Raw genomic sequence first — 72,089 nt, 5'->3', positions numbered from 1 at the left:
TATCAATCACTGGATTGTCTGGTCCAGGCTCGATTATTTACAGACCGCCGTCATATAGCTCGAATATTGCTGTTAAACAGCAAACCAACCAACCAACCACTCTTGGCTACTGTTTTAGCCTCAATATTTGGATTGGCGTAGGCCTCAGTCCACTTTGTAAAGGCATCTGTAACCACCAAAATGAACAATGTCAGTAGAAAATATCTCCATAGGTGAACCAGTTACATACTGCTTCATAGGTGCTTCTCTGCTTCGAGGGTCTTTTCCGAGCAGTCACATTTGGTACAATGTTTAATGTCTCTTTTCATGTCAATCCAATATTAAGACTGCTCCTAAAGGAGAATCATGATTATGAGCGATGATCAGGCGACGTTTACAAGTTGGCATGACAATCTGTCAGTGCCATCGTCTTCCATCTTTGTTTTCCCACCTCCTATAGAGTACCCCTTGTCTAATAGACAACCGATCATATTGTCCCCACAGAGCCTTACAAGTACTCGAGGTGGCAGACACCTCTTTCCACTGTGGTCTGACATTATTAGCTCTGGCCTCGTAGATGAGTGCAATATCATCATCAGCTAACTGAAGATTTTTCAGTTCATCTGGAGACAATTTTTCATCAGTTTGGGTCATACTCCCAGTCTTAGCCGACCTGGACCTAGTCACTACACCACAAATGCTTGGAGATGAATCCGGGCCACACATTGTTTGCTGCAAGGTCCATCTTCTCGTTTGCATTGGAACATGGGTACACAAGGTCGGCGACTTAGGGCGTCTGCATTCCAATGAAAGCGCCCAGGTCTATGAACTTCATTTAAGTCATAGGAGCGGAAGTAAGAACGACCTTTAAGCTTATAAAAGCTTTGTCTGCTTTACTACTCCACTTTCTTAAGGCAATACTTTCACACCGCATGTCCTTAACCATGTACGTTACCTCACAAGTACGTACCTTTTTCATACACAAAGACATCGCATACATGTGTAGCAGGGCGTGGAGTCAAGCAAAAGATAACATCCTTACCTTGTCAGCTTGCTGACGGGGTTAACCTCTTTGGTCATGTGGACAAGTCTTCCGACCTCTGATCAGAAGGTCCGTGGTTCGAATCCCATCACGGGACTCCGAAATTTAATGGCTGCTACATTTGGGTACTTACTTTGCCTAAAGGTATCCAAGTGAATTTTAAAATTAAATGGCTTTGTTTAAAATAGTAAACTGCAAAATTATTTAATAAAATCCATTTAATGAGGATGAAAGTTATAATATATCACAAGTAGCTGATCACAGTTAAAACTGAATCTAAATAGAATATATAAAAATTCTGTAGAGATATAGGATGATGTAAATAAGAATTTGATTAATTGAGTATTCAGCAATGGGAACTCTGAATGGTAACGAGTGGATTGTTGTTACACAGCTGCACAACTTTACAGTTGTCAAAATGCTTCCTGAGTAAATGAAAAGATGATTATCACAAGTGTAACAAAATATGAACTTGAAAAATGAGATGTTATATATATCAAACATACAGTTATATACAATTAAACATCAAACAAAACTGACATTCGGAGAAAAATATGATATAAAAATATTTATTTCCTTAAAGTGGAGGGATTGGCAAACAAGCAATTTTTGCTTATCTGAATGCTTATGCCTCCAAATATACAAATAGCAATGTATTGATAGTGACATAAGAAATAGCATACATTGTATAATTGGCATTAAAGGTAAGTATTGTTCTGTAAGTGTTTAATTACTGGATTATCTTCTGAGAAGAATATGGTTCCAAATGTGAACAAAGTTCACTCAATGGTCACTGTTCACTGATCAATTTGTGAACAAAACGTCAAATACATGTATATCACAGTTAAAACATGAAGCAGTCACACTTCCAGGAATCTGAGGAAGCACATCGATACAGACAAAAAGTTCAACGTCGTAAAAGGTGAGTGTCACTGACGATTGCAGATAACAAGATAAATCATTGTCGAAGTTATAGTTCACCGCTACAAACACAGCTTCCACAAGACGCCATATGGAAGAAACAGTTCCTGAATTCAAGACGATGAATCCTCCCAACAATGATGAAGACGGATTACCCCCAGAACATGTAGAACACGATGAAGTTGATGAAGCCTGTGTTCAGAGTGACAGCCAACGGCCCCACGTTGGGCGCCAATGTAGCGGCCATAAAATGTCCGAGTCCCGTGATGGGATTCGAACCACGGACCTGATCAGAGGTCGGACGCCTTGTACATATGACCAAACAGGTTAACCCCGTCAGCAAGCTGACAAGGTAAGGATGTCATCTGTGGGTTTTGGCTACTTATGCAACTTCAGAGCTTTCCGAAATTTTATACTTTGACATTTTCACAATGCCTAAAAGGGTCCTTTTTGGGAAAATGTACCTATCTCTGGTTCAAAATATTTGAGGTGGCACGTGTGATCGGTTTTCTGAGGCCCTCATTTCGCGAGTTGCCGCCCTTGGCTGTCCCAGGATTCAGCCCGGCAGAGCGGCTTGTGTTTAAGCTTTCGCTTGTCACGCTGACGGGTCGGTTATGACTAACAACATGACTAACAGTATGCGTGAAGTCCACCTCTGGTTTCTATCCTTTTGATATTGCAAGAATTCTACAAAATCGGCGCACAGCCATTCATACACGCTCATTCATCTTAAATGTTATGCTTAGCCAGACATAAAGTATATCAACATCATTATTGTCATTTGTACATCAATTTAGACGCGTTGCAATGCACAAATCTCTCACCATGTACGTGAAAAGTTTCACTCAAGATGGAAAACATCGTTCGTTAAGAGAGTTTCCAAAACGGTTCTCAGTTCGTTTTGCGCGCCCCTAGAACTACACACTGTTACCTCTCCAACAAACTCGCCAGAAAGCCATCAGCATTACCCAGTACAGTGCACAGATAATTGTTCAAATACCAAATGTTGTTGAAGAAAGACGATCGTGGGGGGAATTGGTAATAGATTGTGAGGGAAAAACTTCCCACTCTTCATCCTGAGGGTGTGGACAAAGAATTGACGGATCGTTAGTGATGAGTTGGTGCATTTTATATCTTGAGATGATTTTGTTCAATATCCGTATTTTTACAGATAATCTCTTGTCCAATTTGCTGGTGCCACAAATAAGGCCAAAGAGCAAACATAACTATCCGCTGGCACTCTGGCTCAATATGAAATTATAACACGAGCGAAATTGACTTACTGATGTGGACTGTTGAACGAGACAAGGAATCGTGATGATTCCATCACCAGTGGAAATGGTCCAGCTCCGTTTACATGGATATATGCCAATGGCTATTCTAAATCTATTGACATCAAGTTCTCAAGAATAGACTTACAAGGACTCTAAATATTCAGAATAATCATAATATACTCAGTAACAAAAGTTAAGCAACACCGTATTTAAATACACAAAATAATAAACGTCAACAGAGAAATGTTTTTTTTATTAGCTTGACCATTGTGTTGTTCAATGTGACATTCATGAATGTTCGACACAGTTGTGACAGCAATAGGAGAGATTAGGAAAAGTCACTCAAAGGACACTCGATCTTTCACGGTCCCAGTCTGTGCAACACGTGTCTGTAGACGGGAAATGGTGCTGTAAAGCACATTAAAGTGTCTCCCAACTTGTCTCAAGCTCATCCCTGCCCTTAACATGCCAATGGCTTCATGTCTGGCATTTTGAGTCATTCCTCTGCGTCGACCCATAATTTCAATCGTGTAGCGTCCAGTGTTTTCCTTTCAACAATGAGTGCCACTAACGTTTCATCGAGGTTTTATAGCGATTCATGTGACGAGATTCACGGGAGTCCCGATGTGAATAAAATCATGTGCAATGCAGGTGTAAATGAAGATGTCACTAAAAACCAGCGTAACTTGGTGTGTTGGTGCAATAGGTTCTCTCCGTGAAGTCAGTGCATTAGTCCGTTTCTGACATTTTCTCATTTTCAGATTTTGTTACTGAGTGTACATCAATTGATGACCGAGAAAACACTGGAAGAAAACCCCCATTTCCACCTGCGTCAAACACATTGCTTAAAGTGCAGGATCAGCTACCGGTAGAGCAGGATATGCTTACAGAATTCATGAACACAACATTGTCATCGCTGATTTTCAGTGATCCATTCATATTATTTAGCTCTATTTTGTCTTTTACAGCCAAATAATCAGGACTGATTGTTCTCTGGCGTTGACGTTTTGAATTTAAAAACTATGTATTAGTGTGTAAGTCGCAGTGTTGTTGGTACGTGCAAGTGTATCTATGTTGATGTTTAAACACTTACATGTGTTTTGTTGTTATCACACTTCGACAGGAAAAATTTGATTGGAGCTACTGCTGTAGTGTGTGTCTATATCTCGAACGTCCAGGTAATTTGAGAATATCTACCTTTTACAATGAACAAACTTTGACAAACGTCCAAGATACCAATGATACTTCCTTGTCAGATGGTCCAAGAACAATGCAGGTTCCTCCAGATGGCCATGATGGAACTGGGTCATATCACATCAGAACCGTGAAGATTCCAGGGTAGAATAGGTCTTCAGCAACCCATGCTTGCCTTAAAAGGTGACTATGCTTGTCGTAAAAGGCGACTAACGGGTTCGGGTGGTCAGGCTTGCGGACTTGGTTGATGCATGTCATCGATCCCATTTGCGTGGATCGATGCTCATGATATTAATCACTGGATTGTCTGGCCCAGACTCGATTATTTACAGACCGCCGTCATATAGCTGGAATATTGCGGAGTGCGGCGTTAAACAACAAACCAACCAACCAACCACATCCGATCATACAAAGAAGCAGAAGTACATGTAGTAGTAATACAACTTTTGCCGTGGAGCAGTACAATATAACCTAAAACGTCAATCGGAATAATCAGTCTTGATTATCTGTCGAAACATATTGTGTGAATAAAGGCAATATATTGGTGAAAAATATATGAATTGATCACAAAACAGGTCCTCAGATGATTATCACATATACTCAATGTCAGCTTCTGTATTTCAATAAAAGTAATGTTACTTTGTAAACAAAACGAATGATGTTTTGTCATACAATAATAAAGGGATATGACTTCAAAAATGGTATCAAATATGGAAAGTTGTAGCTGAGATTCCGACAACCATGTGGTAGTAGTAATATATCCTTAACACCATTCTGTCAGTGGTTCAAGGCACAACTGGGGCGGTCGGGTAGCCGAGTGGTTAAAGCGTTCGCTCATGCCGAAGACCCGGGTTCGATTCCCGACATGGGTACAGTGTGTGAAGCCCATTTCTGGTGTCCCCCGCCGTGATATTGCTGGAATACTGCTAAAAGCGGCGTAAAACCATACTCACTCACTCACTCAAGGCACGAATGGATGCATTCCCATCACATGCAGGATTTTCATGAGTCTGTTGTGTCACCAGTTCCATTTTCAAATCTTTTAAAAATATCTTGATTACAACATTTTGTTCAGTCGATCAAATTCATTAATGGTAGCAATTACACATTACATCTTCGGATGCCTACTTGTATGGATAAAATTACCTCAGGGAAATAGTAACTACACTAAAAACATGTGCATGGCAAATCGGACTGTCAGCGGTTCGTTTTACAGTGAAGGTTTATTCCTTCCCGAGATTACTATAAGGATGGCTAGCTTGTGGTATTGGTTTAATTGCAGTACAAAACAGCGTAAGGCCGCGAAATTTAGGAACAAGTTCCAGGGAAATCTCAAGATTATGCATTTAGTGATACATTTTTATTACCGAAGGCCCATGGCCATAGCACCTAAATAATTAGATACTTGAAAACGTCTTTTTCTTAATTAATGCTGGGCTACCTTGAGCTAATAGAGAACTGACATTGACCTTTCACACGATGTGAACTGGAAATTAAAATGAATTTCATTTTTGCTTCAAATTAATTGGAACAGTTTACTAATATAGGAGAGTTACAAGTTTGAATGTCGAAAGTGAATAAAGGCACTGCCGTTCTTTGAATGTTCAACTACATGAATTATTTACTGATACCTTAAGGCACATAAAACGTTGATAATTATAAAATGGGTTTAACGCAGATTTCAAAAGTCAGCAGAGTCATGGGCGGATACAGAGGGGGGTGCACACACACCCTTTTTATTTCGAAAAAAATCTTTATATCTGTATAAATTACCACCAAAGACAATAAATAGATCTTAATTGTGCAACCCCCCTTTTCAAAAAAGCTGTATCCGCCCATGAGTTTGGTTATTTTAGCAGAAAGCCCTTGCAGGTCGTAAATCCATCAACAATTGAATCTGCGTCAGGCAAACCTATGATTGATATTATGAGCAACGTCTACGTCGTTGGGATACGGTGACACACAACCACGTCACCGAGCCTGAACAGATGCATCCAATCCAATAAGAGGGAACTTAGGACCAACAATAGCGTGCTGGGGACTTATTCCAAGCCGGGTCACCATGGAAATCCCAGAGGATACTGAACTAATAACGACGAAACACCAAAGGCGTTTTCGACTGATCGAATCAACTTCAAGTTCATTCTAGGTATTCAACTGATGAGGGTGTAACCATAATTCCAGATGGGGGAATGTGATCATGGAGGTTTGAAGCTTGCTTGTACAAGCAATAAACATAGCCTCCTCCTCACCCATAGTGGTGATGGACTTGCACACAAGTATCTGATGTCAGGCAGTCGTCTAAGACGCCGCGATTCGCTGTGCAGACATGCGTCCCTTGAGCACGCCAGGAGCCGATGATTGTGGGTTCGAATCCCGGTTCGCCCCGATTATGTTTCTAGGTTTGTCAGAACCATACCCGTGCTCGTGGGTTTCACCGTTGTGGTAAACGTCAGAGACCTGTATCACTTCGGGCCTTCCTCGCACATTAAGCTGACACACCGCTGTTTAACTGGAATACTGTTAAAAGTGGCGTTTAACCCAACTCTCTCACTCACTCACTCTGGTTTTACCCATGATGACTAACATATGTCCTTTATTAGACACCTAGCTGGCGTCTAATAATTTTGCGCGAGCCGTTGACTCGGCGACTATTAGAGGAAATACGGTATATCTCTTACAGCTTCAATATTGTCAGTGACAAGTGTCAATGGGCGTGTGTCAACGCAAAGTAATCCAATTTCGAAATGGATAATTTGATACAAATATCTCATTTTCTTAATATTTTCTGAAAAACAACTAAAGACATTATTTGTCCAACAAACTGTACTTTTCTACTTACATGTAATTAGCCGAACTACAAACTAAACATAGTTCTAAAAAGTTCTTGATATATGATATGGTGCTAGTAATTGTATTCTAAAATAACGCATGCAAACATGCACGTGCAATTCAAAAGTTTAATGTATTGTTTAACGCAGTTTCTGCAAAATTTGAAATAAAATCGCTGACTCAAGTTTTTAAGAATTATTTGGTCATAATCAGATGCCTGACCCTGAAAACATAAGGAAAGACACCAAAATAATTTATATATCTTTGTTGTTAGTCGAGATATGATATGTTGAAATTGAAAATGTCGCCAGAGGTTAGATCTGGTTTGGGGTCTCTTACACTATATTGCTATCAAACGCGGAAATTGTAGAATCTTCAGTTGGATGACTGTAAGATATGTGGGAAGCGTCATAATCACACACAATATTTCACCCCGTTTTATAATTGTTCAGGAGCTGATTAAATTTGAAAGTGTATTTGAAAGTGTAAGCTTCTATAATCTCAGTTCACATTCATGTGGTTGAGCCAAACGTACCACAATAAAAGCATCTTGTACAACTTTTCTGTTGTTTTTAGTTCATGTTATTTATGTTATTTACGTTTTACGAAGGTAAATATCCACATTAATGCATTATGTGTCAATAAAGGTAGAAAAGTATACTATAAAACAATATGTATTGTCTAGTTTTACCATATTTGCAATATTCGAGTTGACTGATAATAAAATGTATTATCAGCAGTGACGTAATATGAAGACAATGTTCCATTTCAAAAAGAGATTGCAAGTTCATTATCACCAGCTGTAGCAGGCCGATGTCATCTGAATCTGATTCATTGTGGTGTAGCCAATTCAAAGAATGTAATTCCCGTTTCAAAAAAATAGTTATTTCCAACGTTCATAACAGCTTTTGGATCGTTTGAGAAAGCATTTCAGTTCCTAAGACTCTTGTGTGTCAAAAACAGACATATTTCAAATATAAAGTCGTTGTTTTCTTACGAAAAATACGTGTTACTTTACTCCTTTGGAACATTGGTCGATGGCAGGGTCTCGAAAGAGGTTCTCAATTCAATTTCAGGAGGGCAAACTATAGAATTTCTCAACAACAGAAAAAATATTATTTTCCTTTTGAATAGTTCTCTAGTGCAGCGCATCAATAACTGTTGAAATACTCAACCTAGGTGAAAAAAAAGACAAGAATGGAGCGAATCGGTAATAGGTTTGTAAAGAAAATAAATCGCTTTTCACCTTTCACCACGGGTGTTGGGAAACTCTCCACTGATTCCACTGCTATGCGATGGTGAGTTTTATTATTTACTGAGAGAGAGTTTATTGCAGTAAAGGGGCCACCGGCCCATTATACAATACATATTTCATTGATTTTTCAATTCAATTGAGCGCCATACAATATTATACATTGGTCAATCAAAGTGACAATTAATTAATTTTGAGTTGTTTACATCTTTTTTTCATTGACAGGAAAATATATTTCGCTAAGACATTTACAGTGTAGGCATTTTGTGATGACAGTAGTTGTTGGAATTTAAGAAGAGTTGGGTTTTGTACATAGTATTTCGGTAATAGACTTCTTATATCATTATAGAATGGGCATATCATACAAAAATGGTATTCAGTTTCGACACAAGGTACGATACACAATGGACAGAATCTTTCATTCGCACTTATACCAAGTGTACGTCCGTATTCAATCATAAGTTTATGGTTTGAACATCTAAATTTAATCAGAGCATTTCTATAAGGATGTACAATGACAAGTGATAGGTATTCTTCGAATTTAAAGACAGTCTTAACAGACTGGTACATTTTCAATTTAGAATATTTTGACAAATCCTCAAACCACATTTGGTAATCAATCTCTTTACAACGCTCTTCAAACTCTGACAAAAAGGAAGTGATACAATTAACATTTTGGTTTTTCCAAACAAATCCAAAACCGTACTTAAATAAAAGCATTTTAACATTATATGCCCAACAACTCTTATCTAATTCAGCTAACCTATATTGAAAAGAATATGCCTGCTGTAAAATCACATTATCTTGTTGATAAATTAATCTCAGCCAATACTTAATTATTTTGATGTACATCTTAGCTTTTAATGAACAATATCCAACTTCACCTCTAGCAACAACATTTGGTGTGTTTCTACCAAGACAGAGTAATTGCTTAAAGTAAGTATCATAAACACGGGTTGCGTCTGGCGATGGATGAAACCCCCAAATTTCAGATCCATAAGTCAACACTGGAAACAATTTAACATAAAAAATATACAGCAATACTGGCAATGATAAATTTCTAAAATTATTACATTGGGAGCGCATTGTATTCAAAACCTTGGACATTTGAAAAGACAGAGTTTTCTGTGTTTTATACCAGGAACCACTGCTAGAGAACTGAACACCTAAATATTTATAGGAAGGAACTATTTCTAATGGTCTATTGTCAAGATAAAACTTTTCATATTTCCTAAGTCTACCACCTTTTCTAAAAACAACTACTTTTGTTTTCTCAACATTAACACAGAGGCTCCATTTTTTACAATAAACAGATAGTTTGTCAAGTCTTTTTTGTAGACCCTTTACTGTACTATCGAAGAGTGCCATGTCATCTGCAAACAGTAACATAAAAATATTACAAATACCCAGTTCTATACATCTGTCCTCATCTACATTCAAAAAATCTATAATATCATTAATATACAATGAAAAAAGTAATGGAGATAGTTGGCATCCCTGTTTCACACCGTTTAAGCAGTTGAAAAAATCAGTAAAACCACCCTGCAGTGAAATACATGACTGAACATTGGAATACATATTTCTAATAAGGCGAAAAACACTTCCTTTTATGTTGTACAACCAAATCTTATATAACATACTTTTTCTATTAATTGAATCAAATGCAGCTTTAAGGTCAATAAAACAACAATATAATCGACCTTTATACAAAGCAAAGTATTTAGCAATCAATGTATCTAAAACAAAGATGTTGTCCAGTGTTTGAAATCCATGTCTAAAACCAGCTTGTTCAGGGATAAGAATATCATTAGTTTCAACAAATTTGGTCAGTCTTTCACATATAATTTTAGCAAATATTTTACCAGAAACTTCCAATAAAGTTATGGGGCGATAATTTTTAGGATTGTTAACATTTCCTTTTTTATGAATTGGAAGTATTGCCCCAAGTGACCACTGTTTTGGATAGATGCCAGTTCTCAATACTGCATTGTATAAAGTCAGTAATAGGTTAACGCAAGCAAATGGAGCATTTTTGAAAAAGTCAATTGGTATACCACTATATCCTGGAGCTTTGCCCTTTTTCATACCTGAAATAGCAGCAGTAATTTCATCATAACTAATATCTCTATCTAAATCATTCGTATTTACAGTTGTATCTATCAAATCATCGGTGATTGAGTCAATAAAGTCCATTATGCTTTCAATAAAGGATTGTTCATCGGGTGAAGTGCTTATACTATTAAAGTGGCTTTCAAAATGTCTTATCCACTCAGCAGGTGTAATATCTGGGTTAGTGAATTGTCGTTTTCCCTTTAAAATTGACCAGAATAGTTTGTTGTCCCTATTAAGAAGGCTCTCCTGAAGTTTTTCCTTTTTCATATTGAGAGCACGTGTACATTTCAGGTGACATAAATGTTTGTATGATTTCCATGCTTCGATATAGGTGAGGCGGTCGCGTGTACAGTTAGTTGCATGAAATGCACGAAGTTTACGGCGTGCGTCACACCTGGCTTGGTAGCATTCCGCATCCCACCAGTTATGTCCCTTGTTGACTATGGATACTGACGATTTCTTGAAGTCCTTTGAACATGACAGTAACAAATCGTGAAATGTTTCAGCAACTTCCTCGACACGCCCACATGCTGCTATTGTTGTTATTTCTTGGATAGAATGTTCCGATATTAAATTCCAATTTTCAGTGTATTTTACCATTTTGTTCTCGTTCCAGACATATCTTGACTTTTTAGATAATGTATCGTTGGTCAACTTAGGTGATCTATATCCCTTGAACAAGACAGAGTATGTGATAGGAAAGTGTGTGGATTCAACTTCGTTACAAATATCGAAACTGGTAAACTGGTGAAATATGTTATTTGAGCACAAAACATAATCTACAACGCTTTGGCCCTCATTCACAACACAAGTTATTTTCCCAATGTCTTTATCTTGAAACAAACGACCATTGCAGATACGGAGTTCATTTTTCTTGCAAAAGTCTAACAATGACTTTCCCCTTTTGTTTACATTTTTGTCTTGAGATATTCTTGGGGCGGGTTCATCCATTATATAGTTTATATTTTCGTCAATTGGCAAATAGGTGGTATCATCATTTTCTAAATAGTCTGCAAAATTCCCAGTTCTGGCGTTAAAGTCACCATGTAGAATGAATTCACAATTAGGAAAAGAACTTCGAAACGTATCAATATCCTCTTCTAGAATATCAAACAATTGTTCCTTTGAGTGTGGGCTGGTTGATCCTTCTGGAGAGTAATACACTGTGCCTATCACCACAGTAATGTTTAACTGAAGTTTTATCCACTGGACATTATCTGTTTTAGTACAGCCATGTAATTCACAGACGTTAGATGATATGTCTTGATTCACGAATGTGAGTATCCCGCCTGAGTTTCTGATAGCACCACTTGCTTTAGTTCTGGTTTTGCTGTATGTATTATATCCATTAATGTCTACTTTATCTTCTTTATTCAACCAGGATTCCACGAAACATGCTACATGATGTTTATTGATAAAATCTAAAGAAAGACTCTTTTGTAGTAATCTCTTGAAACCTTCACAGTTCCACACTGACAGTTTTAGGCTGGTATCTGTGCATAATGGACGTTGGCCACACCCCTAATCATCATCATTCGTATCTGTTGCTTCCGCTGATTCCTTCACTGCTGCCGCGTTGTTTATACCACTCCTAGTGACTGGTGAGAATGTCTTTATGTGTATTAGGTTTTCATTTATGTGATCAAATCTGTACAGTCTGTTATCAATTTGAATCTTGTCATATCTCAGTGCTGCATACTTCATTTCATCTCTTGCTTTATCTAGAAACGTTTTCAACTTACGTCGGGTTTGTCGTACTTTTTCTGGAAAATCCTGAGAGATACCAAACTGCGATCCTTTCAGTTTGCTTGATCCTTTCAATATCGATTTTCTGTCAAGCGAATTTCTAATAGTCACGAGTACAGGTCTGGGTCCCAGTGATTTGGTAGGAAGTCGTCTGATGTCATCATATACAAAGTCAGTGGGTCTCAGTTCCATTTTGGTGATAACTTCTTTAAGTTTATTTTCGATTTCGCTTGTGGTTTCGCCAGTAGATTCTTCAATATTATAGAATATCAGATTATCTCTCTTGTTAAGTCCCTCCAGATATTCCACTTTATTTGATAGATTATTCACAGTGTCTTTCAGTTCTTTGTTTTCCTCCATCACCAATTGCATATCCCTTTCAACAGATTCAATTTTTCGATTAAGTTTATCAAAGTTCCCATTTATTTCCTGGCGCATTTCTTTCAGTTCTTTTAGGACTTCAGAAGCAGAAAACTCTCCCTCAATCGTCAGTTGGCGGGTTTTTGGCGGGCCTGGGTTGGACTCAACATCGTTGCTAAGTGTCAACGTCAACACAGACACAAACAAACAGAGACGCAGAAGTAACCTGGTGTTCTTCGGCACGCGCAGCACGTGCGGCCTCATAGCTGCTCGTCTAGCTCTTTTGAACATGAAGTTGATAAAGATTGAGTGAAAACAGCCGATTCTGGCTGTATAATCTGCATTTTCACAGCTCATCTTCTAGACGTTGTTGATATGAGGAACTTCTCAAAATGTTACCTTTGGTGGTAGATTGGTTGTGACTTTATTTCATTTTTTTCTCAGAGCGACATTTCTCTGCTGCTGCACTACACACCGCTAGGTGGCGCCCCTATTATTTTAGCTGACGTTGTCTAATCACGACTCCAATAAGGATATTTCCCGGCCCAAATTTACTGACACCATAAATCTGATTAAAGTGTGAGCACAAACCTATCTGATGACACACTAGACTAATTTACAATTATAGATTTCGGGGTAGAATAGGTCTTCAGCAACCCATACTTGCCGTAAAAGGCGACTATGCTTGTCGTAAAAGACGACTAACGGGATCGGGTGGTCGGGATCACTGACTTGGTTGATACATGTCATCGGTCCCAATTGCGTGGATCGATGATCATGATATCAATCACTGGATTGTCTGGTCCAGACTCGATTATTTTACAGACCGCTGTCATGTAGCAGGAATATTGCTGAGTGCGGCGTTAAACAACAAACAAACAAACAAACAAACATATGACCAGAATTTCTTGTGTTGATCATTTCCCGTTTTCTGAGGTAGTCCTGCTTATGTCCATATATGTATTTGACATCAGATAGGGTTAAGAGCGGGCTCGGTAAAAGTGTCAGATTTATCTTGGCTGGAAGGCAAGTGCAGTGGTTGGTGACACTGTAATCTTTCGATTTTTGATGGAGTCGTAAGACTGTAGATGAGCAGTGTATAATGATAACAGATAAAGATGATCTGTGATGGAAATAACTATGAAATGAAGCAAACGTAGAATTTGATTATTAACTGAGGAAACAGTACATTTCACGATATTCGCATAATTCAGTTCATAACAATGCACGACATCTTGATGTAGTCTATTAGATTACCAGTACATAAATATACACAATAGATTACATTATATTGTAATCAATTCAATACAAAACAATGAAACACTTCACCATACTCTACATTGCAATACAATGCCACATCACGTCATATTAATTCTGTTTTAGCAATATTACCTTGATAGACATCTTGAGCATATCTTCCTAATTAGATCCCACTTATAGACAATGTCATGCTTTAATCATTCGTCACCATTCGCCCCTTTCCGTAACCTGCAAGAAGACTCGTCCCCCTGTCGATGAATGTTATGTGCGAAAATACGACAAACCAATCAGAATGCGCGTATGATTTCAATTTCTTCGTCAAAGAATCCCTCAGAATTTTTTATTTTTATTTTACATATGTCATGCATCTAATAATACACCCAAGACACAATTAAATGTGCTCAATCATACTGTATAATTCCACTTGTCCAGTTGTGCTTTAAATTGCATCTGAAACATATATAATATACGGGGATATGTATGTGAACCATTACGCAACGAGTTGACAATTGTTTTAGGTATGCCCGTTTGCGCTAAGACGGAACCCGGTCGCAAAAATGGCCATGAGAGGGGCACGAGTCGCTATTCGGCTTTTCTCGGAATAACACGAGTAGGTCACGAATGATGATTTAATATCATGTGCCTGGTTATCACGATACTTGTTGTAATGAATGTGATTAAGAAAAAGAAGTTGAAAGGTTTGAAAAATAGAGGGAATTAGCATCACTGAATGATAACGCGTACACAATCTCAACAATTAGTGTTTGACACCACGGAAGACCGGTTGCAAGTGATCCGGGATGACTTATTCAATGGCTTATAGTTATATGTATTCAAACTAAACTATGCAAGTCAAAGAGACAAATGTAATTACTACGGTGTAATATATATCACTTTAATTTGTTTACGTAGGGACATCCGTCAGTTTCAAATAAAGTTGAAACAGCACTGTAATTGACATGGAAATGTATTAAAGCGACACAGAGTGGTTTGTAATGCAAATAGATGGGAACATTGTTCCATTATGAATCATGATAGATTGATCGTTGTGTAGCTACTATTCCAGCTGTAAGCGTTAAATAATAACATATTATATTGATCTGATTCTTAAGTATGAATTCATATCCGAACAGACAGGCCTTAAATGATAAAACACTGATCAAACAACTTCTGAGCGAGAGCATGCCCGAATGAATCTCATTAGTTGTGAAATATAGATACCAGAGACTAGTCCTGCTGGAATATCACTCGACATAAAGACAGTTGACTATTGGTAAAATGAAGCCATCCATCTTGTCATGACGTCTTGTGGATAGTTTGGCGTTATTCTTAATGCATAGATCAAATATGAAACAGATGACGCGATTTCACTCGAATTTGGCCGTCTGATTTTTTTTCAATGATGTCAGATCATCGATACACTTGAAGCTTGAGTTAATCTTCGTGCTTGTTTGATAGATGACAAAACATTTTGTTGGCATTACTTTGGGCATTGTGACAGAAGAGTTTGTCTAATTGATCGGATTTGTGTCCCTTTGCCATCCAGGATCTGCGAATAGAGAGGTCTTGTCCTGGATTGCCATACATAATCTGTCAGCACCGGGGCGGTCGGGTAGCCTAGTGGTTAAAGCGTTCGCTCGTCACGCCGAAGACCCGGGTTCGATTCCCGACATGGGTACAATGTGTGAAGCCCATTTCTTGTGTTCCCCGCTGTGACATTGCTGGAATATTGCTAATAGCGGCGCAAAACCATACTCACTCACTGTCAGCATCGTACAAAGGTAAATGTGTAGTACTTTCCAACGATACTAATAGTGAATTACGTTCAAAGCTATGGCGACGATAAAACCATATATTCAATCACATTTACTTTGTCATCAATCCGTCATCAGATATGTGTTACTGTATATATATGTATATATATATATACATAAATATCATCTTTCTTAAATCAATTTGGTGGGCTCCACATCCTATGCTACAAATGTGAGTAACTTTCCAAACAATGTGGTGATGAACAGTTGTAATTACCTTGTCGTCAGATAGTCATCAAATACACGTGTATAGCTGTAATCATAAATGATTAACAATGAACATGAATATTATTATTATTATAATTTTTATTAAACTACACATTTATATACCGCAGGTATCCAGGTACTAGTGTTTGCTCAAATGCGGTTTTATTTGTTCCCCGACCAATGGATCCGTTTGCATTCCTGTTATTATTCTCATCTCCCTGGGGAGTATACTACCCAGGTTGTAGAAGTTTTATACATCCACCTCGCATAAAGGGTAACCATTTCCTACTTTGTGAACGGAGGCACATTTTAACATTTAAACTTAAATCGATTTCAAAGGTTCATCGACATGCTCGACTACACTTGTGAACAAATTCCTGTTATGTTAATTTGTTAAAGTACTCAAATATGAATTGTTTACTAAAGTTTTAATACCTTCAGGTGATCATAACGTTTAACATTTCACATTATATATAAAGGTAACAACAATAATGTATTTCACGGATTTTACGTAACTTTAAATAGTCAATAATTTCGTTATATCGGCATAAAGCCTTAAATAATGCAGGTCGTAGACGTTTATCCTCTGCCATAAATCCACAAGTAAGATTATGGTGCTTATAAACCAAGTTCATGATCAGGTAAAAACCGCAAGTCGAACCCATGATTGTTTTCTTTGTTTGTTGTTTTACGTCACAGTCGGCAATATTCCTTTTTTTAACGCAGTTAAAAGCATATTTTTGGTGACGTTAAGCAAGACTCGCTCACATTATTTTGTCGTCACACTTAGAAACTTCGTATTTTGTCTTTGTAGAACCTTCCGTTGAATGGCTGTAAAATGTGTGTTAAGTGGCATATTCACGCATAAGATATTATAACCTCTTATACAACTGTTATGTTGTTGATTAGTTTTGCTTGTGTCTTTGAGTATTTGCATACTTCTGGATATATTCTACAAGGACCCACCACCAAACGTTCCACTGTTACAACTGTTTTCGTTTTTAGTTAATCATATTATTATTATTAATTGATATCGTTAATCGCGCATATATTGTGTTATTGTGATGAATGAATGAATGAATGAATGTCTTTATTTTCTCCCGATGAATCCGAAGATTTTCAAACATATTGTGTTATTGTGACGAAGCATTTCATTTCATTTTAAAGCATTTCAACGTCTTGTTAAGAGAGTAAGGGATGCAATTGATTAATATGTATTGTCTACTTTTACCAAATATACGATATTCCATTCGATTATATTTTTAAAACCTTGTTTTTCCCAATTTGGCATTTTTGGAAAAGAGACGTGTCGTGAAAATCTGTAGCCTCAAATCAAACGTCTCACTGTCCTTGCTAACTTTGTTAAATATTAAAAACAAATTTCTTTACATTCTTCCTCTAATAAATTTACAATTGTGATGCCAGAATAAGTATATGGTGCAGGTGTCACTCCTGATGAGAGCTGTTTGTATAGCCAGAGTAACTTGATCCGACTTCGTTCGGGAGTATGCTCTACGAGCATTAATTGAGTTAGGGTTGCCTTTGAGAAGCATTTAACTTGTATGACGGCTTGGCGTGCAATTCTGAACATCAGATCGTGGTTGCTTTGACCAAACCGTGGACAACCTACACGCCATTTGACTAATGCAGTACGCCATCCCTTCATGATCGTATGGTGCTAGAACCAACTTTCATGAGTATGCGATGCGAGCATTGATAGGACGGTATTGCGTTAGGGTTGGCGTCTTAGCTGCTTTGAGAAGCATTTCAGTTGTAGGACGGCTGGAATGCAACTCTGCACATCAGATCGTGGTTGGTTTGACCAAACCGTGGACAACCTACTCGCCATTTGACTAATTCACTATCGAATGGTATCAGAACCATCTTTCATTTGTCCATTTCAATGACATTCCCGTCAGAAATACGAATCCTTCACACATTCTTGTTTCAGTTCCCACTTCAGTTGTATTTTGACCATATGTTATCCCTTTAAGCTGCCACATCGGGGTCATGAGGGAAATTACTTCATACAAAAGGAGACCTTGCAATGGAAATTAAATGACGTTGTAAAAGCAAACAAAGCATGTCTGAAAGCAGTGAGTGATGTGACAACAATGTTCCATTCCAAGAAAAGATTACAACCTATTTGGGAATCAATTTAGGCCAAATTCCATTATCGACAGCTGGTTGTGGCTGATGTAATCTGAATCAGATTTCTTTGTCGTATGGCCAATTCAAAGAATCCAATTCAAGTTTTAATGAAATAAAATAATTATTTCCAACCTTCATATTAGCTTTTGAAACTGTTTTGAAATGTCTTTGAGTACTTTAGACCCTGGATGTCAAACACACGCATTTTTTAAAAAAATGAACAATGTTTTTCTTTATTTTTTTCGAAAAACATGTGCCATGTGAGATGGTCGCAATTCAATTTCATGAGGGCAAACTATAGAATTTCTCTGCAACAGATGAAATGTTATTTTCCTTACGACTAGTCCGCTAACATGTAATCAGCATTTTGTAGTGGAGAGGATTGGTTATTGTTGAAATAGCCAATCGTCACGTTGAGAAGAAATCCCTTTTCACTTTTCACACCAATGGTGTTAAGAAACACGGATGCCAGTTTAATGTGAGGGTGCGTTTTATAGTTTTAGCTGATATTACCCTCTTGTTCCTTCAGTAATACGACAATCGCATACACCACGCCACGCCACGCCACGCCACGCCACACCACAGTGCAGAAATGTGCAAAACAGTTTGATAATCGATCACATTACAAATACAAAGCTATACGTAACAATACACGACATGCAACTACATTGCATTGAATGCACGGGAAATACAATACGTTGCAGTGAATTACAATACACGACAGTCGTGTAATGTGGTCATGTGCACGCTGCACAGGTCCCAAATTGTTTCGGCAGTTTAAGATGTATATTAGTAACCGCGAATGAAGTCAGTTGTCAGTCACACTCCCCTACTGATTTGAAACAATTGTTGTTCACAGAAACACCAACACAACTAATAAACTAATTATTTTGCAGACTCCTTTGAAAATCTGGTTATTACGTATGCGTCTCTATGTGGCTAAATTGATTTATGAGTAACAATATTGAATACCCATGGCACACGTGTATGCTTTCTTACACTACATATGGACCCGTGAAGATCCGGGGTGGAATAGGTCTTCAGCAACCCATGCTTGTCGTAAGAGGCGACTACCGGGATCGGGTGGTCAGGCTACCTGACTTGGTTGATGCATTTCATCGTAACCCAATTGCATGGATCAATGCTCATAATATCAGTCACTGGATTGTCTGGTCTAGACTCGATTATTTACAGACCGCCGTCAAATAGCTGGAATATTGCTGAGTGCGGCGTTGAACGACAAACGAAAATATCGTCTATTTGCCCTCGGGGGCGGTAGGGTAATCTTGTGGTAAAATATGATATTGCTGAAATATTGCCTAAAGCGGCGTAAAACCATACTCGCTTAATTCTATTTACCCACAAGTACTACTTAAAGGGATTCCCACACACCAAAATTCCTTCTTCACACATTAGGGCAAACAATTACTCACAGTTACATCCTGTCTGTAAGTGACCAGTCCATTACCCTCAGCTGACCAATCAGACTTCAAAGCATGGAAGTCGTGTCCTAGACTGGTCATTATCAGGAGACGCTGATAGAATCTAGATAGGACAGGCCACATCCATCATCTTTCACCGAGAAGATTACAAACTTGTCAACCCTTGCCGTGCGTGAGTTCGTTGTAGACCGAACAATCAATAGTTGAGAAGAGTCTTGACCATCTGTCTTAATGTTCTCGTATCTTGACATGACTTTTCAATCCCGTCTGGTATCGTATCCTGTCTAGACTGTAATGGGAAGGGTCCCTTATTTTGTAAATACCTTTACAATTCCTTAATGTTTGTATGGTAATGGTCATTGAATGTCAGTATGGTGACAGTATCGACATGTTTTATATTGGTGCATGTCAAGACCGGTTACCTGCTTGAGTCTAATGTGGATGTAGACTCGAGAATGAAGAAGGCCCTGCTTCCAGACTCGGTATAGCTTCCTGTCTCCTTGCTGCACACTAATGTATTTTCAATTTGAGGGAGGTCTTTTTCAGAATTCACGGAACAAAGTGATTTTGCTTCAAACTTATCATGAGTCTCTTAGACTTGATGACCAAGATATTATATGACACAAAAAACTTTTAAAAACATTAAAAAAGATATATCTTGAAACTTTGATCGAGACTATGTCTCTACCAATCAAACAATATCGATGCATCCGAACATCCCCGCTTGTGCAAATGGTATGCTGGAAGTATTGGTTGGTGCGGTGCAAGGCAACAAACACTCACTTTCCTATACATTTGCGAGTAAAGAGTGCTACCTGAAGATCAGGCCATGCTAACCCCCTTCGCCAAGTCCTGTCAGATTTTCAGTGATCCATTCATATAATTTCCATCACTATTTTGCATTTTACACCCAATGGAATCTGTTTCGGTAGATAATCGAGACTGATTATTCTCTGGCGTTCACGTTTTCAATTTAGAATTAAATGTAACAGCATTCAACAAATAATGATAGTTACACAAAGATAATCTTTGTATTATTATACAAAGGAGACTCACAATGTTACAGTTGATATAAAAAAGGGGCCGAGGGTAGCCTGGTGGTTAAAGCGTTCACTCGTCATATGAGTTACCGTATAATTTGTGAAACCAATGTTGCTAAAAGCGATTTTAACCACATTCACTCTATGCATCCTTGCCCAGAAACTCTCGGAAACTTAGTGACACTGTACACAGTATGTTGTTCATGAGATGTGATCACACAAGCTTAACAAGCTACCGTCATATCGACCATCTGGGTAATGAGCACATAGAGCTAGGAACAACCTTGGGGCTAATCCGGAGAAACTAACGAATTCAGACTGTGATAGGCATAAAATATGTCAGATAATTGTGCACAGCACCCTTTCTTCGTCATGTGGTGAATTAAGTTGTAAATTCCGTTTTCGTTGGGAATCATTGGCCAAAACAATCCTTTATGAATGATGGATATTCAATGTATTCAGCTACACGATGTGGGAAAATGTGTTAATATATTGAGAGAATTTGTAATGATTTCTGAATTGAGTGAGCGAGTGAGTCCTGTTTTAAGCCACGTAGAGCATTGTTTCAGCAACCAGTTGGGAGACAAGAAATGAGCTTCACACGTCGTAGCCATGTGGGGAATGGAACCCAGGTGTGACGAATGAACGCCTTAATCACTAGGCTTCACCACCACCCGAGTTATGATATAAATATGTGTTCATTATAATTTTGTTTAGGCATCATATATCACAACATCAAACAGATACGTGTCAGACCAGACAATATTCTTTTGTGATGTTCACATGAGCTGACTGGACTATTTCCACATGAATTGAGAACAAACCCACTACACTGTACTATAACAACCTATATATTCTCCAGTAATGATGTATATAACCTCCACGTGTTTAACCCCACTCTGGTAACCCTCACGTCGCGTAGATCACCTCGGCCATTTAGATGGCGTGTACTGGAATACTAATACCACACGCCTTTGCCGATTTGTGAGATAGTACTAATCGGATTTGCTCATCTACTAATGATGTGACTCCGTTATATCTGGTGAAGCAGTACTTTAATGTTGTTGTGGATGGGACCTTGCATGATACCTACTCTCATGATACCCGTGACAATCCGGGGTAGAATAGGTCTTCAGCAACCCATGCTTGCCGTAAAAGGCGACTATGTTTGCCGTAAAAGGCGATTAACAAGATCGGGTGGTCAGGCTCGCTGACCTGGTTGATGCATGTCGATCCCACATACATGGATCGATGCTCATGATATCAATCACTCGATTATATACAGACAGCCGTCATATAGCTGGAATATTGCTGAGTGTGGCGTTAAACAACAAACCAACCAAATACCTCACACGCACTATAATACCCGTCACTTAAGGAAAAACTTTCACACCACATGTCCGTAACATCACATGTACGTTACATCGCACGTGCGTAACTTTCTCATTCACAATGACATCGCATGCATGCAACTTCATACTTTGAAAGGGTTCTGATGATGCTTCGTCCTATTAAGATATTTTAGAAACATGTACCTATCTCTGCCTCAACACATTTGACGTGGTACATGTGTTTTCCGTGGTTCTCAGTTCGCGAGTTGCGACCCTTGGCGGTCCAAGGATTCACCCCGATACGATACCCGGTGGGATATCCTTGTGTTAAAACTTTCGCTTGTCACGCTGCACACTCACTCATTAACTCTGCATTTGTCCTCAACAGACGTAATTCAAAATGAACATACAGATTTTATGAGTTTCAACAAAAGCAATAGCCATCGATCACTTGACTGCCTGGTTTGATTACAGGACGCCGTCGCATAGCAGGAGTACAGCTGTTTGGCGTCTGACAATTAATTAATACTTACTTTTTCAAGCAAGTTTTGTGAATGGCGGGTGCTACAAGTAGAACAGGACATACTTACCCTTTTCGCGAAGTGTCATCACTGATTTGCAGTTGTCCATTCATTTAGTTCTCACAGCTATTTTGCCCTGAACGGTAAATGGAATCTCTGCTGCGGCGGATAATTTAGATTGGTCATTCTCTTGCTTTGACAATTTATATTTCCTTATTAAGCTCAGTTGTCTTGTAGATAGAGCATCTGTCCGGAGATCGGGGTTTCGAGCATCGTCCAAAATACGTTAAATGGTGGCACTTGTTGATCAGCAATAAACCCAGACATTTCACCCATTGAACACGTCTGGATCATGACAAGGATACGTCATAGGTCCCTGACAATGTTGGCTGTACTTGGCCTGGGGCTGCAAGAGGAGTGGGACAAAAGGACTCCCTCAAATCGCCATTGGGAGACTCATAAGCAGTATCCCTCTTCGAGTAAATGGATGTTTAACAAATCGTGGTGGTATTACGTAATACTGATCCAAAAATTAACTTTGAAATTTACTATCTTACCCCTATTGTCATTCAAGATCATTGGTGGTCATAACATATACTGTCTTACTTCACTACCGGTTGTAATGTGTTCTCAATTCGTTCATTATGATCATAAAACTATTACTGGAAATCAACATCATTATTCCAACATAGACTTACCCGTAGGTGTCATTGATACATCAATTTAGAAGCGTTGGAATACACTTAATCATTCACCATGCACTTAAAAATAGTTTCATATTACTTAAAGGATGGAAAACATCGTTTGTTGTGATAGTTTCAAAAACGGTTCTCGGTCCTTGGTGTAAGACCCTACAACAACATACTGTTACCTCTCCAACAAACTCGCCAGGAAGTTATCAGCATTTACCAACGCAGCGCACAGATAATTATTCAAATACCAAATGTTGTCGAAGAAAGACGATCGTGGAATTGGTAATAGATTGTGGGGGAAAAACTTCCCACTTTTTTTTCTGAGGGTGTGGACAAAGAATCGATCGGTGGTAATGAGTTGTGTCTTTTATATCTGGCGATGATATTGTTCAATATCCGTATTTTTACAGATAATCTCTTGTCCAATTTGCTGGTACCACAAATAAGGCTAAAGAGCAAACATAACTATCCGCTGGCACTCTGGCTCAATATGAAATTATAACACGAGCGAAACTGACTTACTGTTGTGGACAGTTGTACGAGACGACGAATCGTGATGATTCCATCACCAGTGGAAATGGTTCAGCTCCATTTACATGGATATATGCCAATGGCTCCTCTAATCTACTGACATTATTCCCCAAGAATAGTCTCACAAAGACTAATGTTTCTTATCTAAACATTCGAACCGTGAAGATTCCGGGGTAGAATAGGTCGTTAGAAACCCATGCTTGCCATAAAAGGCGACTAACGGGATCGGGTGGTCAGGCTCGCTGACTTGGTTGATACATGTCATCGATCCCAGTTGCGTGGATGGATGCTCATGATATTAATCACTGGATTTTCTGGTCCAGACTCGATTATTTACAGACCGCCGTCATACAGCTGGAATATTGCTGAGTGCGGCGTAAAACAACAAACCAAACAATATAAACATTCAGAAGAGTCATTATACATAAATTGACGACCAAGATAACACTGGAAGAAACACGTAGTGACAGCTCAAGTTCCTAAAGCTAAGGTAATCCTTTCAAGGAACATTCGCACCCTATTGATTTAGGATTATCTTGGATGACACTTTCTGGGTCGTTTTGGGAACAACGAAATTCAAGTTTTCGATAGGTTGCAAATGTTGAATGAAAGACGTGGTTTTAAGGTGTAATTCCCTAGGTGCTCTGGTCCTTACGAGCATGAACATATTATTCGAATTTCGTGGCAAGACAATTTACTTACAGCTACGCTTCTCAATCAAGATTTTGTCATTAACGATCTGAACAAGTCATTCCAGAAATCTCATCGCAGACATCCTGAGAAATTTACTGAATATGACATGTTGGAAGTTAACAAGGTGACCAATGCTATCCCATACGAGGACATTTTCTGGGAATTTTCACAACTTCTAACTCAATGGCACTTAATTTAATGGATCGGGTAGTTGTGATTGGTGTCTTAGTTGACAGCGAGGCGTTGTACCACCACGACGTGGATCATTGCTCATGCCGAGACCCGTGAAGATCCGGGTTAGAATAGGTCGTTAGAAACCCATGCTTGCCGTAAAAGGCGACTATGCTTGTCGTAAAAGGCGACAAACGGGATCGGGTGGTCAGGCTCGCTGATTTGGTATAGAAGCATGTCGTCGATCCCAACTGCGTGGAACCCGTGAAGATCCGGGGTAGACCCCACACCACACCACACCACACCACATGTAGACTACACTATACTACACTACAGAACAGACCCGTGTAGAATAGGTCTTCAGCAACCCATGCTTGCCGTAAAAGGCGACTATGCTTGTCGTAAAAGGCGACTAACGGGATCGGGTGGTCAGGCTCGCTGATTTGGTATAGAAGCATGTCGTCGATCCCAACTGCGTGGAACCCGTGAAGATCCGGGGTAGACCCCACACCACACCACACCACACCACACCACATGTAGACTGCACTACACTACACTACACTACAGAACAGACCCGTGTAGAATAGGTCTTCAGCAACCCATGCTTGACGTAAAAGGCGACTATGCTTGTCGTAAAAGGCGACTAACGGGAACGGGTGGTCAGGCTCGCTGACTTGGTTGATGCACGGTCATCGATCCCAATTGCGTGGATCGATGCTCATGAGATCAATCACTGGATTGTCTGGCCCAGACTCTATTATTTGCAGACCGCCGTCATGTAGCTGGAATAATGCTGAGTGCGGCGTTTAACAACAAACAAACCAAACCGAATCATCATGATGATCACTGGATTGTATGGTTCAGGTTCGATGCGGCGTTAGGCAACAAGAACACTTCCGTTTATAGGAAAATTGTGTGAGCGGCGGTTGGTACCGATAGAACACGATTTCCTAATTTAATTCGCGAACACATCACTGTCATCACTGATTTTCAGGGAGCCATTCATATTACTTCAACTCTATTTTCTCTTTTACAGCTCAATAATCGAAAGTGATTATTCTCTGGCGTTTGAATTTGAAAGCTATGTATTAGAATGTAAGTCACAGTGTTGCTAGTGTTGCTGGTACCTGTAATTACCATTCTGTCAACGATTTAAGGCCCAAATTGATGAATTTGATGCAAATCGATGAGTTTGTCGTGTCAACCGTTCCATTTTTCAAATCTGTTAAAAATATCTGGATTGCAACATTTTTATACAGTCGCTCAAATTCATTAATGATGGCGATTACACCTTATACTTTAGGATGCCTACTGGTATCGATAAAGTTAGCTTAAGGAAATAGTAATTGCGCTGAAAACATGAACATGGCTAATGAGAACATGTACATGGCGGCTAATGAGACGATTAGAGGTTCGTTTTTCAATGAAGTTGTATTCCTTCTCACAATGACTATCAGGAGAGGCTAGCTTGTGCCATCGGTTTAAGTGCAGCACAAATAAGCGTAAGACCGCGAAATTTAGAAACATGTTCACGAGAATATGCAGTTAGTGATACATTTTTATCTCCGATGGCCCAAGGTTATTGCAACTGAATAATTAGATACTTGAAAACACTTTTTCTTTATTAAAGCTGGACTGTCTTGAGCTAACAAAGAAATGACATTGAACATTTTCACGATGTGAACTGCCGAAGGGAATTTAAATGTATAAACGTTTTGCTTCAATTATAATTGGAACTATTTTAGAAAATATTTCAAAGTCAGTTTGGTTATTTTAGCAGAAAGCCCTAAACATTGCAGGTGGTAAACCAGTCAGCATTTGAATCTGCTTCAGACAAACCTATGATTGATATTATGAGCAACGTCTACGTGGTTGGGATCCGGTGACACACAACCACGTCACCGAGCCTGAACAGATGCATCCAATCCAATAAGAGGGAACTTAGGACCAACAATAGCGTGCTGGGGACTTACCCTATCCCGAGTCGCAACGGGGTTATCAGGGGATACTGAACTAATAACGACGAAACACCAAAGGCGTTTTCGACCGATTCGATCAACTTCATGATCATTCTTGGTATTCGACTGATGAGGGTGTAATCAACAAATCAGATGGGGTAATGTGATTATGTAAATGTGAAGCTTGTTTGTATAACCAACATGTATAACATGGCCGCCTCCTCATCCATAGTGGTGATGGACTTCCATAAGTATCTGAGTTTGAGTTTTTCTTTGGTCATACCTATGGAACTGTTTCAAGGACCTTTTAAGCCTTATCGTTAGATCAACAAGATGATTTTCGCACAATGATTTGTCTGGTTAGGAACCCTATGCCACCAATAAACCCCCTTTTGCGATGGCGTGTGGATGGGAAATGTGAACATTGAGGCGTGAAGCTTGGTTCTCTGTCAGTGAGCTATTAGCTGTGAAACTGTCGCGTTGTGTTTATTAATTATTCTTGGTTTTAATTCGTTTGGGTTTTTTATTCGCATTTCTTTAAAAAAAAATTAGGATATATTAGTAAAAGGACTCATCTTGTATCCCCAATGAATTGATAATGAAGCTATTCGAGAAATAGTCTGTTCAGATAATGTGGGAGAAAGTTTGAGTTTGCGATTCACTTCTGAATTTCAGTATTAAACATCAGTTTCTTTATATATGTGTTGGGGCAAGTGCCACCTAAAGTTGGATAACTTCTGCCCGGTCCCATTGCCAATTTAAATTGATAACATATATATATATATATATATATATTATAAATCAAGATAATATATTAAAAATCAATGTTTAAGTTGGATAACCTTTGCCCAGTCTCATTATAGTATCATTATATGTGGTCTCATAACTGTTGAGGTTGTCATAATTAGAATATTATGAGATGGGTAAGTTTTTTATTAAAACGTTGACAGTCGTCTTAATGTCTTTTAGCTATATGGAACCTTCACCATACGCGAAATAATGTGTGGTAAATGGCATTATCTGTATTAAATGTCAGACTCTACGTATTGAAAGAAAGATAGCTTGTTTTATATTTGTTGAAATCCTAGAAGTGTCTTCCATCGACAAGGTAACGTCAAGACCAGTTACATCCTTGAAGGAAGTTAAGGAACATGCTGACTCGAGAATGAATACGGCGCTGAATCCGCACTACATTTGGTTGGTTGGTTGGTTTGTTGTTTAACGCCGCACTCAGCAATGTTACAATACTTGCCGTAAAAGGCGACTAATGGGATCGGAAGGTCAGGCTCGCTGACTTGGTTGATTCATGTCATCGATCCCAATTGCGTGGATCGAAGCTCATGATATCAATCACTGGATTGTCTGGTCCCGACTCGATTATTTACAGATCGCCGTCATATAGCTGGAATATTGCTGAGTGCGGCGTTAAACAACAAACGAACCAACCAACTTATTCGCTGTGTGTAGACGATAATGTTAGACCATAAATGTTAACGATAAGTAATTGGAATTGCTACCAATCGCTGAGATTGACGAATTCATGGAGTATTGATAAAAGTGTAACCTACAATGAGGAAACAATGAAGATGTTTTATATGATTATGTAAGAAGGGTTTTAAAAAGTGAGCGAACACTGAAGAAATATTGATATGACTTTGAGAACGATTGTTGAACTGAGTGAAAGTCGAGGTAGTGCAGGTTATCAAAGTGTAATCATAGATTTACAGTAAGCCATGCAGTAACCACGATCTAACCAGTTTTGTAGCAATATTACCTAAATAGACATCTTGAGCATACCTTCCTCGTGAGATCCCACAACCCGAGAAACGTTCATAGCATGTGCTTCGTGATCACGGTATTTGCTATAATGAATTTGATCAATCAATAGAGGTTTGGAAAATACAGTGAAGTAGTTGGTTGGTTGGTTGTTTAACGCCGCACTCAGCAATATTCCAGCTATATGACGGCGGTCTGTAAAATAATCGAGTCTGGACCAGACTATCCAGTGATTGACATCATGAGCATCGATCGAATTGGGATCTATGACCTGCATCAACCAAGCCAGCGAGTCTGACAACCCGATCCCGTTAGTCGCTTTTTACGACAAGCATAGTCTCCTTTTACGGCAAGCATGGGTTGCTGAAGACCTATTCTAGGGAACTCTGAATGATAAGGTGTTGAACACAGTTTATACACCACGAAAGACCGGTTATAAGGGAGTCGGGATAACGGATCACACAGCCCAGATACAAAGACTCCCTTCAGTTATAGTTACACATATTCAACCAAACTATTCAAGTCAAAGAGACAAATATAATTACTATGGTGTGTATCTTTTGCTTTATTATTTTCACTTGGCTTCTGTCTTTGTGAAAACAGCTCTATAATTGACATGTAAATCTCGTAAAGCGACAGGAAGTAGTTTTTAATGAAAATATATGGGAACATTGTTCCGTTATGAACCATGAAAGATGGATCGTCGTGTAGCTTCTGTTCCAGTTGTAAGTGTAAAATGATGACATATTATAGTAATCTAATTGTTTGGTATCAGTTCATATCCCAACAGACAGGTCACGATGGCGAGCAAGTTGGTTTGATCACATATTGTAGCAAATGATTCCCATCACAGTCAATTCTTGTTAAGGCCGCCTCCTTGGACCTGTGGTAGAGCGTCTGCCAGGAGACGTTAAACTATGGTACTTGTTGTTTCCCTGCCTGGCGCTTGGCATTAAGGGGCTAAAACAAGGAATGCTCGGCTCGGAGTCAGTATACTGTGTCTGAGTCGGATATTCATGTTAAACTGCGGATATGGTATTTCGATGGGCTGGTATTGTGAGTCCGGACAAGTACAATCTCACACACACACACACACACACACACACACACACACACACACACACACACACACACTCACTCACGTTTATATAAGCGCAATAATCATAAATGCAACGCTAAACCATAATTAACCTCACCTCAGTTCTCGCTAACATTTGTCGCGAGATACCAGCGGAATTAAAGAAAGGAAATTCAGATTTTTATTTGCGATCAATCACGTCACCAATCATGACGTCAATCCTTTGTGCTTCATGCCTACCAAGTTTTTGCACAGAAAACCCCTTCCGTCATGAATTGGTTTGTGGAAGGTTTGCGTGAGTTGCATCGTGGTCCAGTGCATGATTCCTACTATATGATAAGTATAGTGATGATACAGTGATATAGTGGTGTTCGCGAGAAGGTGAGCATATTCTGCCCCATCGGTGGTACCCGTCACAAACACATACAAAGGCAAGTCAATTGTTCACCTGAAAATACACGTGAACACATGGTGAAAGTCAAAGAAGGGAAGCGCATTATACATAATTGTTGTCACTGATGTGTCACATTTGGAAATGTTCTCCACATGTCTACCAAATAAACCTTTGGAACACATTACTAAGGCCTTGAAGGTTGAAACCCTGATCAAACCATATTGCAAATAGTAAATCTTCGTGGAAAGAGCATGTTTAAATGTACCTCTAAAGAATGAATGAATGAATGAAAGAAAGAAGATAGCTTTTCTAAAAAATCATGTTTTATTGTGACGAAGGTTAACATCCATTTTAACGCATTTCAACGTCAAGTTAAGAACGTAAAGGATGCAATTAATAAATATGTATTGTCGACTTTTACCAAATATACGATATTCCATTCCATTTTATTTTTAAAACCTTGTTTTCCCCTATTTGGCTATTTTGGAAATGAGACCGCTTCTTACGACATGTTTCGAGAAAATCTGTAGCCTCAAATTAAACGTCTCACTGTCCCTGCTAACTTTGTTAAATATTAAAAACAAATTTCTTTACATTCTTCCTCCAATAAATTTAGAAGTGTGATGCCAGAATAAGTATATGGTGCAGGTGTCACTCCTGATGAGAGCTGGTTCTAGTAAAGAATGCAATAGATAAATATGTATTGTCTGCTTTTACCAAATATACGATATTCTATTTTTTCTGAAAACCTGTTTTCCCCAATTTGGCTTTCGTGCGAGATGTTTCGTGAAAATCTGGAAAACTCTTATCAGCTGAAAGTTAGTTGTAGCCTCCCTCAAACTTCTCACTGAATGGCTAACATGGTTAAATATTAAAATTAAATTTTATTACATTCTTCCTCTATTAAATTTACAAGTGTGTTGCCAGGATAAGTATATGTTTCAGGTGTCACTCAAGAGAGTTGGTTGTATAGCCAGATTAACTTGATCCGGCTTCGTATGGGAGTATGCACTACGAGTATTAATTGAGTTAGGGTTGCCTTTGAGAAGCATTTCACTTGTATGACGGCTTGGGATGCAAATCTGCACATAAGATCGTGGTTGCTTTGACCAAACCGTGGACAACCTACACGCCATTTGACTAATGCAGTACGCCATCCCTTCATGATCGAATGGTGCTAGAACCAACTTTCATTTGTCCATTTCAATGACATTCCTGTCAGAAATACTAATCCTTCACACATTTTAGTTTCAATTGCCACTTCAGCTGTATTTTGACCATATGTTATCCCTTTAAGCTGCTACATCGGGGTCATGAGGGAAATTACTTCACACTTAAAGGAAACCGTATAATGGAAATTAAATGACGCTGTAAAAACAAACAAATCACAGGCATGTACGAAAGCAGTGAAGTGATGTGAAAACAATATTCGATTCCAAGAAAAGATTGCAACCTCTTTGGGAATCCATTTAGGCCAAATTCCATTATCAACAGCTGGTTGTGGCTGCTGTAATCTAAATCGGATGCCTTGTGGTATGGCCAATTCAAAGAATCCTATTCACGTTTTAAGAAAATAATTATTTTCAACCTTCATAACAGCTTTTGAAAATGTTTTGAAAGGCCTTTTAGCACCTCAGAGTCTGGATGTCCAAAACAATCATATATTCTGAAAAAAAGAAAAATGGTTCTTTATTTATTTTTTACGAAAAACATGTGCCATGTGAGAGGGTCTCAAAGAGGTTTCATGAGGGCAAACTATAGAATTTCTCTGCAACAGAAGAAATGTTATTTTCCTTACGACTGGTTCGCCAACAAGTTATCAGCATTGAATGATGCAGAGCATTGCTAACAGCCAAAGTTGAAAATAGCCAAAGTGTAAAAGGGCGAGCGCGGAGAGAAACTGTAACAGGTTGTTTGAAAAAAAAATCCCGTTTCAATTTTCCCACCAAGGGTTTTGGGAAACTCTCCACAGATGCCAATTGAATATGATGGTTCGTTTTACAGCTTTAGCTGATTATACTCTCTCATTACTTCAGTAATAATATCTACATTAGACATCACTACACTATATTACCCCACACCACACCACACCACACCACACCACACCACACCACACCACACCACACCACACCACACCACACCACGCCACACCACACCACATGTAGACTGCACTACACTGCATTGCACTGCACTGCACTGCACTAAACTACAGAACAGACCCGTGTAGAATAGGTCTTCAGCAACCCATACCTGTCGTAAACGGTGACTATGCTTGTCTTAAAAGGCGACTAACGGGATCGGGTGGTCAGGCTCGCTGACCTGGTTGATGCATGTCATCGATCCCAATTGCGTGGATGGATGCTCATGATGTCAATTACTGGATTGTCTGGTTCAGACTCGATTATTTTACAGACCGCCTTCATATAGCTGGAATATTGCTGAGTGCGGCGTTAAACAACAAACAAACAAACAAACGAACAATCACTCCAGAACAATGCAACACAGTTTTATGAATCAATAACATTACAAATACAAAACAATACCTATCAACACAAGACAATACATTACATTGCACTGTATGAAAGTAAATTACAATACGTGTCAGTGAATTATAATACACTATAATATAAAATAATGTATAGCATTACAATCAATTATAATAATAGACCTTTAGCGACAAAAGATTACAAAATACATTTCATCACAACATACATTTCGCTACATCAAAATATACTTTATTTCAATGCATAACTTTGAACGTTACAGTAACACAAATTCAATTCAAATCAATGCATTACATAAACATAACGTACAATGGGACTTAACGATACCTAGAGAATAGTACCCAAGTGTGTTTCTGTATCGTAAATACACTAGTCAGTGAAGAAACATGGTCTTAACAGAGCCTGAAATGAGATAATTATCATGGGCGGATACAGCTTTTTTTAATAGGGGGAGGGGGGAAATGCACAATTAAGATCTATTTATGTCTTTGGTGGTAATTTATACAGAAATAAAGATATTTTTCGAAATAGAAAGGGGTGGGTGGGGTGCGCCGGGTTCGATTCCAGACATGGGTACAATGTGTAAATCCCGCCGTGATATTGCTGGAATATTGCTAAAAGCGGCGTAAAACCATACTCACTCACTCACTCACTTGTAACTATAAGAACCGTGAATGTAGACAATCCCCCCCCCCCCCCCCCCCCCCCCCCACCGGAGACGCTGATAGAATCTAGATAGGACAGGCGACACCTTTCACAGAGAAGATTACAAATTTGTCAACTCTTGCCGTGCGTGAGTTCGTTGTAGACCGACCAATCAATAGGCGAGAAGAGTCTTGACCATCTGTCTTAATGTTCTCTTATCTTGACATGACTTTTCAATCCTGTATGGGATCGTATCTTATCTAGAGGAAGAGGGGAAGGGTCCCTTATTTGTAAATAACTCCGAAGTTGATTGTTGCCCTCATGGCTGTTGGCTATATGGAACCTTCACAGTTCGTTAATGTGTGTGTGGTAAATGTCATTTTTTTATGTTGAATGGCAGTAAAGGAATGGTATCGACATGTTCTATTTTTGGTGAAATCATACAAGCGCCTTCTTCTAACAGTTGCATGTGAAGACCGGTGACCTGCTTGAGTCTTATGTGGATGTAGTCTCGGGAATGAAGAAGGCGCTGCTTCCGGACTAGGTTTACCTTCCTGTCTACTTGCTGCACACTAATGTATTTTTAATATGAGTGAGTTTTTTTTATCAGATTTCAAGGAACAAAGTGATTTTTCTTCAAAATTATCGAGAGTCTCTTAGACTGGATGACCTGGTTATTATATGACACAAGAAACCTTTTTGAAACATTAAAAAAGATATATCTTGAAACTTTGGCCGAGATGATGTCTCTACCAATCAAACATTATCGAAGCATCCGAGCACCCCGCACCAGAATCGATTAGCAAATGGTATGCCAGAAGTATTGGTTGGTGCGGTGCAAGTCAACAAATGTTCTCACAATGCGACTCAAAATATTAGAGTTTATATAATTCTAAATTAAAAATGAATAGAAAACTAGATATTGTTTAGATTGTAATGATGTTGGTTGGTTGTTGGTTGGTTTATTGTTTAACGCCGCACTCAACAATATCTTAGCTATATGACGGCGGTCTGTAAATAATCCAGTCTGGACCAGACAGTCCAGTCATTGATATCATGAGCATCGATCCACTCAATGGTATCGTTGGTTTATATATGGGATGGTCACATGGTCTTCAAAGAAGGTGAATATGACGTTACATCTGTGTATTGGTAAGTATAAGATATCTGTAATAGGGAATATGTGCCCTTCTGGTCGTTGGTTCAAAAGATTTCTGGTTTGCAGCACCCTATCAGTATAATAATGGACAGTGACCTTCGTGAGATGAGCTTTATTCCCACTATACGCTAACACCACAATGGAATACGGAAAACGGTTCACGTCAGAAACATATGATGGTAGGTTCGAATCCCGGTTCGGCGCTATTGTGTCTAGGCTTCTCTGCACCATACCCAATGCTTGCTCGTGAGTTTCACCAAAGTGGTAATCGTCTGAGACCTATGTTGGGCTTTCCTCCCACATTCATTTACCAAAATAAACCTCCACACAATTGTGAGATGATGAAAAAAACAATACAAGCAGCTGAATCAGCCTCAATGAGCTGATGTTTGCCGAAGATGTTCTCTGATTTCCATAATAGTTATGTGACCTTCGTCCCGCTAATATTGACAGAAATGGCTTGTTATTGACTTAAACTTGCATCAGCGTTGTACAATCAATATCTGTCCATGTTGTACAGACATCATCAGTACTGATGCCACAGCCTGGTCATATAACTCATGACAACTAAGGCGGGTCGAGGAAAGTTTCAAATATTCCCTTTGGAATCCCGGGTTCGCATAGATCCCCAGCAACCTATGCTTGTCATTAGAGGGTAGTCTAATCGTTAAAGCGTTCGCTCATCACGTCGAATAGTGCTTGATCATATATATCCCTCAAGGTCAAGATATGCACTCGTCAAAAATGAAACGCACAGGTAGATGTTTAGTAAATTTATTGTACCTAATAAAGTCGATATATACTGAACCAAATTAAAAACTTCACGATCCTAAAATTTTAACATTTTGACCAGTTATCATTGTGGGCCCTTATTGTGTATTTAAACAGTAATGGACACGTATTGTCCTCAGATAACACCCAGGTGAATCAATCAAATTCATGTGCACAGCACTATAGTGGCAAAAGTGTTTTTTCACATGCAACTGGTCACGTGGCCATAATACCGCACGTGTTTTCAGCCATACTTGTTAGCAGTCATTAACAAAAAAAGAAAAACACAAGAAAACAAAAGTCTTTACGGCCGTCTGAGAACTGCTCACCTTCAAGCACGACGGCCATACAGCGGGCCGATTCTGACTCAATTACACAGACGTCAATGTCAATTGTGGGCACAGCGACATTTACGATGGACTCGTAGGGCGAGGGTGTGGAGGCGACGTCATGAACGTTACAGGAAGTTGACAGATTTCGAGGTGGAAGTGTTATGGTGTGGGGTGATTTCTGTGGCAATGCACGTTCCAGGCTTCTTGTCATCCGTGGCAACCTCAACACTGCTGCTTACCGCGACCAGGTACTGGCACCAGAACTTCTGCCTTTTATGGCAGCACATGGACCCTGTTTGATCTTTCAACACGACAATGCCAGACCCCACACAGCAATTTTGACAAGGAATTTCCTTCAGAATGCGGGAGTCAACGTCATGGACTGGCCGTCAACGTCTCCCGACCTCAATCCCATCGAACACGTCCGGGATGCTCTTGGCGGAAGTCTGCGCACTCTCCAGAACCAACCACAGAATTTGCAAGATCTTGGCACCATCTTGCAACAACAATGGCGTCGTCCTCCCAATCATGTGTTCACAAGCATCACAAGGTCCATGCGGAGGCGTTGTGTGGCAGTTGTCAACTCACATGGTGGCCATACACGCTACTGAACTTGTGTGCCATCAGATTCTCGTGCTTAGGACTTATGATTTAAACTGTTGATGTTATTACCGAATACCGTCGGTGCTTGGAACAAATTATGGTTACCACCGTTAATTAAAATTCTTCTTTGGACATAAATGATTAAAAATTACCTTCTCTGATACATTTGTCCGTTGTATATCATATATGGGATTACTTTTCAAAATGCGAAGTTTATAATTTGACCCAGTATATCTAATTTAATATCATAGATACAAATATGAAATGTTGGAGCTCGATAGCCACATGTTGTCGTTGTACAAAGGCATTGAATACTGTTCATTGTCATGTCACATAAGGCCACACGGTTGCGCTGAACTCAGTATCTCGTGTGACCGCCCCGGGCAGCAATCACGGCTCTGCATCTTCTCGGCACTGACTGGACAAGTGTACGAATTCTGTCCTGCGGAATTCTGCGCCATTCTGCTTGTAACGCGTTGGCCTGTTGTGGGCGTGTCTGCGGCGTGTTCAGACGTTGCCGTACATCGAGTCCATCCCAGAGAAATTGGTTGGGTTGAGATCTTGAGATCTCGACGGCCAGGTGAAAGCGTTGATGTTGGCATTATGAAGGTAGTCTACAGTGACACGAGCTGTGTGTGGTGGAGCGTTGTCCTGTTGTCCTGGCGGTCAATGATTGGAAGAAGGTGAGGTTGAAGAATTTGATTCATGTACCGATTTGCTGTTAAAATTTCCCTGAACCACAACCAAATCAGATCTCGTGATGTAGGATATGTCGCCCCACACCATGACACTACCGCCACCGAATTTGTCGAATTCACTTACACAATGTGGGGCAAAATGCTCATTTCGACGACGGTAAACACGTTGTCTTCCAAGAAGAAATCGTGATTCATCGCTAAACCACACTCCTCTCCAGTTTCTCAAATTTCAAGGCAGTAAGGTATGGCACCAACGCAAGCGTCGCTGTCAACGAATCTGTTGCAAAACAGGGACGATAACTGGTCTTCTTGGTCGGATTCCAGCCTCGCGAAGATGGTTCCTGACATATATTCCTCAAACCAGGGATGCGTCCTGCAGCCTCTGTAGCTGTGGCATTGTGATGACGTAGGTGGAACAATCGAATGTAGCGATCATGTGCAGGGGTGGTAACTCTTGGTCGGCCGGTTCTCGGATGGTCTACAGTGGAATTGAACTGTGTGTTTCAGACACAAAGGCGACAAATGGTGATGTAGTGGAAGTTGAGGGGGCGTGCAACAGAAGACTGCGATTCCCCTCTTTGAACACGTCATATGACCATGTTCCGATCAGCAGCGCTGAGTCTCGGCATTTTCGAACTTGAAAAATGTTGACAATTGAATAACAAATTATTGGCTCATGCTTACCTTTTTATAGCCACTGCCACGCGTTACGAATGCCATATCTTGCACGTGCATTTTGCTTTACTGTTTACCTCGTGACAATTTTGATCATGTGTAAAAACAAAGACATAAATGATTGCAAATCGATAATGGCAGCGTTTTGACCCACCATTTGTCGAATATCAAGCCACCAACATTTTCCAATAACAAATATCCAATTAATATACCGGATCTTTGTGTAGTAAGGTTCAATGAACAACAAACTACCTGTGCTCTCCTTTTTTTCTGTGTAGAGTGTAGGTACATTCTTCTTAAACATTACATCCAAGACATGCATCACACACATTTATTTCTTCGAAGCTAACAAGCTAACGTCATATCGGCTATCTGTTTAATGAGCAAGTGGAGCTAGAAATAACCTTGGGGCTAATCCGGAGAAACTAACGAATTCAGACAAAAAATATGTAAAATAATTGAGGAAGATTCTATGCCTCGAGCAGGAACTGATTACAAGCCAGTGCGCACTGACCAGCAGTGCTTGGGGGCACGTATCTGCTTGCACCCTTTCTTCGTCATATCGTGATTGCCAATTCCGTATTCTTTGCGAATCTTTCATGAAACTTGGAATTCACATTATTCAGCTCCACGACCTCTGAAAATGTGTATATTTATTGACACAGAATTCTTCGTCCTTTTACGAGATCTAAGATAATTTGTACTCGATCGGGGTAAGAATTCGTCTTCAGCAACCAATGCTTGTCAGGCCCGCTGACTTGGTTGATGCATATCATTGCATCTCAATATTGCGTAGATCGATGCTCATGATGCCAATCACTGGATTAATGTCTGGTTAAGACTCGATTATTTACACTATAAACTGGCAATAGACCGGAATAGTCGAAGTACACGCACGCACGCACGCACGCACGCACGCACGCACGTGTAAGCATGTTTTTGTTTTAGTGCAATAAACGTTAAACCCCATATCACTTCACCTTCTTAAAAAGACAGGCCCTGCTTGAAATGACATTATGTTCAAAGAGACGTTTAATCTAATTCAAACCCACTCCTGCACCTATTAATTTGCTTTCAACTCCTCTCAGAAATATGAAGTTTGAGACGTGCTACCACAACTACTTCACCAGATAGCCTAAACTGAATATTTGGCGCCAGATACATGATACTTGAGCACATCATAAATATAATATTTTGCTACTGATCTGGTTTTAAAACCGTGATCATTAAAGTAAAACAAATGATTCAAATGTAAATTTAAAAGCTTCAGGTTCAAACGTTTTGAGAACTGAAATGTGAAAATTTGGCAATGAATTGGCAGTGTGAATACCGTGAATTTCGGGAGACAGAATAATCTTATCCAAGGTCAGTGTTACATTTCAGAATACGACACGTGAATGGCAGTCTGTGTGGTAATCATTCCATTCCAAATAATGAATGTTGGAATCAGATTACCTTGAATTGGATCGAGACTTTAATCAGGCCTAAGCGGTAACGTTCTTCTGCAAAGTTGTCATTGTGACCTGTTAATGTTCAATTATATCGACTGCCAATCCCATTACTGGGACAATACGTCGCGTGAAATCCTGAAATTATATTAGTTTTAAAGATAATACGTTAATTTAGATTTTCATTCCCTTCTATGATCTTAATATAAATTAAGCCTGCATCGAAATGTCATCTCACAATTCTTATAGTTCACTATTAACGCTTCTATGCGACGAGCAAGCACATCATGATAGATTCACGAAACGTGCGGAAATAAATATCAATCCTTAATAATGTGATGTTTTAAACAAAATTCAATCGGATTTCACGAGATTTAGGCAGTATATGTACGTGCTTGGAGGTATGAATTCTGGTCGCTTAAACCATAAATTCTCCTTTCTCAGCATTATATATGATTAGAACTCTGGCTTGGATTATGTTGAACAAAAGTATGAGAGATTTGGATTGTCTTGAGCAAAAGTACAGAGAGAAAATTTTCAAAATACGACCCACCGGTTAACGGCGGAAGAGAAGTTTTGAATTGGTTTGCTTTTCGTGTTAGGGATTGACGATTTCATATTCCGGAGGGGCTTCCAAAAACTAATTATGCTTGAGGCTGTTGCAAAAAAGGAGATAGTCTTCCACAAAAAATTATATTGTTTGACTATTTTTTATATTTAGACTCATGGTGTTAATTAAAACAATTATCTGGTTTAGCAGTTGTAGCTGAAACAGATCTACTCTACACACACGCCCGCACGCACGCATTCACGCACGCACGCCGCCGCCGCCGCCGCCGCCCCAAGATTATCACATGGTTGATCCCTTAATTATTGGCGACTTCTTCATAACTCAATTGTCTTAGAGTCAAGCAGGGAACAAATGTTAAGTATTTTGTGGGCACAACCACTTTGTCTTCACTTTGTGAGGGTCTTCAGCAACCCATGCTTATCGTAAAAGGCGATTATGCTTGTCGTAAGAGGCGACTAACGGGATCGGGTGGTCAGGCTCGCTGACATGGTTGATGCATGTCATCGATCTCAATTGTGTGGATCGATGCTCATGATTTCAATCACTGGATTGTCTGGTCCAGACTCGATTATTTTCAGACCGCCGCCATAGAGCTGGAATATTGCTGAGTGCGGCGTTAAACTACAAGCAAAACAAACACTTTGTAAAAATATTGTTCACTGCATGTCTTGATACATTGTGATCCCCACCCCCTTCCCTTTTTGAAATTCTGGAACTGGTAATGTTCTCATTTTTACAAGACCCAGAGGTTGCCAACATTCGAGATATCGACCCATACTCTATCCCAAAACAAGGAACAGCATGATATATGAATATTGTATTTCTTCAAGCCTATTTTTTTCTTATTCTGTTCCATATAACGGCGGACCAGTTACACCAATTGATTTCAACCTCAAAACGTAAATCACAATGTCTTGAGGTTTTTTTAAATGGCGGCTAGCCATTTTGTCAAAGGGAGAGAACTCGGTCACTGGAAATAATGGAAGCCCGACATGAACAAGGCTGTTAAAGTGTGTGGAGTTACGTCTCTCAATGATGTGATAGCGATCCTCTTTCTGTAATTGATTGTTGTGTGCGACGGGGCAGATGAGCAAGCGACATCAAAAGACACGGCTTTGTTCTGAATGAAAGGTGTTACACTGGCTGTCTGGGGAGCTAATGGCGCTGATTTGTAGACAGCTTCGTCGAGGCTCTTAATAAATGCGTGTTTTGAAACCCTATTGAACACAGAAACATATTAACATGCAACCAAGCATGAAACAGAAGCCATTAACTAGCTGAAAGATTGTTTACAAATCAATAGCAGTCGTTGCAAAATTATTTTGCACTTAACTTTTTTGGGTTAAAAACAAGGACGACACTGAATACAGGTGAATTAAATATTGACATTGTTAAACAAATACATCGCATATGCATTGTGAAATAGCTGTCTGATCAGATAGTGGTATTACCAAAACAGGAATGAATATAGAATAATAATGATAAAAATAAGACTGCCACACTGTTTTAAAAACTCACTCACTCACTCACTCACTCACTCACTCACCCACTCACCCACGCCCCACTCAAGCACTCAGTCACTCCATGTGAACTATAACTGTCAGCATACACTGAAAATGGTGTTAAATGGTTTAAACCTGATTATTAAATATTCTGTTTCTTATATACAAAGAAGGTCAAGGGTAAAAGTAGATCGCCTTGAAGAACTAACACCTACAAAAAACTAAATGAAATCTGTGAAACTGCGGTTATACGTGTAAGGGGGGCAATCTTATTATTATCCCCCGTCACGAAGTGGAAGGGGAATATAGGAATGGGTGCCGTCCGTTCGTCCTTCCGTCCTTCCATCCTCCCGTCCGTCCGTCCGTCACATTTCGTTTCCGGAGCAGATCTTGAAAACCGTACCATATTTCTTCACCAAACTTGGCACATAGATAGATCTAGTGGTGAACTGGTGCCTTTTGATAGTTTGGGATTTAAAAAAAAATTGTTTTTGAGTTTCAATGGCAGTGACTTTGATTTAGACTGAAAATGGCGATAGTCCTCGTTTCCGGAGCAGATCTTAAAAACCGTACAATATTTCTTCACCAAACTTCGCACATAGATAGATCTAGTGGTGAACTGGTGCCTTTTGATAGTTTGGGATTTTTCAAAAAAAATATTTTTCGAGTTTCCATGGCAACGACTTTGATTTAGTCTGAAAATGGCGGTAGTCCTCGTTTCCGGAGCAGATCTTGAAAACCGAATATATTTCTTCACCAAAATTGGCACATAATGTCACCTCGCAGTATTGAAAACATTTCCTTACTTGTTGGTAAGTCCTGCATTGCTTGTGTGTATGTTCCTCCAAAAGAGTCATGGACACAGTTGTTGCATTCACTGACTAACTTCATGCAGAAACACAACTCGTTACAAATACAACAGTGTAACTGATCTTAAACCTACTCAACTACATATTCTTGTCAACCATACTCTGTACTTCACCTGCTTGATAACGGTGTCAGAACCTTCACCGAAACCATCGCTCCTAATTGTAATAAAGAAATTGTTCGTCCATATGTCTCATCCTTACTCATTACAAATTCAGTTACATATTCTATCATAAACTGCAGATGGAAAAACAACACCAGTAATAATTTTTTTAGTGCTGCAATTAGGCCATTTACATTGCACACAACCCGACATGTCATATTGGCGGGGGATGTGAGTATTTCATGCTTGTTGATAAAGTACTCTATTCCAAAGCTCGCTCTTGTAGTGTAGTGTAGTGTAGTGTAGTGTAGTGGACCCCCCCCCCCCCCCACACACACACACACACACCACCCCCACCCACCCAAATCCCACCCACCACCATCATCCCCACCCCCACCCCCACCCCCCACACTCCTCCCCACAACCAACCAAACCCCAAACCCCGCCGCACCCCCACACTCACTCCATGCATCAATTGTTAAGTGAGTGACGTGTCTGACTCATAAAAAATGAAATCACTGCATTGTTAGTCGGGTAATCGGGGCGTGCAACCTGTCACTAACGATTGATAACACTAGATATGTGGGTTTATGATAAAGCATTTCAGACTGAGCTTCTTCAGTTGTGTAGGTCCTTTATCTGTATCAGTTACTTCCTCCATTGCACGGTGACCGCCTCCGTGGTCTAGTGGTAGAGCGTCCACCCGGAGAGCGGAAGGTCCGGGGTTCGATCCCCGGCCGCGTCATACCAAAAGCACGTCGCTATATAAGCGCAATAATCTTGGACGCGACGTTAAACCCAATTTCACCTCACCTCACCTCACCTCCATTGCACGGCTAGGACTGGGAAATCACGTACAAATACAATACCGCATTAAGGGCAATCAGCGGCAACCTAAAATATCAATTGAGGGTTATTAGGTGAACGAATGCCCTATGCATCATGTCTAGGCAATGTCATACAGAGCACGGGAAGCCCACGCATGGAATGACACTAGCCCAGCAAGAGATAAGTCTTTAAAAGGCATAATGTATAGTATCATAAAAAATGACTGCCTAAAGTTTGAATATTACTTACACGTACTGCACGAAAACGTTTGGCGAGTCTGACATAAGTTAAGATTTTATAACCACTATCTAAGTATTGAAACTCTAATTAAAAGATGGAGAAAAATATTTTGTACTGAAAAAAAGTGTCCACGTTGTACACCATATGAAATAGGTGATAAATTCTATCATTTGTTGTTGTTTTTTGTCCATCTTTAGAAAGAAAGAAGACACAATTTACTACATTGAACCCAATATGTATAAATGAATAAATGTTTAAACCATTACGTCTTGTACATATATTGTTAGTATAGTGAATCTTTATTCTACATTTTTATGTAAAATGTACATATATACCCTCGCCTGATTTTAAATGAATGCAATGTGCGTGCGATGCGATGTGCAGAGTGACGTCACATATCAACGTTTTTCAGCACCATATCAACGCTCGTGGGTTTCACAAAAATGGTAAAGCCTGAACCCAGAGTTAAAACGTAAGTCTGCACGTCGTGTTATGTTCGAATGAGAGACGCGAATTCCTTCGTCAAAGCTGGTAAGATAGGTAATTGATGAAAATAATAAAACCAGAAAGAATAAGAAATAAGAATGGCATTTAAACAGCTGACGTACTGAAATGATAAACATGTATACACTGCATATTTATATGACAGAAAACATAATCCGGAGTTCATATTCGAATACGGCTTCTTTAGTAAAATGTGGTACTTCTTTGTACCCTGCCTGCCGCTCAGCATAATGGGGATAAAACAAGCACACACACACACACACACACACACACACGCACGCACACACACACACACACACACAACCTCTCTCCTCTCTTACACACACACACTCTCTGGGTCTCTCTCTCTCTCTCTCTCTCTCTCTCTCTCTCACACGCACACACACACACACAAACGTGCATGTACGTCACTATATAAAAGTAATAATTCTGATCGTCACGTTGAACCTCATTTCACCCTATCTCCTCTCTCCCTACAGACCATACATTCTGTCTGTACATGTCATGTAACTTTCCATGTGGCGGTAAGATTATAGGAACTCGTCTAATTACACCAGCAATACCAGCTTCGTTAAACAAGATAGATTCAATTTACCGTTAATCTTAGTCGAACGGAAAAATCAATACTCACACGTCATGACTGTCATTATAAAAAGTGGCCAATATGGCTTTCTACAAGATTTTCGTTGACTTGTAATTCATAAGGATAACTATTAATTACACACTTAAAGTCATTCATGAAGATATCCGTTTACCATGTATTTAAGAAGTGCTCATATTTTATAAAATGTCACTCAACATGCTCAAAGCTCCATCGTCGACGCATTGATTATTGCTCGTAACGAAATGGCCGTTATTAGGCTATGCCTTTATTTATTCGATACTTAAAAACCAAACAAATAAGTATGAATAAAGTATGCATTAATTTAGAATCTATTTATAATTATTCTTAATTTTACTATTGGTTGTGAGAGTTGAAAAATTCTCATCAGTGTTAAAAAACAAGCTGAAGCTTAAACGCGCACTGAATACGGATGCTATTCACAGCGGTAACTAACGTGGTTCATCACCGGTACAGCACGAGAAGCGAGTGGCGATAGACTGTGAAGTGTTCCAAGTAAGTCATGACGATTAATGAGCGTGTGAGCGTTCATATTTTCTCATAATTTGCGAAATATAAGACTCGTGTACACTGAACAACCTACATAAGCCAACAACTATATAACTGTGTCTTGGAAGGGGTAGGCGGGTGTGCGAGTGGCGGGATTTGTCAAAAGTAAACATGAGACATTTTATCGGAAGTACAGACATCGGTTCACATTGTTACTGCGTAGTATTGTTATAAACTGTCCACGCACGATACTAGGTGTTCATATACGTGATTAAAATGTGTCGTCAGTGCTGTAAGGGCGAAAACATGATTAAATCAGTGATTGTGTATTTGGGTGTGACCGCCATTTTCTCCACCGGTGTTCAATTCGAAAGTGTACATTGGAAATATGATGAACTTCCGTGAACACATTACTGGTTGGATTGTTCTGCGACGATGCGACAAGAACGATGTCAAGTTTGTGTAACGCTTTAAACGTTTGTGACAGATTATTTAGTTTATAAGATAATGAAACAAGTGATTAATTATTTAGGTCCGCTATTAGTCAGGCTATTTCAGGCGAACGCTACAGATAACGGTGACGTCGTATGCTTCCCGGTTCAATTGCCGGAATAAACATCTCAATAACTGACGTATCGTTATTTGGAAAGGTTTTCTTGTTTGTGGCCCAGGGGGATGGAGAGCGGGAGATGTGTGTGTGGTTCGGCGGTGGTAGGATTAGCAGTTATAGCATTAATTTCTTCCAGAACACTCTGGACTTTAAAATACATGTTGCCTCAGGTTTTATACAGAAAGCACTGTACCAACCAGACATTCTGCAAAAGACTATATCTCACCCCCAGACGAATTCTGTTCCCAATTATCAAAATTTTACGGCTAAAATTACAAAATTATGCGGTAAATTCTGCAGTGAATCATTACAATTTTCCCCTCAAATATTGAAACAAACTCATGTTTCTTTAACACGAATCCAAATCCGAAACGAAATAATTCCACAACCTGTCATTATCTACAGTCATCTTTAGAAAACAACAACATAAATTTGTGCAAATATATATTCATAGTGTCACTGATATTTATTTATAGTGAGGGGACACGGGCGGCCCAGTCGTCTTAGGCGTCGCGATTCGCTGTGAACAGTTGCGTCCCTTTGGCATGCCAGAAATCTATGATTGTGGGTTCGAATCCCTGTTCGCGCCGATTACGTTTCTAGGTTTGTCAGCACCATACCCGTGCTCGTGGGTTTCACCGAAGTGATAAACGTCTGAGATCTGCATCACTTCGGGCTGTCCTCCCACATTAAGATGACATGTCCTGATATAACTGGAATAATGTTAGAAGCGGCGTTAGACCCAACGCACTCACTTACTCACTATTAATGGTTAGATGTAAATATAGTTTAAGCAGTCATAATACCACAAGAACGTTTGAAAGTGAGAATTATTTATTTCAAATTTAGGTTTATTGTACGATTCATACTTTTTATGTTTGAATCACATGTTAAATGTTTGGGCATCATTCGAGTGCAAAAGTCGATAGATAGCTTGAAAATGATGAAAATCAGGGTATTGGTTGATAAAAAGTGCAAATTCCACGATGTTTCTGCATTTCTGCGGAATTCTTCTGGGACTGATATTTGCTGAAAAGCATGTTTGTCTCTCCCCCCCCCCCCCAACCACACACACACCTCCTCAGCCATTGGATTAAGTGTGCTTGTTGGGTATAGTAGACTGATTTTGTGTCACAATTATCACTTTGTATATCCTGTACTGAGTTCATGCATACTAAATGATTCACACGTGGTGCAGCACTTGAACACATGCAAACTAGGAGTTAGCTGAACAGCATTTTTGAGAAGAATCAATTTGAAAGAAGTCTACCCATTACTGGACCCAAAGGAATAAAACGTTGTTGAATAGCCACAAGAAAGCCATTAACATCCAGTGTGAACGATAATATGTAATGATATAATAATCAATGGCCCAAACAGTTGTCTGAATGCCAGTTTAAGAAGAGAAAAGATCACTCCTTTATTAAGTGTAGTTTTCGATTACCCTTGTGTTTGGCCTGGTGGTTTAACGTGTGGCAAATCGTGGCACTCGATCATTTACAGGTCACTGTCATGTGTGGCACCTTGCTGAATGTAGTCTTAAAATAAAGACATAAAGGTTAGTTATTCCGTCAAAATCGTGTGACTCATGTTAATATTATTCATGGCATATTCCTGATATTTATAAGCCCCAAACTTTTGCATTGAAATTTAGTATCAGTGTTAATCAACGAGAGCGTTTTATGAATAATCATCTACACAGGAGCGAAGGGGGAATGTGCCTGCTCATTGTGTATTGTACTTTCTGCTAGGCCTTGTCCAAATAGCATCACCTTAACTTGATCATACTATAATGGTTTTGGTTTCCACATTTCGGTACGCTGTAAACTACGTTTATAACGAACACGCTTATAACGAACTGACGGATATAACGAGCTGGTTTCATTGGTCCCCCATTTGCGGTATATATGTTGAATTTATGTTTATAACGAAGTACGGTTATAACGAACTCAAATAAGTGGCCCCTTTAAGTTCGTTATAACCGTAGTTAACTGTACTCAAACCCCAAACTAACTGTAATCATTTTATTCGTCTTATGTATCAACACACTAATACCAATTACCAAGAGCGTTTTTATGAATATAAGGAATCCTGGGAATAAATGTCGGATGGTGTTGTTGAGAGAGTGTACCATGGTGTAGCCTCGAGTCTGAAGGATCAGGTTCAGTTCACTGGGGTAATAACCTAGTTTGTTTGTTTGTTTGTTGTTTATCGCCACGCAATATTTCAGCTATATGGCGGCGACCTGTAAGTAATCGAGCCTGGAAGAGACAGTCCAGTGTTTTTATGAGCAGCGATCGGGGTACTATGGCACGAGATGAACCGAATCACAGACTCTGATCACGTGATCCATTAAGGCGCCTCTTACGACAAGCATATATGTTAGCTGGGTGCCGTGGTACAAAACAACCTTAGCGCTAAGACTGTTGATCAGTCTATGTTAAAAAAATGGGAGCTAAGATCGCATTGTACAACACCCTGATACCAAATCTATCCCTGAATGATGTGGCTGGACTATTGATGAATGCCGTGTTAAACAACATCCACTTCTCACTGACCAACTAGTGGTTGATATCATGACGACTCGAGTCATGAACATGCCATTTACTCGAATCTAACGAAAGGTGTAAGTTGATGGCTATATTGCGGGACTTGTGTTTCCTCGGAATTCAGGTCAGGTCACTCGTGCGTAGCTGTGACATTGTTTCTTTGTCAGCCCATTCACGAAAAACCCACTCACACGGCGATTTTCGTCTTCAGTTAACCGGTCAGTTCTTCACCACAGTTCTGAAGAATGTTCTGGTGGCCTAGTTGTTAACGCATTCTCGTCTCACCGAAGACCGGGTTCTATTCCCCACATGGGTATAGTGTATAACGGCGTAAAACACTACTCGCACGAACACTTGTAGAGTCCAATCCATACATCTTAATTGATATGGAGAAGTCACGCCGAATGGAAAGGTTCGATTCCCACTTGGGTTACAAAGTGTGAAGCCAATTTCTGATGTTCCCCGCCCTGAATATTGCTAAAAGAGAGGTGTAAAACATACTTGCTCACTCACTCACTCTAAGAAGATCAGGAAATAATTTGTCGTTTACCCTGCTAATGTTACCATAGGGCAATGACTGAAATGAGTTTCAATCCCTGTCTTGTTGTCTAACGCCCCACTCAGAAATATTCCAGCTATATGACGGCGGTCTGTAAATAATCGAGTCTGGACCAGACAATCCAGTGTTTGATACCATGAGCATCGATCTACGCAGTTGGAATGCGATGATATGCATCAACCAAGTCAGCGAGCCTGAGCACTCGATACCGTTAGTCGCCTCTTTCGACAGGCATAGTCACGTTTTACGGGTTGCTGAAGACCTTTTTCTTCCCGGGATCTTCACGAATATCTTGTATATGCGAGGACACGCCATGGAAGTGATGGGTATTCGGCTTGCTTTTGTATTGCAATTTACTGCGATAATCATGTTTTGCGATACGTTCACTACCTTCTTTCATCTGTCATTGTCATGAACGTAAATATAAACAACCTACATTTTTCACAACTTCGCCATTTCGTTGGATGTTGCTATGGAGACAACGCTTTTTCAATCCCTGGAATCAGTTGCTAATTTCTGAATTATATCGTTTCAATTCGACTTGTCGATTATGTAAATTTTGCCAACAAGATGATAATATACACGAGTTTGAAAAACGCAATATGCCGGTATTTTCCCAACGTATTCTAAAACGTATTTGTTAGTATTTCAAATCGTGGTGTACCGCCCGGTAATACCACGCACCTCTACTCTACCCTCCAGCGTAGTTTACTGTAGCCAACAACTCAAGATATTGATTACGGAGTTCACATGTACTGACAAGGAAGTTATTTTCCACCAACTCGGTTTGTTATCTTCTCTGATCTCTTCAAAATCACTAGGTAATGATTGCATGGTAGAATGTCATGTCGCCCTGTGCAGCTCCTAAACCAGCTCCTGTCCCGTGAGGGGAGGTTGGGTAGCCTGGTAGTTAAAGCGTTCGCCCGTCACGCCGAAGACCCGGGTTCAATTCCCGACATGGGTACTATGTGTGAAGCCCATTTCTGGTGTCCCCCGCTGTAATATTGCTGGAATACTCACTTACTCTCATCACATGAAAGAATAAGTCCCCAGCAACCACGTCGTACGAGGCGATTACATGGATCGGGTGGTCAGATTCGGTGATCTTTGTATGACGTAGCAGACTGACGCCATTGCTTGGGATTTAGACGTTTCTGAAATGTTTTAAGTTAAAATTCTAATAACCAGTTACATTGTCCTTCACACAGTTATCGTAAACTGTCTGGTAAAGTCCTTGCCCAATTGGTTTATCCGGCATTGACACCGGATACGCATCAAACGGTACCTGGGGTGTATCAACAATTATAAAATCGGCCATATGGAAGCACCGGGGGGCCCATAAGGGTTAAGCGGGCCAATACTGGATTTAAGCGGGCCAAAGAGACTTTTTCGCGTGATTTGCATTCTTTGCACTGCATTCGCTACAAGGCCGTAGACTGCTGGCATAACACTTCGCTAGAGCGTGGATCCTGTTTTCTTATAACTGTGACATTATCAGCTGATTTTTTTCCTGATCTTGACTGGTACTACTTGAATAGGTCTTCAGCAACCCATGCTTGCCGTAAAAGGTTACTATGCTTGTCGTAGGAGGCGACTAACGGGATCGGGTGGTCAGGCTCGCTGACTTGGTTGATGCATGTCATCGTATTCCAATTGCGTGGATCGATGTTCATGATATCAATCACTGGATTGTCTGGTCCAGAGTCGATTATATACAGACCGCCGTCAAATAGCTGTACTATTGCCGAGTGCGGCGTTAAACAACACACAAACAAACAAACAAACTTGAAAACGTAAATGTCATTCAAAGGGTGTTTTCCTATTGGCTTTGTTATGTGCCCTTGGTCAGTCATATAGGCCCAACGAAGGCTGTATTGGCTCCCAGCGTTGCGTAGGGCCAATATGACTGGTTTTGGATCTATAACGAGGCCAATATGAAAACACCCATATAATAACGTAAGAATGCTTTTTGTGTCCTAAGGCTGACATTGATCAATTAATATATATATATCCATAATATTCATATCATATATATATAGATATTATCGTCATTTGTGGAATTAGCTCAGTGTACTCTATGTTGCGGGAACTGGCTGTGCAGGGTTGATTCGGTAGCCGTGCCAAGGTACATGGATCGTAGGTTCAAATCACAGATTGGCCCTGATTATGATCCTTTGGTCTAAAAGCACCATGTATGTCAAATTCTCCATTTTTTGGAGAAAGCCGACCACAGCAACAGCACACACTCAGTTCATTTCACAAGTAAAGACCGGAAACTAGATGTTGATATAGAACAAACGCAAATAGTCATCTTTGGGTCAGGTGTAAAGAAGGTGTAAATTTAATTTTGGCCAGTATTCGATAGATGTAATGATTATTTAGTTTTCCGAAAAATGAATACATCTGTTTGATAGATAGCTGACACCGGCATGAAAGGTACAATGCACCTATTACTATTAACACGTGCAAGAAATTTACACTTACCACTAATTGCCTCATCGACACCTTTGATACACTTGTTGTCCCTATTTTACTTTATGGTTCTGTAATATGGGGCTTTCATCAAACCGAAACAAAAGAAAAGGTACTCCTAAATTTCTTAAAACTCGCCGCAGGTGCAAGACGGTCCTCGCTTCATGGTATTTGGCGAGGTCGGGCCAGAACCACTCAGTATTAAAATTGCAAAAATAATGGTAAGTTACTGTGTACGCTGAGTCATCGTTCGCAACATTAAAATGATATCGCTTCCTTAATGTCAAAATGGATGATGTCACAATACATAAAGGACACCCCCTTTCTAAGGCTTAATCATATTTGAAGTGTATTTGAAAATTGTGGTCTCACCTGTATGTTTGATTCCCCTGATGAATATAACAAAGCATACTTTATTTATTTCAACTTGAGATTACCCTACGCCTTCAGTGTATCCATTCATGTCGTCAACTCTTCAAAAGGGAAATACTATTATTATTACGAATGGCCAAACATCTTTAAGTTTGCTAAATTATTCACAACCAAACGCATATATGTTATGCAAAAATGAAACAACAAACAAACATAATAAAATATATATAATTTTAATGAATTGTCTTGCTCACGTCCCGCTGCTGATGGCCTCCTAGAGTGTCGAGTCTGGACCAGACAATCCAGTGTTTGACATCATGAGCATCGATCCACGAAATTTGGATAGATGACATGCATCAACTAAGTCAGCGAGCCTGACCACCCGATCCCGTTAGTCGCCTCCTACGACAAACATTTACGACTTTTGGACCCGTGTGGATTCAGGGTGAGAATTAGATAATAAAGTCGAGCAACAAGACAACCAGATCGATCGGATGCTCAGGGCGCATCATCCTCATCCTCATCCTCATATCCCATATAGCGATCGATGGGCATGCTGTCAGTCACTGGATTGTCTGGTTGAGATTCGATTGAGATATGCTGGAATATTAAACAGCAAACAAACCAGACACGGACAGATTACTGATATCGGTGAACTGAAAGCTTTCTCGCGGTCTCCCGGCTACTCCACGGCACACCCATCCCCGTGAAGATCCGGGAGAGAATAGGTCTTCAGCAACCCATGCTTGCCGTAAAAGGCGACTATGCTTGTCGTAAGAGGCGACTAACGGGATCGGGTGGTCAGGCTCGCTGACTTGGTTGATGCATGTCATTGATCCCAATTGTGTGGATCGATGCTCATGATATTAATCACTGGATTGTCTGGTCCAGACGCGATTATTTACAGACCGCCGCCTTATAGCTGTAATATAAAGACTCAGTTTGGACTTAGATGGTATTACTGCTTGATTGGTGACGACTTAACATTAATCATCATTAGTAATCGATAGTTTATATGATTGTTAAGACCCGTGAAGATCCGGGTTAGAATAGGTCTTCAGCAATCATGCTTGCCGTAAAAGGCGACTAACGGGATCGGGTGGTCAGGCTCGCAGATTTGGTTGATGCATGTCATCGTATCCCAATTGCGTGGATCGATGCTCAGGATGTCAATCACTGGATTGTCTGGTCCAGACTCGATTATTTACAGACCGCCGTCATATAGCTGGAATATTGCTGAGTGCGGCGTTAAACAACAAACAAACAAAAATATGATTGTTAATGTGCAGTCGCTCAACATGATTTGCCTGTAAATCAATAATCACCTTGTGACGTCGCTGTGTTATCTGACAACACCGTCGGTGCGACGAATGTGTTAACACCAAGGAATCTCTTCATGATAAAGGAGGACATGGACATTGTTCTTGAGTGACATATCTTACAAACTACAACCCACACTTCAACGTTACATACTGTAGGCTTAAGACATTTACAAGTATTTATGGACACAGGTTTAATGTCAAACGAGCCAGTTTGTGTCTGGCATGGTTATGGGCACTGCAGCACTGGTGTTGGCTATTATGAAGGGAAGTACTCCCATGTCTACACCTTCTTGTATTGGTTAAAACACTGTGAGTATTATCTGTTTTACCTTTTGTGTATTTCAAGTGAGGGGCATTTGAAGTTAGTCGTGCAGAGTTACGTCCCTTAGGCGTGCCACAAACCTGTGGTCGTGGTTTGAATCCCGCTTCGCCCTGATTCAGTTTTTGGGTTTGTCAGCACCAAACCCTTGATGCTTGATTTCAGTACAGTGATGAGATCTGAGACCTGCGTTGATTCGGGTTTTTCTCCCACGTAAAGCGGACACGCTGTGACATAACATGAAAACTGTTTAAAGCAGCGTTGAACTATCTCGCTTACTTTCAGAGTGAAAGTAATTCTGAGTATGACCATTTCGATGAAGTGTGCCATTACCTTGGGTATTATGTCTCGGTTAAGGCCTCCAAGCCAACCAGTTTTTGTTTTAGCCCATGAATGCCGAGCGCCAGACAGGGTTACAACATGTACGAGCTTTTAACGTCTTTTGGTATGTCGCGGCCGGGATCGAACCCAGGACCTTCCGTTATCTGGGCGGACGCCCTACCACAGTGACTAGATCACGGCGGCGGCCTCTCCGTGAAAGACAAGAATAGCTGGCACATTTGTTAACACCAGTATTATATGAGTTATCCTTATGTACGCGCACCTACATGTATGTACAGGAATTTACTATTAGACGTTGGGAGCACAGTTGGCGCAGCCCTCTAAGGCGGTTTATCGTTTCGTCCCTTGGATGTGTGTCTTGGGACATTAAACCTGCTTATGACTTTTGGCTTGCCAGTACCATACCCGTGCTCGTGGATTCACCAAAGTGGTAAAAGTCTTAAAACCTGCATTACTTCGGGCTTTCCTCCCATATCAAGCAGATACGCTTTTCATCTCTATAGCTCGAAGCATCTTGACAATCACTAATTAAGGATTTGAAGATTTATGTGAGACTCTGGGCTACAACCCCTGGGCAGTAAGATATCCTTGAAGGTCAGAGAACATGTTGTTAGGCAACGGAAGAATACAGGTATTCCATACATGAAATGTGGCATTACATTATTAATCATTTAAAAAAGCAATTCTTTGTGATTCAATGATTGAGCTAGGACTTAAAGCCATCTGTTTGATCTTGGTTCGATGTGATAAAAGGGCTGCTTTAATTAGCCTGTGTTATGTTCGAGACCATCTATCGCCCCCAGGACAAACAGTGAATGGCGAATGTTGGACCAGAGTTGATTCACACGACATCGTTAATTCATGCCCTGTTCTGCAGCCGGGTCAGGGGGCGCCTTCAGAGGGCTCCTGACCGCCATCGAGTCTGTTTACCGTGTCTTATGGGATGTTTTGTTTTCCAGAATAATGGTATAGCAGACCAGGACACTACAACATCATGGCAGCACCAATCGTTACAGCAGTATTCGATGGAGACTCGAGCGGAGGGAAATACAGGGTGGAAATTGATGCACGGCCCTTTGTCAGTGGTGCAAGAAAAATGGTCTTCAAAGGTGCTCTTACTGGAAACGGGCCGAGGAACAGTGAAATCGTCATCGTCAAACCGTTCAGGGAGTTTCCTGGGAGCAGGGAACAGTGTGACACTGAGATTTCCAAGAACCTGGAGGCGCACAAAATTTCTCAGACTTACAATGACACCATGAAGAGCAGTGGGCAGTGGTTACGGTTCATACTGCCCTACAGATCGTCCTTGGAACGTGTTGCCAAAGTATCAACGACGAACAACATGAGCAAATCACGCCAGTTGGAATGCGGGGAGTGGGTGCTGATAGAAGAATACATTGGTGATAACTTCAAGAAATTCATCGATGATCGCGGCCGGAGCGCTGCGGGTGGGACATCCCTCTTGCATGCGTTTGTCCACTTTTCTTACCAAGCATCCAACAGATCCCTGGTGATAAGCTGTTTACAGGGCGTGGAGTCGGACACTGGTTATCAGCTTGCCACGCCTACCATTCACTCCTCCGATTACCGTTTTGGGGAGAGTGATCAAGGTGAGGCTGGAATTTTGCAGGTCTTTCAAAACCATAAGTGCAATAACATATGCCGGGATTTTGCAATGCCACACATGCTTAAGAACCTGAACCCAATGTGATTGATGGTGGCGTCCTAGGCAACCATGTTTTGTGCTCACGGCTTCTTGCTTAAGTTGTCTATAATTATTGACAGGATTTATAATTGTTACTATTATTATGTATACTTGCCAGTGGCCGTTTGTTGTGAGAGGGATTGTCGGAGTGATGTGAGATGTAGGCTAGAAAGAGATGTTCCCACACCTACCTAGGCTTGTCTGGTAAATAGAACACCATGTAGAACATACCATAGATCCATGATGTTATATCACACTTTGAGTATGACGTCCGTGACAGACCCATCCCATGGATAGCATTACAACCAGAGCCCTTGAGATGATGAGTCCGTGGTTGCTGCATTCCTGTGTTCATATCATGTCTGGCATTGCACAGGCTGTGACTTGCTAATGCTCACTGTTCAGTACAAATGAATAAAAATGCTTTGCAACAGGATTTATGTGGTTAACATTGTTCATTTGGAATCCTACTTGTTCGTTATCTTCCCAAGGCAAGGGGGTTAACTGACTGTAAAGGTTCAGTATCCACTAACGAGTCTATGCATAGTCCAATCAAAATCGCGCAACGAACTAGACATCCGGTTCGTAAACAACATGGATTTCAACATGCAGATTTCTATCGACTGCAGGATTTGCAAAGCATGTGTACCGTCAACTGGGCATCGACAGATACTTTCTAAACTTTTCATGTATAAAATAGCTCAAGTGATGTGATTCACTTCGCGAAGTAAAGCCCGTTTTATAACAATATATTGATCTTGATTATCTACTGGACGCCGCCATTTGTTTGAAGCAAATGCAAGTGATGTGAGATGTGGAATCTGATTGGTCAATAGAAGGGACATACCTTGTAATGGCCAATCGTGGCGCTACGATCGAGCGACGAAATTCAAGCGTAGTTCGGCAAGGGTGGAAGACGGACTTTTGTAGTCAGTTAACAATATTGCCTCGGGAAGATAACTTGTCGTATGACGTGTTGTGTGAACGTGTTTAAGGTAGCCCAGTGGTTATCGCGTTCGCTCGTCAAGCAGGGGACATGTTCTATTCTCCACATAGGTACCAGTTGGGTTAGTTTCTTCACTTGCAGTGATGCTTGTGAGATGTGTTGGTGTGAAATTTTATTAAGGTAGCCGAGTGGTTAAGGCGGTTGCTCATCACGCCTTAGACACTGGTTCTGTTCTCCACATGGGTACTAGTTGAGTCGTTTTGTTCACTTTGACTGTTACATGTCGTACTGTTTGATGGTGTTAATAACTTGGGGCGTTGAGGTAGCCTGTTGCTGAAAGTGTTCGATCGTCACACCAAAGCCTTTGGTTCGACTCCCACGTGGTTACAATGTGTGAAGCCACGATATTGCTGGAATCTTGATAATTTCGGGCTTAAAACCTTGCTAACTCACTGTTCCATTTTTGGATTAACAAACAGGGAAGAACGTAACAATGTGAGTGAATATGGCTTTACGCCGCTTTTAGCAATATTCCAGCAATATCACGGCAGGGGACACCAGAAATGGGTTTCACACATTGTGCCCATGCGGGGAATTGAACCCGGGTCTTCGGCGTGACGAGCGAACTCTTTAACCACAAGGGTACCCTCCCGCCCCTATAACAATATGAAAACGAAAGTACGAGTACCACAAAGAACTCGTACCACAGTGTCATGCTGGATTCACTGTCACGTTATTTTACATTTCTTTGTGACAGCGGTGACTCCTAATAGTGAAAGCGTTCGCTTGTCACGCAGAATTCCCGTGTTCGATTACCACATGGTTACTCTGTTAAATCGCTGTTTTCGAAAACAATTTGATTAGAATCATAGAAATAGAAAAGAGTATCAATATGGAAATGGAGATCCTAATTGACTCAAAGAACTTGTACTCCAGCTTTAGGAGTAGGCTAATGGTCAAAGCGCTCGCGTGTTCGATTCCCTACATGGTCATGATCTGTGAAGCCAATTCTTGGTGATGTGACGTTGAGCTTCAACAGTAAAAAATACATGTCATAACATGTTCTGTTGCTTCAGGTTGAAAGAAAAGATAGACAAATCTGCCGTTGACGTCTCAAGAATTAGGACTGTCGTACGCAGAATTGAATTTTGAAAAATAGTTTCCGGCATCCATCGCCGTCGTCGGTGTCTGGGAAGTCATGTCAGAAATCACTGTACCATGGAAGCCGGAACATTACATGCTTGTCTCAATGATGACACCCGAATTCGTTCGAGTCCGATTTTCAATGAGGCCGACACAGCATTATTCGGCCGGGGGAACGGGTGGCCCAGTCGTCTAAGGCGCCGCCATTCGCTGTGCAGAGTTGCGTCCCTTGGGCACGCCAGTAACCTATGGTTGTGGGTTCGAATCCCTGTTCGCCCCGATTATGTTTTTAGGTTTGTCAGTACCATACCAGTGCTCTTGGGTTTCACTAAAGTAGTAAACGTCTGATACCTGCATCACCTCGGTCATTCCTCCCACATCACGCTGACACGCCGTGATATAATTGAAATACTGTTCAAAGCGGCGTTAATCCTAACTCACTCATTCACTCACTGAAGGAGCTGAACTTGCATGTTTCTCCTTATGACATTATATTCTGTTCATTCATTTTATTGAAGGATACAATTTGTCCATGACATCGTTCAGCGCACTTATACAACGCAGTCTACGAAAGAAGGCCGACTGTGGGCGTGGCCAAATGGGTTTTTTTTTAGATTATGGGAAGATACGTGCAAAAACACTTGGCTACATTAGCCAGTAAAGTGACTTGCAATCACTTGCAATGTATTTATGAGATATACTGTGATATGTGCGGAGGGCGACTATGTGTGCCTGGGAGACTCAATATTCTTTTTGTATTTTTCACATTTTTTTCTGGGATTTTATCGAAATAAAATAGTCCCAGAAAATGTTTGATTTGGTTGGTTGGTTTGTTGTTTAAAGCCGCACTCAGCAACATTCCAACTATATGGCGGCGGTCTGTAAATAATCGATTCTGGACCAGACAATCCAGTCATTAATATCATGAGCATCGATCCACGCAATTGGGACCGATGACTTGCATTAACCAAGTCAGCGGGCCTGCTGAAGACGTATTCAACCCCGGATTTTCATGGGTCCCACCTGAACTAACACGAGGAAAAACGATGTCTTAATGGGAATTGCGTCGGGCATCCTTTCAGTTACTGATGTGTCAAATTTGGAAATGTCCTTCTTATAAAACCTCTGGAAAGCTTTAATAAGGCATTGGGTGCTAAACAACTACTTTCCTCCCACGTTAAGCTGACACGCCGTGATATAACTGGAATACTGTTAAAAGCAGCGTTAAACCCAACTCACTCACTCACTGCTTTGAACACAAGATGTAGCAAGAATAGATCTTACATATGGACAGTCATCTGTCATTTTTGTGTAATTGAATTTCGAATTTCCTCTTTTGTTCGAGCTCAAAATGGAAAAATTATTTGTCCTCAGGTTTGACTAAAAGCAGATACATTGTTTGCTGGGCATCATGGATGTACTGAAAATATTATGTCGTCAAAAAACGAAATGACTACGGAAGCCTTTTAGGGCCATTTGTGTTGTTTTGTTTTTCTTGAAATTTCAAGATGTTATGTTGAGATTCTAAATTGAAAATTCAAGATAATTATAATAACTTATCATTTTGAAATTTCAACTTATTATCTTAATTTTTCAACTTAGTACCTTGAAATTTCAAGATCATTATCTTGAATGTCAACTTAGTATGTAGCTTGAACTTTCAACTGAGTATCTTTCAAGTTACATCAGTTTAAATTTCAAGATAAAATGATCTTGAAATTTCAAGGTATTAAGTTGAAAAATTAAGATAATATGTTGAAATTTCAAGATAATAAGTTATTATAATTATCTTGAAATTTCAACTTTGTATGTATCTTGAAATTTCAACTTAGCATCTTGAAATTTCTAGAATTGTTGGGTTTTTAAAAAACAACAAATGACCTTAAAAGTCTTCCGTAAATGATTCGCAGAGCACAATAACACAACGTTATCAGTGGTGGGTCCCTTACATGGTAATTACGACAAACAAAGGGTAACAGGAGTCTGCTTCTTACAGTCAACGACCCCAGCAACGTATGCTGGTCGTAAGAGGCGACCAAATGGATCGGATGGTCAGGCTCGGTGGCTTTGTTGATTGCTCACACCACCGGCCGGGCACGATCCACGCCGTCTGGCTCTAATAAGCTATGCTTGTAGGAGGAGACTAACGAGATCGGGTTGTCTGGCTCGCTGACTTGGTTGATGCATGTGATCGTATCCCAATTGCGAAGATCTATGCTCATGGATGCTCAGACTAGATTGTCTTCAGCAACCCATGCTTGCCGTAAAAGGCGACTGTGCTTGTCGTAAGAGGCGATTAACGGGATCGGGGGGGTCAGGTTTACTGACTTGTTTGATGCATGTCATCGTATTCCAATTGAGTGGATCGATGCTCATGATGCCAATCACTGGATTGTCTGGTCCGGACTCGATTATTTACAGACCGCCGTGCTATTGCTGAATTATTGCTGAGTGTGGCACTAAACAAAAACCAAACATACAAATGAATGCCCACATTCATTGGATTATGTGGTCCAGGTTCAATTATTTACAGACCACCGTTACATAGCTTGAATACAATTCAACGTGTGAGTCGTTGAACAACAAACAAAAAACAAACTTAATCCTAAGGGAATTGTAGTTAAAGTTTCCGCTCGTCACGCCTAAGTACCGGGTTACAACCCAATATTTATAAAGCTTATCTCTTGTGTCCCCAGCCGTGATGGTGTTGGAAGATTGCACATTGCGTCCCAAAATCATATTCACTCACTGAAACCTAAAGTTCAGTTCATGTTTTGTGGCTTCTCCTTGAGTAACAATGTTTAGTGGAAACGAATCCAGTTTGAAATTCGTGACACAGCGTGTTTTTATTACACTCTGTTGTACTTGCTGAACCACAAATAGTGAAAGTGAGATTGCGATACTAAATTTTCCCCACCCTAAAGGCTAAGGCAGCGTTCGCGACGAAAATCGATAAGCCGACTTGGCCCATGATTTGTGTCACTTGGCCCACGATTTGTGTCAGACGTAATACTACCAGTGTCTACCGTAGTGGGTGGTCCCAGAAGACGTCTGAGAAATTCCGTCAGTTCTGCTGCTATACTTTCATATTGCCTTTGCATGTGTTTATGATTTAGTTGCCTTTGCATGTATTTATGATGGGTGCCATCGGAGGGGTCAGGAAGCGTGTACGCGCACTCTTTTTCGCGAACATCTTTAGCAGAGATATCTTATTATTATTAAAATGGTTTTGTGAATATAGTATGAATATGATATTAATAGCTGTAAATTTTGAAGGGCAACATGATCACGACATCTCAATAAGTTATCTATACCGATCATTATTTCAGTGGACCTGTTGTTTAGTATATATACGCTTAAGCTGCTACTATATTAAACACTACACGGCGGTGGGAAAGCCTTGTGGTTAAAACGTTCGCTCGCCACGCCGAGCGTATGTGTTCGATGCTAAGCATAGGTATAATTTAAAAAATCCGTTACTGATGTTTTCGGACGTGATATTGCAGGAAAAATACTAAAATTGGTTCTCACTTTCTTCAATATGGCCTCAATTTCAACTTGCCGATACACTCAAATTCCCTATTTGCGAGAATACTTACCACAGACAAAGACATACATGCATATTTGCTTGTTGTTTTACGCAGCAATATTCCAGCTATAGTTATGACGGCGCTCTGTAAATAATCGAGTCTAGACTAGACACTCGAGGGATCGACATTGTGAGCAATGATCAACGCCGTCTGGGTACGATGACACGCAAGTCAGCAAGCCGACCAACTGATTAATTAAATCGCTTCTTACGACCAGCAAAGGTTGCTGGGGCCTAATTCTAACCCGGCATCCCAATGGTGTACTATCATAATTTCACGACCAGATAATCCATGAATATTGTGTGAAGAGACAACGATGACTCCAACGAGGAATGCTCACATGCAATCAACCCAGTCAGCGAGTCTGATCACCAGATACATTTTATCACAAAGTCTGACCATCCGATCCATTTTGTCACCTCTTACGACCAGCATATGTTGAACACTGGTGACAAATGCTAACCCGGTAAGCCTATACGGAAAGTCTTTCCCCATAATGTACCCATAGGCTAAAGCCTTGGCGTGTCATGCTGAAGACACGGCTTGTTTGTTTGTTTCTTGTTTAACGCCGCACTCAGCAATATTCCAGCTATATGACGGCGCTCTGTAAATCATCGAGTCTGCCACACAGTCCAGAGATTGTTATCATGAGCATCAATCTATGCAAATGGGATACGATAACATACATCAACCAAGTCAGCGATCCTGACCACCCGATCCTGTTAGCCGCCTTTTACGACAAGCATAGGTTGCCGAAGACCAGTTCTAAACCGGATGTTCAAGGGTCTGAAAACTCGGTTTCGATTACACAAATGGGTACGTTGTTTCAAATTCATTCTTAATGAAACAAGCGTTTCAGAGTGGAATATTCCAACCAGGAAAGCGGATGAGGAACAGCTACTGAAAGACAGAAATAACTTATATCATTAACCTTGAAGTGTACATTAAGAGCACAACAATCTTAAGTTATGATTAAACATCCGTCTCTTTATATTATATAAACACCAGGAGTGAAATGCCACCTTTAAATATTTGCATCCAACTTCCATCAATTGTGCGGTATTTCAATATAAAAACAACGCAATCAGCAATTTACAGTCATAGCGTCTCCATATGAATTTGAATCTGCAACCGTTACATTAAATGCAATCTCCACATCCTATTATTCTTTATTGTTACGATGTTTTGGGCAATAGTCGTACGTTTTCAGTCTTGTCAAAGAACCCATTTAGTTTTAATCAGAACTTCAGATTTCTGTGATTTAGAGTAAAGTTGCCGGGCAAAAGAAAGTATCTTCGAAAATTGGATTTGATAAAAAAAAAAATACAAACGTTATCAAAACGTTACTTTGCAAAAGCAGTCAGTCACCAAAGCACTGCAAACGCAACTATGATACCCGTATCAAATACATCAATTAGAATAAGCATTTCTTGTTTGTTTCATTTTACCAACTATCAAACATGACATACTTTCTTTTTCTCATATTTAGGTATAGAGAGAGTGGTGGACTGGTCGCTCAATCATCTGAGGCGCCGCTATGCGAAGTGCAGAATTGCGTCCCTTGGGTACACCAGAAACCTATAATTGTGGGTTAGAATCCCGATTATGTTTCTAGGTTAGTCAGCGTGGGTTTCACCAAATTGGTATATGTCTTACATCAGTACCAGTTTGCTCTTTCCTCTCACATCAAGCTGACACGCCTTGGTGTAACTGAAAGCTGTTAAACCTAACCCACTCATTCACTGAGGGGACCCGTGAAGGTCCGGGGTAGAATAGGTCTTCAGCAACCCATGCTTGCCGTAAAAGGCGACTGTGCTTGTCGTAAGAGGCTACTAATGGGATCGGTGGGTCAGGTTTACTGACTTGTTTGATGCATGTCATCGTATCCCAATTGAGTGGATCGATGCTCATGGTGTCAATCACTGGATTGTCTGGTCCGGACTCGATTATTTACAGACCGCCGTCATACAGCTGGAATATTGCTGAGTGCGGCGTTTAACTACAAACAAAAAAACTCACTGAGGGAGCTGAACTTGTATGTTTTTCCTTATGATGAGATTATGTTCTGTTCAATTTGTTCAAGGATACAATTTGTCGATGACATCGATCAGGGCATTAATGCAACAGCCCAGGTACATTGTAAGTAGGCCGCTTGTGGAGTTATGTTCCTTGATGAGTAATTATTGATTGTTTATGAATCCGTCGCAAAATGTAGACCCAGACCACGAACAAACTACATTTTTCCGAGTTGCTGATTATAGAATGGACCCGTGATGATCCGGGGTAGAATATGTCTTCAGCAACCAATGTGAAATCATGTTTGATTGATGTTTTCACAAGGATTGACTTCAATATGTTTTTGCGGATTACACAGTGTGCACATCGCTATTATGAATACACCTCCATAGTAAGTGAGTGAGTCAGTGAGTGAAGTTTTACCCCGCTTTTAGCAATGTTCCTGCAATATCACGACCAGCCAACGCTTGAACCACAAGACCCTATACATCCATAAAAGCAATTGGTAAGTGCATGTTTAACGCCACAGTAAGTGCATGTTTAACGCCACAGTAAGGGAATGTTTAACGCCACAGTAAGTGCATGTTTAACGTAACAGTAAGTGCATGTTTAACATCACAGTAAGTGCATGTTAAACGCCACAGTAAGTGCATGTTTAACGCCACAGTAAGGGAATGTTTAACGCCACAGTAAGTGCATGTTTAAAGCAACAGTAAGTGCATGTTTAACATCACAGTAAGTGCATGTTAAACGCCACAGTAAGTGCATGTTTAACGCCACAGTAAGGGAATGTTTAACGCCACAGTAAGGGAATGTTTAACGCCACAGTAAGTGCATGTTTAAAGCAACAGTAAGTGCATGTTTAATGCCACAGTAAGTGCATGTTTAATGCCACAGTAAGTGCATGTTTAAAGCAACAGTAAGTGCGTGTTTAACATCACAGTAAGTGCATGTTAACGCCACAGTAAGTGCATGTTTAACGCCACAGTAAGTGCATGTTTAACATCACAGTAAGTGCATGTTAACGCCACAGTAAGTGCATGTTTAACGCCACAGTAAGGGAATGTTTAACGCCACAGTAAGTGCATGTTTAACGCCACAGTAAGTGCATGTTTAAAGCAACAGTAAGTGCATGTTTAATGCCACAGTAAGTGCATGTTTAATGCCACAGTAAGTGCATGTTTAACGCCACAGTAAGGGAATGTTTAACGCCACAGTAAGTGCATGTTTAATGCCACAGTAAGGGAATGTTTAACGCCACAGAGTGCAATATTCACTTGTTCATGGCAACCTCAAACAACTGGTGTCTGAAAGAATGAACAACGACCTCGTCATTGAGAAAGAAAGCCTGATCCATTTTAGTCGGATGCTACAAGCATAGGTCGGTGGTGAGCAGCTCTACCCCGGCATTCCAACATGGTCTTTCTGGGACTCCCGCGTGGAAATGTAGACGAAACATCGATTTTTCCATACGGAAACACACGGGGACGCAGAACATGCATATCCTTTCTAACAAGGCATGATCTTACATTCGAATACGATAACTTCAGCATATTGACGAACTGGATTTAAAAAGTTGGTCAGAAATAGACCACCTTTTCATCTCTCTATACGAATGCTTTTGAAGACTGAATTGAACCCCGAAACGTTAAAGAGCTTGATGTACATTAAATCATTACGAACGAGACATCTTTAAAATTCGTTGAAACTTCTAACCCATTCCATTCTAATAAAATAGAACCAGCACGTAGCTCATTAATAATCCTAGGGAACAGTTTACATGTGTGGTTGCAAATAGTTCAAGTCTTCAGAACACACTTATCAACGCTAGCCTCAGAGGATGTTATTCTGCGTCGTTGATTTGACTCGAGAATCCCCGTCAAAGAAGGGTATTTCCCTCTTATAACCTCTATGTCCCTATTGCCTCATTGGTTTGTAGATGACACGAGGACATCCTCTCACACGCCAAAGATAAAGCATGCTATATTGAACATTGACCGGGGGTTGTACTAAACGTGAAGGCAAATTTGCAGACGTGCAAAGGAAAATGAGAAGCTTCAGATTAAAATTGGTGTTTAGTGTCAGGTTTGCCCTGGGGATGGCTATGAGTGTTGATGTGTTACGTGAAATATTAACAAACCCATGATTGTGGCGAGGGTGTCATAATTACACTTTGGAAATAGGACCTCTTGAAGCTACTCAACTTAACTGCTTGAGATAGCTGGGGAATGTTTTTGCCCATTCTTCTGCTGCACCTGTCTGTGTTAGTCTGACCTTGCTGAAAATACCTCTGTTGACTGCTCAGAAACTCTGCTCGTGATGTGACGAAGAAGTATTGATTCCATCAACAAGATCCCAGATTTCAATTTTCATATGTCCGAATGTATGATTTAAGTCTCCCGCCTGCAATGTAAAATAATCGAAGCGTTACAAGACACCAGTCAGATGTGATCTTTGAGAAAGACCTTCCTGATAAAGATAAAATATGGCTGACCTAAAGAAGGTGAAATATTGCTTCATGGCTACCCTACAAGCTAATGGAATTGTTTTGTATTACCGTTGGGGCCTGGGTTACCAATACATGGGGTGTGATGCGTGCATGCGTGTGTGTGTGTATGTGTGTGTGTGTGTGTGTGTGCTTTTACTAGTCCGGACGTATGCCGGTTTTATAGTACTTAGCCCACTGAGACACCCTGCCGGAAACCTTACTCAGACACAGTACTCTGATCTAGTACCAGGCAAGTACAATCTTCAAACGTATTTTGGTTTGAGACGGCAGGGGGTCGAACAACCGACCTTCCACTCTGACAGACGCTGTATCCAAGAGACCAGGGAATCTCAAACAGCCGGCCCTCTACTTTTTCAGTTCGTGAAAAACAATGAAATGAATATTGGCTGACCATCCTTTGTCTTGATATACCAACTTGCCATCTTCTCGGCATCAGTGATGCCCCCAAGCATATAATGGATGGCCATTAATAACAGCCTTTAAAGCCTTTATGTCGACGTAGCTATTTCCTGCATATCACCGTAGAGATAAAAGGAAGAAGCGCAGACAAAAAAACGTCCAGACATTGGAATGGGTTCTAAGGTGGAAGACGATACCTTTGCTCTTGGTGTTATTAAACTAAAATTATCGTGGACCAGCGACCGTATGTAATTATCTCTCCGGTAGATGACACATGGCTATCTCAACAGAGATACCTGGAGTTTAATGAAGTATGCCTTTCCAGAATGATGTGGTCAAGGATATTTGTTTGATTAAAGGCATACAAAACATGCCACTGTTGACGTTGGCGTTTTATAGGTATATGAGATATAAAATTAGTTATTATGAGAAATGGTATACTTCATGACTATTCTTAATGTTATACAATATGATTATGCAATACGTTCAAGGTAGCCTAACGGTTAATGTGTTCGCGAGTCACACCGACTACCCGGGTTCGATTCCCCACATGGGTACAATGTATAAAGCTCCTATCTAGCCTTCCCGTCGTGATAGTGCTGGAATGGTGTTGTTTTTGCAATGAAACATATATTACCATGTTCTGAAAATGGATCATTATTTTTGGAATTGTATACATGTATTTCAATTTGGTACTTTCTGCCATCTTAATTTTTCCATGAACCACCGTCCACTCACTTTAAAAAAAACAACATATGATGCATTTATCCATTCGAAATGTATCACAGTTGCTCACTGAACAATGAAGAGGCATGTTTGGCCAAGTAGCTCAACAGGTCAACCGGCCATTGGTCCGAATCCTTGATTCCTCCCGATTATAACAAGTGGTCTCTAAGTTCCCTACACATAACCTGTCCTCATGGAATCGATTGATATACATTTGTGTGAGATTTAACAACACACTAAACTGAAATGCTACCTCATATTAACATAGAATGGAATTATGTAAAGGTGACTGGAAACTAAACAAAACGATGCCTATCAAGCAAAATGATCATTCAAACATCATAAGGTTATCTCGAACATATGCATATTGCCATACCTTTCGACATTTTACCACAATCTCTTTAAAATCAGATCTTAGTTCTTGCTACGGCTATCAGAGGACATCCAATTACGGTCACGTCAGAACGACTTTTCATCCGACATATTAGAACGTCGCGTATTAGATCATGAATGTGACAGTCGGAATGTGTTTTCTAATCATGCTACCTCGAAAAAAATAACACGAGGTATTTCGAATGACAGTTATGGGCTTTATGCCCGAATCCATACAATCTAGGCCATCTTCTAGCCATTGTTCTTTTGTTCAGTTTTCATTTTTTTAAACGAGAATTTGTCAATATATGTTTCAAAGCGTAGTTCCTAAGTGTTTGAAACTAGTGTCGTAAAGCACGTGAGAAAGATGGAATATTGCTGAGTGCGACGTTAAACAACAAACAAACAACATTAAAAGTTGTAACTTTTTGCCCTCCTTGAGGAAAATATTATAAGTTAATGATTTATCATATTACCATGCCATATTGATTTTGAAAATGTGTACCTCACCCTAAATATTTCTTTAAGTAAGACTGGTGTGGACTGTCCGCCGTTTTATATGCGGCGTTAAACAACCAACAAACAAGCAGGTGTGCGATATCCAACACATATTCCTTTTAATTTTACCGACTGACGAGACTACAACCAGTGTTTTTAAGCCAACTCATTGCTGAGTATTTCTTAATATTGGCTGGTATTATGCACAACCACCAGTAGCTAAAGTGATGACGTAAATCCTGCTGGGGTATTATGCAGGAAGTCTACCCCGGCATTCCAACATGGTCTTTCTTCGACTTCCGCGTGAAAATTTAGACGAAACATCGATTTTCCATACGGAAACACACGGGGACGCAGAACATGCATATGCTCTCTAACAAGGCATGATCTTACATTCGAATACGATAGCTTCAGCATATTGACGAACTGGATTAAAAAAGTTGGTCAGAAATAGACCACCTTTTCATCTCTCTTTACGAATGCTTTTGAAGCCTGAATTGAACACAAAAACGTTAAAGAGCTTGATGTACATTAAATCATTACAAATGAGACATCTTTAAAATTCTTTGAAACTTCTAACCCATTCCATTCTAACAAAACAGAACCAGCACGTACCTCATTAATAATCCTAGGGACCAGTTTATATGTGTGGTTGCAAATAGTTCAAGTCTTCAGAACACACTTATCAACGCTAGCCTCGGAGGATGTTATTCTGAGTCGTTGATTTGACTCGAGAATCCCCGTCAAAGAAGGGTATTTCCCTCTTATAACCTCTATGTCCCTATTGCCTCATTGGTTTGTAGATGACACGAGGACATCGTCTCACACGCCAAAGATAAAGCATGCTATATTGAACATTGACCGGTGGTTGAACTAAACGTGAAGGCAAATTTGCAGACGTGCAAAGGAAAATGAGAAGCTTCAGATTAAAATTTGATGTTTAGTGTTAGGTTTGCCCTGGGGATGGCTATGAGTGTTGATGTGTTACGTGAAATATTAACAAACCCATGATTGTGGCGAGGGTGTCATAATTACACTTTGGAAATAGGACCTCTTGAAGCTACTTAACTTAACTGCTTGAGATAGCTGGGGAATGTTTTTGCCCATTCTTCTGCTGCACCTGTCTGTGTTAGTCTGACCTTGCTGAAAATACCTCTGTGGAGTGCTCCGAAACTCTGCTCGTGATGTGACGAAGTAGTATTGATTCCATCAACAAGATCCCAAATTGCAATTTTCATATGTCCGAATGTATAATTTAAGTCTCTAGCCTGCAATGTACAATAATCGAAGCGTTACAAGACACCAGTCAGATGTGTTCTTTGAGAAAGACCTTCCTGATAAAGATAAAATATGGCTGACCTTGAGAAGGTAAAATATTGCTTCATGGTTACCCACCAAGCTAATGGAATTGTTTTAATTACTTTGTATTACCGTTGTGTGTGTGTGTGTGTGTCTACTTTGACTAGTCCGGACTGATGCCAGTTTTATAGCACTAGCCCACTGAGACACCCTGCCGGATACCCTACTCAGACACAGTACTCGCATTCCTAACCAACCAGTAAATGCCTAGCACCAGGCAAGTATACGTACCAACGTCAAACGTATTTTGGTTTGAGACGGCAGACGGAACAACCGACCTTCCACTCTGACAGACGCTGTATCCAAGAGACCACGGAATATCAAATAGCCGGCCCTCTACTTATTCAGTTCTTGAAAAACAATGAAATGAATATTGGTTGACCATCCTTAGTCTTGATATACCAACTTGCCATCTTCTCGGCATCAGTGATGCCCCCAAGCGTATAATGGGTGGCCATTAATAACAGCCTTTAAAGCCTTTATGTCGACGTAGCTATTTCCTGCATATCACCGTAGAGATAAAAGGAAGAAGCGCAGACAAAAAAACGTCCAGACATTGGAATGGGTTCTAAGGTGGAAGACGATACCTTTGCTCTTGGTGTTATTAAACTAAAATTATCGTGGACCAGCGACCGTATGTAATTATCTCCCCGGTAGATGACACATGGCTTGCCAAACAAAGATACCTGGAGTTTAATGAAGTATGCCTTTCCAGAATGATGTGGTCAAGGATATTTGTTTGATTAAAGGCATACAAAACATGCCACTGTTGACTTTGGCGATGACGTTTTATAGGTATATGAGATATAAAATTAGTTATTGTGAAAAATGGTATACTTCATGACTATTCTTAATGTTATACAATATGATCCATGATATGCAATACTTTCAAGGTAGCCTAACGGTTAATGTGTTCGCGAGTCACACCGACTACCCGGGTTCGATTCCCCACATGGGTACAATGTATAAAGCTCCTATCTAGCCTTCCCGTCGTGATAGTGCTGGAATGGTGTTGTTTTTGCAATGAAACATATATTACCATGTTCTGAAAATGGATCATTATTTTTGGAATTGTATACATGTATTTCAATTTGGTACTTTCTGCCACCTTAATTTTTCCATGAACCACCGTCCACTCACTTTAAAAAAAACAACATATGATGCATTTATCCATTCGAAATGTATCACAGTTGCTCACTGAACAATGAAGAGGCATGTTTGGCCAAGTAGCTCAACAGGTCAACCGGCCATGGGTCCGAATCCTTCATTCCTCCCGATTATAACAAGTGGTCTCAAAGTTCCGTACACATAACCTGTCCTCATGGAATCGATTGATATACATTTGTGTGAGTTGTCACAACACACTAAACTGAAATGCTACCTCATATTAACATAGAATGGAATTATGTAAAGGTGACTGGAAACAATAAACAAAACGATGCCTATCAAGCAAAATGATCATTCAAACATCATGAGGTTAACATATGCTTATTGCCATACCTTTCGACATTTTACCACAATCTCTTTAAAATCAGATCTTAGTTCTCGCTACGGCAATCAGAAGACATCCCATTACGGTCACGTCAGAACGACTTTTCATCCGACAAATTAGAGCGTCGCGTATTAGATCATGAATGTGACAGTCGGAATGTGTTTTCTAATCATGCAACCTCGACAGAAATAACACGAGGTATTTCGAATGACAGTTATGGGCTTTATGCCCGAATCCATACAATCTAGGCCATCTTCTAGCCATTGTTCTTTTGTTCAGTTTTCAATTTTTAAACGAGAATTTGTCAATATATGTTTCAAAGCGTAGTTCGTAAGCGTTTGAAACTAGTGTCGTAAAGCACGTGAGAAAGCTGTCTTTCTGATTTGCTAATGTCGACTTCTCGTCAGTCATTCCATTGGTCGGCCAAAGTCCGCTAAAGGTCGTTCTGACATGACTCGTAATTGGACGTCCTCAAGTCTCTGCTTAACGGTGGCTAGAGCTAAGATATCATTTTAATGAGATTGCATATTACCATTGCCATTTGACTGAACAGGACTGACATACCACTGGTTAAGCAGTAAGGGACACAATCTTAACACATTGCCACACATGGTAATTTAGTACTGGCTAATATGTAAAAAAAAACACACACGACATTCGACACACGTTAGTGATACATCATACGTCACCTGTGAACATCCGGGTTAGAATAGGTCTTCGTAATCCATGCTCGAGACTCGAATATGTACAGACCGCCGTCAGGAAGCTGGAATATTGCTGAGTGTGACGTTAAACAACAAACAAACAACATTAAAAGTTGTAACTTTTTGCCCTCCTTGAGGAAAATATTATTAGTTAATGATTTATTACCATGCCATATTGATTTTGAAAATGTGTACCTCACCTAAATATTGCTTTAGGTAAGACTGGTGTGGACTGTCCGCCGTTATATATGCGGCGTTAAACAACCAACAAACAAGCAGGTGTGCGATATCCAACACATATTCCTTTTAATTTTACCGATTGACGAGACTACAACCAGTGTTTTTAAGCCAACTCATTGCTGAGTATTTCTTAATATTGGCTAGTATTATGCACAGCTACCAGTAGCTAAAGTGATGACGTAAATCCTGCTGGGGTATTATTCAGGAAGTCGAGGTACTGTAAGTCCCCATGATCCCCAGCGAGGTGGCCTAGCTTAGGTCACTGGTGGCCTATTGCCGTGTTTTAAAAATGCATACATGATATTGTTATGCTCAAATATGTTTCATAAATTGTTTATTGTAATATATTGTTTAAAATAATATATTAACTTGGTATACATGTATATACCTGAAATTATGCCGATGCGACGTTAAATTGTTACTCACTCACTTTTTGAAATTTAACACTGTACTGTATAAATACATTTCCAGAGTAAACTTAGGTGCAAGTTAAGATCAACTAAATCAGATTGAAATACCTTACACAGCAAGTAATCTTCTTCACCTCCAGGTTTTTTGACAAGTCAGTTATTGGAAGTCCGGCATATTTCAGACCGTATCCAAGTAATTTCCCCAAGGAGCCAGCAGCCACTTATGTCACGACGGGAAATCTGCTGGAGTGTATTTATTGTCTGGTTTCGTGACGTTATCATTTTGTGCCATGTCGTGACGAGAAGATGTCATTGAACTCTTTTGATCTGGATAAGGCTGGTGCCATTTCAATTTCAAATATTCCAGATAACCTAGCAGTAACCGCACTGTGTGGCTGTTGCCAGTTTCTGAGTTCTACTGCTGCTCAGGGTTAATTTAAGCCAAGAGGCACTGAAAGGAGAAACTGAAAAGTTATATCAAGTAGTGCATTGAACAGGTCACACAATCGTGTAAATATGAAACATATATTTCAAGTAAAAGACATTAATTAACATGATCCGTTATCCTTCTTACCTTGGACTTTTAGATCCGACAGTATCATGTCTTTAAGACGTTATATTCTGACTGTGCAGTATATTCTTGTTCGAGTAGAAATCCTCCGTCTGTGAGCAATATATAGAGAGATATTGTGAAGGTCCAATAAACATTTTGATATGCAAATTACCTTTTTCATAGTTCTTCAGTCTACGACAAAATTGAAAACACGCCTGATTAACCAAGGATATAATGTATGGATTTAATCAAAATGTTTGTACCTCGAAGTCAAAGCCCCTACAACATTAACTACAGGTTGTTGACAGACCGGAGGGTTGTTTTAAGTCAAGATGAGAAATCGATTTTCGTTTCAGCAAAGTATTATCTCAGATCTCATTTTACATAATCTGAGGCTTCATTCTCGACTGATCTGCGCAACCATTCACTGATGGAAGTTGTGAAAAAGCGACGCAATTCGTACGATTATCATAAGAAATCTTCTGTATGATTCCAACTATTGAAGTGACGAAAGAAGGCGTTCGCCTAAACTACCCTTCCCGACCGGTGA

General features: G+C 40.1%; 1 protein-coding gene across 1 annotated transcript; it reads left to right on the top strand.

The window, feature by feature from the left end:
• Positions 1-44,274: 44,274 nt before the first annotated feature.
• LOC139449886 (alpha-protein kinase vwkA-like) lies at positions 44,275-55,009 on the top strand. Its single transcript, XM_071231466.1, has 2 exons — positions 44,275-44,338; positions 53,837-55,009. The coding sequence occupies exon 2, from the start codon at positions 53,872-53,874 to the stop codon at positions 54,586-54,588; it is 717 nt and encodes a 238-aa protein (XP_071087567.1). The 5' UTR covers positions 44,275-44,338; positions 53,837-53,871; the 3' UTR covers positions 54,589-55,009.
• The last annotated feature ends 17,080 nt before the right edge of the window (positions 55,010-72,089 follow it).

Source organism: Haliotis cracherodii, unplaced genomic scaffold, assembly GCF_022045235.1.
Source record: "Haliotis cracherodii isolate W230 unplaced genomic scaffold, xgHalCrac1.p SCAF_10, whole genome shotgun sequence".
Classification (NCBI taxonomy): domain Eukaryota; kingdom Metazoa; phylum Mollusca; class Gastropoda; order Lepetellida; family Haliotidae; genus Haliotis; species Haliotis cracherodii.
The sequence above is the reverse complement of the archived record's forward strand: the minus strand, read 5'-3'. Positions and strand labels throughout refer to the sequence as shown.

Excerpts from the sequence above, each read along its gene's own strand:
- LOC139449886 (XM_071231466.1), top strand. The coding sequence starts at position 53,872 with ATGGCAGCACCAATCGTTACAGCAGTATTCGATGGAGACTCGAGCGGA.